Raw genomic sequence first — 67,486 nt, 5'->3', positions numbered from 1 at the left:
CGAAAAGTGAGACGTATCATCGATCGAAATAACCTCAATACATTGAGTAATCGCATGTAGCATTGTGGGAACCTCAACTTTAAGAATGAATCCAAATCCTTTGTCAGAGAACAAAGAGATAATGAATATTCCCCTTGTTTTAGATTTATTAGTAAATATTATCTTAAAGCTCAGGCTCGTGTGTTTTCAGTAGGTACACTAAAAACTTATACATGTACAAGGTGAGATGCATTCTCGCAAGGTACATAAGGATAATCATGAATTTAAATCAGTGACTCAAGGAAAATAGGTAGTGAACAAAGTGACAGTTTATAGATTTTTGTTCAACTACGAAATGATTCAATGGAGGGGTAACATGCAATAAATAAGTACGTCATAAGGATTAATTGATTAAATCAAAAATATTCATTAGAGTGCAATCACAACTATTTCATGAAATTAATTGTGATTAAAGAGAGTCATGTAACACGGTATAGGAAGACATGGTCACAGACCTAGTAATCTAATGATATTTTTCATTTAGGTCCCTCTTTGAGCTGATATAAATTGGCTGACATTTATATTGTTCCTCAATTATATATTTATATTTATTGGAATGTTTTATTTTAAATAAAACATGAGTCAGAAGATTTATTAATCTTATTGGCCGGTTATTTGGACGAATTGAATTTGAGAAATTAAATAGAGCACTTGACTCATAATTTAATTCCTACAGGCTAAAGAATTAAAATAAGTCTTAGGCTTATGATTTTAATTCTTATAGGCTTGTACATAAACTTTAGGCTTAATGAAATTAATTCTTGGGCCAAAGTTAAGTTAAATGAGCATTGAACTTGAGGATAAAACTCAAGTCCAGGTGCTAAACCTATTATCGCTCCTAATGTTTCTTGTATGTTACGTGATGAAGTTAATCAAAAGCCAAAGAAAACCAAGCAATCAACATAGGTGCAAGCTGAAGAGATAGTGGGTTGAATTGGTTTAATGTTAGTGGACATTACTAGAGTGATTTAATGTTAGTGGTCATTATGACAACAAGTGCTTTGGTGAATGTCTGATTCTTTCCTTAACTTATGTGCCGTAGCATCTTCTCAAATTCCATGAGTTGGACTGGACTGTAACTAAAGCTGTATTTTAATGTTTGCTTTTACTCTTGTATTTATTCTATTGTAACGTAAAGATAGATAACATTAGTTTTGCACTTTGTAAAAATTCTATAAATTCAATCCAATGCCCACTATTCTCTTGGGCTAAATTACCACAATTCTTGTATGTTATCATATGGTATCAGAGCTACCTAAAGATTCACGTCATTTTTTTTTTCTCCAATAGATTCCACCCAATCTCAATCACCTTTTAGTTCTACCATACTTGCAAACCTTAATCATCATATCACCCTCAAATTGTCCCATGACAATTTTTTACTTTGGCACTATCTGATGATATCATATCTTGAAGGACAAGAACTCTTCAGATATGTTGATGGCTCCATCATTTGCCCACCACAATTTCTCTCTTCTTCTAGTACTACCCCTACAAATGATTCAGCCCCTAATCCTGCATATCATACCTAGTACCATCAAGACAAACTCGAATTGAGTGCCATCATTTCAACTCTCTCTGAAGTAGTTCTAGCTCATATGGTTAATCTTCCCACATCTCGTGCTATTTGGCTCACCTTGGAGCGCATGTTCTCCTCTGAGTCTAAAGCTCATAGTATGCATACTCGTTATCAACTTGCTACCCTCAAGAAGGGTGCCTTATCTGTAGCTGATTATTTTCAGAAAGCCGAAACTTTGGCTCATATGTTAGCTGTCATTGATGAGCCTCTCAAGGAATCTGAAATTGTCTCCTACATCCTAGCTGGGTTGAGCACTGACTATGATCCCTTGGTGACATCGATTACCACTTGTGTCGACCTTATTTCTATGGAAGCTCTTTATGGCCATCTTCTAACCCATGAGCAACAGATTGAGCTACATCATTCTGCTCTAGATCTCTCCTCATCCAGCGTGAATGTAGCACATCGTCAATTCTCTTCGACCAACACCAATTCTCGTTCCCCAAATTTTCGTGGCACCTCTCATGCTGGACGTGGTAGGGGACAAGGGAGAGGACGTGGCTCTTCTCAACAAAGCAATTTTTTAAACTCCAATTCATCCACTCGTGCTGTGTGCCAAATTTGCGGCAAAACAAGGCATTCGGCTGCTAAATGCTATAGTCAATTTGACCACTTTTTCCAAGGTGACTCTCAAGGTCCAACTGCTTATTTTACTACCCCTCATGTGGTTTTTGATCCTTCATGGTATCACGATACAGTTGCCACTCATCATTTGACCAATGATCTCTCTCATCATAATTTTTCCTTGCAAAGTTTGCTTCATGTTCCTCACATTCAGAAAATTTTAATTTCTATCAATAAATTTACTCGTGATAACAAAGTTTTTATTGAATTTCACCCTACTTGTTTTCGTGTTAAGGATCTCAAATCAGGGAAATTGCTGCTCCAAGGCCCGAGTAAGGATGGCCTCTACCTGTGGCCTTCTCATGTGTCTCAAGGTAGTTCTTCTTTTGCTCTCGTTGGTGATCTCTTTGGACAAATGGCACTCTCGGTTGGGTGATGCAGATGGGATGGTGATACTTGTCCCTGGAAGTGCGATCGATCGCACATGTACCTGCGATCAAGCGCAATTCTAGACATTTGGGCACCAAGTCCCTGGAATTGGGATCGATCGCACTTCTACCTGCGATCGATCGCACACGGAGCTGCTTACGTTATATTCCGCATTTTAATTAGGTTAAGCCGTCTTTATTTCCTTGTTTTAGTAGGATTAGGGTTTTGGGAGCCTTTATTTCGTTATTTTATTAGGTTTAGGGTTTTTGGGGTATTTATGTCGTATTTTATTATGTTTAGGGTTTTGGGCTATAAATATATGCTTATAGCCTCCAAAGAAGACGGTTGTTGATTATTATTGATTTTGATTAATGAGAATACTCAGAGTTGAGTTTATTCTTCTTTTCCTTTAAACTTTAGAGAGTATCTATTATTTTTAAAAAAATTCTTAGATCTTTGATAGAATCTAGATCTGGAATTGTTTATCTGTTCTTTTATTGTTGTTCTTCGCTGCAGCCTACTAAGTCACGCTGCATTAGTTGGTATCAGAGCTCAGTTACTTTTCATGAATAAGGAGGAGCAATCGCTTTGCAGACATGAACGAGGTGGATGTGTGCACAGAGACAGCACATAAGGAGCAACCGACGATTCGTTTGAGGCACATGAGTGGTGGGCCCAACAATTGTCGTCACCAACCAAGACCGCGATTCACGGAGGCGGAAGGCAAATCTATCGCTGAACCTTGGCAACACACGGAGGATCAATTCAAGGCTATGAGGGATCAAATTGAAGACCTCACTACCCAATTATCCAACTTGTGTGGTCAATATGAGAACGGATCTAGAAACCCTTTTGCGGAGCGCCGAACGCACGGATGTCAGCACCTTGCGCAAGCTTATGCCAATCTGCGGGTAAGTAGATTCGAATTCGATACACCGGAATTCCAAGCTTGCTTGCAACCCAAAGACTTCATGGTGGCAGAGAAAAATAGAAAATTTCCACAAAAATAAGTACCTAGGAAGATGGAGGAGGTGGTGCCTAGAGAGGCGGTGGATATTATGAGCCAATCGATTGTGGTGGAGGAAGAAGATGGATTTATTGAAGAAGATTGCTTGGTAGATTGGGCCTCTCCACCAATCTATGACACCTATCCCGACGAAGAGGTGAGTTATATACAACAAGTGTTTGATGAATGTCCTAAACGAGAATTCTTTGATTTTGAAGTTGATTTCCTTGGAGTAGATGCTATCTTATCAAAAACTTTTATTCAAAGTTGTGATGAGATCTATGGGGCGGAGGCGACTTGTCTATCAAAGAGTGAAGGGGTTTTTGTGAATACTTTGGGAATTCTTATAGCATGTGGGAAGGCAAAGGCACGACAAGAGCATGGCAAGCCTACACTACGAGGGGAGGCGCAGGGTCTTCAATATAAGCGTGGCGGTGTGTTGATGAATAAGGCCATCATGTTTATTATGGGATGTGACCTTGTTGTGATTTTGAACAGAGGAGAATGGAATGAGTTGACTGGACATCCGAAGGATCGTGGAAAGAACCGGCCGAATTCGAGGACGAATTCTCTCCAACCAGGGGAGAATGATGCATATGGGATGGTGATACTCGTCCCTGGAAGTGCGATCGATCACACATGTACCTGTGATCGAGCGCAATTCCTGACATTTGCGCACCAAGTCCCTGGAACTGCGATCGATCGCACATGGAGCTTTTTATGTTATATTCCGCATTTTAATTAGGTTAAGCCGTCTTTATTTCCTTGTTTTAGTAGGATTAGGGTTTTGGGAGCCTTTATTTCGTTATTTTATTAGGTTTAGGGTTTTTGGGGTATTTATGTCATATTTTATTATGTTTAGGGTTTTGGGCTATAAATATATGCTTATAGCCTCCAAAGAAGACGGTTGTTGATTATTATTGATTTTGATTAATGAGAATACTCAGAGTTGAGTTTATTCCTCTTTTCCTTTAAACTTTAGAGAGTATCTATTGTTTTTAGAAGAATTCTTAGATCTTTGATAGAATCTAGATCTGGAATTGTTTATCCGTTCTTTTATTGTTGTTCTTCGCTGCAGCCTACTAAGTCAAGCTGCATCATTGGGTCATCTTGCTCTTCGTGTGATTTGTCGTATCCTCTCTACTCATCATCTTTTAGTCACATCAAAATAAGGCTTCCTCAGTGTGTTCTTCTTGTCAACAAGGAAAACTTCATAAGTTTCATTTTCCCGTTACCTCATCTGTTTCAAAAGGTCCTTTGGACCTTCTTTTCAGGGATGTATGGGGTCCTGCCCCTCTTTTCTCAAGAAATAATAAACGTTATTTTTTGTGCATCGTTGATGACTTTAGTCGCTACTCATGGATTTTTCCTCTCAATTGCAAATCTAAGGTTGTTTATACTTTTACGCGATTTAAACTTTTAGTAGAAAAATTCTTTAATTGTGTCATCAAATCTGTCCAAACAGATGGCGGCGGGGAGTTCATCCCTGTGCGTACTTTTCTTTCTTCTCATGGCATCTCTTATCGTCAAACATGTCCTCATACGCATCATCAAAATGGGAGTGTGGAACAAAAGCTACACCATATCATAGATACCGGACTTGCTCTCCTTGCACACTCTCATGTCTCTTTAAAATTTTGGGATGATGCATTTGATTCGGCATGTTATTTGATTAATAGGTTACCTTCATATGTTAATCCTTCCAAGTCCCCATTTGAATTACTATTTCAAAAATCTCCTGATTTTAATCTTTTGCTGGTGTTTGGTTGTGAGTGTTGGCCTTACCTTAGGCCATATAACAATCACAAATTGTCTTTCCAGTCTCCCTCTTGTGTTTTTCTGGGTTATAGCAAACCTCATGTTGGCTATAAATGTCTTCACATTCCTACTAGCCCTATATACATTTCACGTCATGTTATCATTAATGAAGAGTGTTTTCCCTTTCAGTCTGCTTCTAAGTCTGCTCAATCTCCAACTTCCTCTTGTGTCCTTCTCCCTCCTATCTTACATCTAAATTCTTCTTGCACTCCTCGAAATTTTTCCAATTATGCACCTACTACAATATCACCAAGTTTTGCATCTCTTGGTTTAACCCCATCATTTTTCAATTCTGTCTCAGGTGATTCAACCTCCCAAACTTCTATTCCTCGTCAAATTGTTTCACCCATATCTACTTCATCTAGTCCAACCATGTCTCCTACTCTACCTGCACTTACTCATCCTATGGTGACTCGTGCTCAAGACAATATCTATCAACACAAACAATTCCATGATGGGACAATTCGTTATCCTTTGCCTTACACTACTTCTTTGATTAGTTATGAGGTTGAGCCCACCTCCTACACTCAAGCTGCCAAGGATGTCAAGTTGCGCATTGCCATGGCTAATGAATTTAATGCTCTTATTAAAATTGGAACATGGACCCCTGTCCCTAAGATTGTTTCAATGAACATTATTGGTTCAAAGTGGGTTTTTCGTATTAAACGCAACTCTGATGGTAGTGTTGAACGCTACAAAGCTCAAAGCTTGCCTTGTTGCAAAAGGTTTTCACCAACAAGCGGGTATTGATTTTTCTGAAACATATAGCCCTGTTGTTAAGCCAATCATTATTCGTGTTGTGCTTTCCTTGGCTGTTTCTGTAGGTTGGTGTATTAGACAAGTTGATGTGAGTAATGCCTTTCTTCACAACCATTTACAAGAGACTGTTTATATGAATCAACCTCCTGGGTTTGTCAATCCTTTATTCCCTGATGTTGTTTGTCTCTTGAAGAAAGCATTATATGGACTCAAGCAAGCTCCACGAGCTTGGTATCACCGTTTGAGTTCTTGGTTGTTAGAGTTGGGTTTCATTGGCTCTAAATCAGACAGCTCTTTATTTATTCTTAAGACTAGCGCTGTTACTATTTTTGCACTAGTATATGTTGATGACATCATCTTTACTAGCTCAAGCTCTACTGCTATTATGTCTTCAATCAAGATGTTGTTTGCGGATTTTGTTAGCAAGGATCTTGGAGATTTAACTTTCTTCCTTGTTGTTGCTGTTACTCGTGTGCCTGCTGGGTTATTGCTTTCCCAATCTCGTTATATCACTGATATTTTGGCAAGGACAAATATCCAGGAAGCTAAGCCCATCACGTCACCCATGGCTGCCAGTACTTCTCTCAGTAAATTTTCTAGATCCCAATTTTCAGATATTACCCTTTATCGTAGTACTATTGGTGCTTTACAATATCTTTCCATCACGGGTCCTGATATTTCTTTTGCTGTGAGCAAAGTTTCTCAGTTTATGCATTTTCCTTGTGATACCCATTGGTCTGCCATAAAGAGGATTTTGTGTTATTTAAAATCTACAATTGTGGTTTGCTCATCAAGCGTTGCCCCTCCTCACAAATATTTGCCTATTTTGATGTTGACTAGGTAGGTTGCCCTGATGATAGAAAATTCACCTCTGGCTATTGTATGTTTCTCGGTTCAAATCTCTTGTAATGGAGTTCCAAGAAGCAACCTACTGTTTCTTGTTCATCCATTGAAGCTAAGTATAAAGCTGTTGCTAATGTTGCTGCTGAGTTACTTTGGATTCAATCTTTATTTCGAGAACTTAGTGTTGTTCTACCGTTGGCACCTATTCTCTATTGTGATAATATTGGGGCTACATATCTTTTTTCCAATCCAGCCTTCCATGCTCACACGAAGCATATTGAGATTGACTATTATTTTGTTCGTGATCGTGTGGCTTCCAAAACACTTGTAGTAAAATTTTTGTCCAGTAAAGATCAGCTTACCAATATACTCAATAAACCATTGGTTTCCCATCGTTTTCAACTTCTCAGATCCAATCTCAATGTTTGATCCCCAACATTGCTATTGCGGGGGAGTATTACTGCTCCTAATGTTTCTTGATGTTATGTGATGAAGTTAACCAAAAGCCAAAGAAAACCAAGCAACCGACATATGTGCAAGCTCAATCGACACAGGTGCAAGCTAAAGAGATATTGGGCTTAAGTGGTTTAATGTTAGTGGACATTACTGGAGTGATTTAATGCTAGTGGTCATTATGGCAACAAGTGCTTTGGTGAATGTCTGATTCTTTCCTTAATGCATGTGCCGTAGCATCTTCTCAAATTCCATGAGTTGGAGTGGATTGTAACTGAAGCTGTATTTTAATGTTTGCTTTTACTCTTGTATTTATTCTATTGTAACGAAAAGATAGATAACATTAGTTTTGCTCTTTGAAAATATTCTTTAAATTCAATGCAATGCCCACTATTCTCTTAGGCTAAATTAGCACAATTCTTGTATGTTATCATAAAACCAAGTGGGAGTGGGGTAGGGTTAGCTTAGGCGCATGAGAAGAATTAATTCTTAGGTGTTTATTATGTTTTGCTTTGGACGAAGGTGTGAACTGTTGGGTTATTCCTGCTCTGTTTTTTGGTAGTTTCTAGTTGTGTTTCTTTTGCCTTGAGTAAAGGCATGTAAAACGGCATGTTTGAGTTTTGATATAATGAAATTCTCCTATTCATCCCCCCCCCCCCCCCCTCCCCCAAAAAAAAAGGCGGCAATGCTACAGCGATTCTTTTTATATTTAGGCATTGTTTGGTTTGCGGTATGTCTAGTTCATTGGAAAATGAATAGTTACTACTAGGAATAGAAGAGTGTGGAATATAATAGCTATTCGTATTCCTTAGTTTGGTAACAACATGCATGCAAAGATTGGACTTAAATCAAAATTACGAAAAACCCCATTTTTTTTCTTTCAAATTCATATTAAAAAAAAAAAAAAAACTGAAATAAAATGGGTGGCCGACCACCCCCAAACAGAAGCGGCGGAGGGTGGCCGCTGATAAGTGCCAAATATTGCATATTTGGACCCCTTTATTTACATTAGTTAATCCTTTAGCTGTATCGCGTTATTTAATATTTTGTGTTAGTTTTGTGTTTTTAATGTTTTGTAAGTCATTAAAGAAAAACTATAGCTTTAAAGGAAAAAATGCAAAGTTTGGAAGAAAGCATACTTTGAGAAGACCTAGATGATGTGGTTAAGTTTAACCAAATCCAAGAAAAAGTTAAATTGGATTAAAGTTCAGATTGGATAAAATTTCGGATTGGATTCAAATTCATATTTTGCACACGTCTCAGTATTTTGACCATAATTTTCCACTAAAATATTGGATTGAAGTGATTCAAATGGCATTGGAAAGCTAACTCAAAATACTACAATTCGTTGTGAAATATAATTTTTCTAATTCGGACGATTACTATGCCAAAATTACCCCGTAATTAAAGGACACAAATCTGGATGAATCCTATTCCGATTTCAGACTCCTATTTTGACTAGGAGACTGACCTCCAAATTATCTAGGTTTAATAGGGCTTTTAGGACTTTCCTAAGCCTATAAATAGACTTCTTTGCATTTAAGAAAATAGATAAAATTCTAAAGAGCAAAATTCTACAGTTTTTCTCTTTTAAATTTAAGTTTTCTTTAGATTTAGGTTTTATTTTTATGTGGAGCTAAATTCCCAACTAAGGTTGGGGATGAAGCCTCACCGATGAAGAACGACATCACTTTTATGTAAGTCTTTATTTATCCGATTTTATTGAGGTTTAATATTTCAATTGTTTTATTTCTTTTCAATGTGTGGAGTGATTCTTGAATATTTTTTATCATTTAAGGATACACTTGATGATTTAAGATAATTTCACATAATTGATTGCTTGATTTTATTTGCCTAAATAATTGGATATCCCTTATGATTTGTTCTACGGATATATTTGGTGTTTCAATTAAGATTGGATATCTTTTGTGTTTTACAGATACATTTGATGATTTAATTGATATTGGATTTCTTTTGTGATTTGTGCAATGAATGGATACATGAGATGATTTTGATTAACTGTTGAAGTATAGTAAAACATATCTAAGATTTTAATTGTGAGAACTTCAGATTAATATTGATAAACATGGAAGTATGTTGTTATGATTCGATGCATGTGAATTCTCAAACCTTAGTCTTTTATCTCTTAGTTTATTTTAATTAGTTTATGTTTGTCTTTTAATTTTAAAAATCAAAATTTAAAACATTTTTGGAACTAGGTTAGGATTTAATTAGTTTAAATTTAAATTGTTTTTTCAAAAATACAATTCTATGTAGGTTCAACCTTGCACTTGCAATCTATTAAACTATAATCGATTTGTGCACTTGTGAGTTAAATAAATTTGCACAACAGCCGCAGCCACTCCGACAAATGCGACGGGGGTGGTCACACCACTCCCGACCTCTTCTATGAGTGGCCAACCACCCCCACTTTATTTTTTATATTTATATTTTTTGTTTTGTTTTAAGTTTAAAATTTTTTTAAAAAATTATAAGGTATTTTTAAAAAATGTATTCGATTCCTTAAGGATTAACTAAGCCACTAAAAAATGAATGGCTTAGTTAATCGTGTGTGTATGAGATTAGTAGTTCTATGAGAATAAACTATTCTCAAGAATAATGTGTAACCAAATAAAAAAATAGTTATACCGTAGGATTAGCCATTCTTTTTCAGGAATCTATTTCACGAACTAAACAAGGCCTTAGATGAGCTCCATAGCATTTTTTTTAATCTTTTTTTCTATTTTTTTGGTAAAAATTTATTTAAAAAATTGTATATATTGAAAAAGTAAACATTCAAAGGAAAAAATAGATGGATCCGGCTTCAGTGTCTGCTGTATATATATTGAAGGGTACGGATTAATTTGGGTTAAACTCGTCGTTTTTCTACACTCGAGACGTATAAGTAAAGACCTATAAACTTGACGCCGTTTAACCCCTGAAGCCGGATCCAAAATGGATAAATAATGCCGTTGGAATGTCTGCGTGTCGACTCCCACTTATCACAGCATTTTCGTGCTTATTTTAAGTCTCACTCGTAAGTCGTATTTATTATTGTTGGCCCATGTAGGTGTCAATGTTTTATTTACTACTTCATCCCCTTGTCGGTGTGTCCTCTGAGCTTGTGTTCTGCTCTCCCCTTTCTCTCTCTCTCTCTCACTCTCACTCTCTCACCTGTGGACAGAGCTCCGTTGTTGAACTCCGGTGATTCCTTCCTCAAAACCGATCTCAGCCGTCCGATGCTTCGTCAGAGCTCAATCTCACAGGTCTCTCTCTTTCTCAATGTGTCACTTTTGTCGGTCTTAACATTTTCCTTTTCAATTATATAATATTAATGCAGATTAATCTCCATTAACGCTTCTCTTTTGGAGCTTTCTCTTTGTTCCATTTCCAGATCTACCACACATCTTCTCTCTCTTTTTCTCTCTCGAAGATTCTAAACCAAATCTTCAAGTAATTTTGTTCTTTTTCCCCTGTAATCACTCTCAATCAGTCACTATTTGTTTATTTTCTCTCAATCTTCTCCAAGTCGTCCTCTAAAGCACTTTTTGTACCTTTTCTCTTTGGCTTTCCCAAGCATTCCTTTAAACAAACACAGAAAAAATTCGTACCTCCGCTAACCGCCCATAGAAAAAGTTTAAATTTACGAAAATGCTTTGCTTCATCTTCTCGGTTTTCCTCTGCTTCTCAACCATTGCACCGATTCTGAACTCTGTGGCGCTCCCCGAAATGATAACATGCTCGGGGATGGCACCGATGAAGTACCGGAACGACAAGATCTCGATTACGGACTTCGGGGGTGTCGGTGACGGACGGACGTTGAATACGAAGGCGTTTCTGGAGGCGATTTATCGGATTCAGCACATGAGGAGGAGAGGTGGCACGCTGCTTTATATACCTCCTGGGGTTTACTTAACGGAGAGCTTCAATCTCACCAGCCACATGACCCTCTACTTGGCTAGAGGTGCTGTTATCAAAGCCACTCAGGTACTCATAATCTCATTAATTATCTCACTCCTAAACTTGATTAAAGATGTCTTTGATTATGATAATAAATCTCCAGATTATTGTTACATTATTGCCTTGCACTGTTGAAAATTTTATTTGCTTGGTGATCTGGTTTTGATTGGCCTAGCGAGAGTGATGGTGTAAAAAAACATTGGGGATTGAGATATGTGCAACAACCATTGATGGGTCCTGGCTTAAAAAGAAAAATAACATGGTGGGTCTGGTTTCGCGTGGTTGCATGTGCATTGCATTTACAGTGGAAAGAAACAAGATAATGGGACAGCTAGATATCTGTCGGGTGGTCCTGTCGTATTATTAATAACCGTTAGTTTACTTATAATATTGCTTATTCCATTACCACATGTAGGATGCCAATACTTGTATGTTGTTTTGATATCAATAGAAGGTATTGTTTTATTATATAGTAAACGCACACCATCAGTAATTTACACAAATCTGCACTCGACAATTTAAAAAAAAAGAGTAATGGTACAGCATATTTTTGTCATTCCTATACAGAATTTTATTTAAAATATAAAATAATAAAATATGAAAGAGAAGAGGAAAAAGAGAGAGAAAGAAACTAATGATGAAGCGTTAGGGCTATATCTTTACTATTGATGTATATTACATAATACAAAAGGTCTCTATTTAAAAAGAGGCTGAGTAAAGGCCGAGTAAAATCTAGAATAATTAACGAAGTGAATAAATCCTACAGGGAAACAGAATAAAGGAGAACATAAGACATTCTAACATGAAAGGAAAAATAAAATAAAGCCTAATTAGATAATATTTCCTAAATATTATAACAACCCCCCTCAAACTCAAGGTGTAAGCTTGAGTTTGGAGAAAAAAAGGAATTGATCTTGTAAGATTGCCAGATTCGGTGGCCGGAGAACTGGGTCGAGAATGTTTTGAAACCGGGTTGAACTGGGGTGAAAATGCTCTAAACACTTAATGAACTGGTTGAAAATGCTCTGAAACCAAGTTAAACTGATTGAAATTGCTTTGAGAACCGGAGTAAACCGGGTTGAAAATACTCTGAAACCAAATGAACTGGTTGAAAATGTTATGAAACTGGGTTGAACCGGTATAAAATGCTTTGGAAACCTGTTGAACCGGTGAACAGGTTCAAAAAACTTGACTGAACTGGAGTGAATAGGATTGAAACCGGATCGGTTTGTCATGAAACTCAGTGAACCAGGTGAATGGGTTTTTGACCGGGGTGAATTGCGATCCTTGCAATAAGAGGGTAGGATTCTTGTTCATGCAACCTAGAAGGCTAGACGCTAATGTACGCGGACAGGAAGTGCATGCTGGTTGTATGGTTACTTGTGCTTCTGGCTTGTTCACGTACATGGTTCTTTGGGATTTTTTGTCCTGGGGGTTGGTAACCCAACTGAACCAACCCCCTTAACTATAATTCTATAAGAAACTTGAAAAAGAAAAGAAAAGAAAAGCGGTTGTTGGCGATTGAAGTGGGAGAGATGGGAGGAGAAAGCGGCTGCCAACGAAGGAAAATAAGGGGTGTCAAACAATGTGCGATGGTAAGAGAATGAGAGATGCAGATGTGCGGCTGATTTGAATGAACAAAATGTAGGGGGGGGGGGGGGGGGTGGGGGGGAAATCTTATTGACCGACCAATGGGTAGCCAGGTTTACCTGGCCAAACTGCATCGGTTCCAGCTGACCCAATGATCAATCCTACTCAATATCCTAAATCTGAACTAGGTCTCCTGTAATTAAGAGTTACTTATGGGGTCAGTATGGTTCTTGGACCATAACACCTAAAAGAGACTCATAATATGAATCTTCACCCTAGTGACCTAGTCCTTGAAGCTTGTCGCATATCCTGAGCCCATGTTAGCAGTGGTGGAGAGGGGGAGCCGGACTAATTTATAGAAAGCTGACAAACAGAAACAAATAGGACCAAAGAAATAGGTACCCTAGAATTTTGTCATGTACAGGAAACAAAATAATTGGCAAAGGAAAAAAAGAAAAAAGAAAAAGAAAAAGATAAGTTTTGCTATCCCAAAATTGAAACACAAGGATACAAGAATTTCTCCAATGCTCGCGCAATTGTCTTGCACACAAAGTTTTTTCCTTTATTTCTTTTTTATGGTGATTTATATTTTTGTAATTTGTTCAGTTCTCACAAACCAAACCTTCCAACACATGAAAGGAGAGTAGTCATATTACATCTAACATCTCACTCTACTGCTTCTTAGGCACAATAAGTCTTATAAACTGGTCTAAATTAATTAATTAAACATTTCTATTTATAAGAGGCTTGATACAGTTCTTAGACACTTATTTTCTTGACTCCCACCTCCCAAAAAAGATCCTTCTAAAGGCAATCATTTTAAATCCTAGTCAATCTTTCTTGAATTGTTATTCTTAAGAATTAAGAAGAGTTTTCTTTTTCTTTCTACAGTAGAATACTACAAATATGACTAAATTCTATTAACTAAAATAAATGAGGACAACACAATTATTTACAGCACTATCCTTTTTCCAGCATTATAACATCATTATTATGTTTATTTATTATTTTTTTTTTGGGGGGGGGGGGTCAATGGGTGATTTCGTCCTTTTTAAGGAGGGGTGCTGACAAATGTAACTTCCTATAGACATTGACCCTTGTATAGATATCATTGAGGTAGATTCTTTCTCTAATTAAGGAAGGAAAAAGGTAAAACAATTGAAAGCCTTAGATGAGTAGTGCTTTATTCCTTGGCCCATGATTTGTTAATTTATGTGATCTGTTGATCTTTCTTGCTTATTTATCTATTTATTTAAATCATAGATATCTTGATCTTTCTTCCTTGATTGATGCTTCAGGATACTGGGAATTGGCCTTTAATTGCTCCTTTGCCATCTTATGGAAGGGGGAGGGAGCTCCCTGGAGGAAGGTATCAGAGTTTTATTCATGCAGATGGGGTTCGTGACGTGATAATCACTGGTGGGTATCAACAAGAATTTGCATAACTGCTTGTCATGCTTAATAATAGATCCCTTCTGTTTCCTGAAGCATCAAGCATCTTAAATGGTTTAATAATCAATATTTAGATAACCTTACCCCTCTCAAACTGACATTTTAAAAAGCAACAATTGATCCCCTCGAACTATCCAGCACTTTCAGTTTGCCCCCTCTGTTGGTTTAGTTAACTAACTTAACTTGGACGGCAAATGTATTACATGAACCACATATGACTGAAATTGCCCATGTGAAAATACAGCCATTGAAACCCATGGCCAGGCCTTGGGCTCCTATAATTGAGATGCATGACCAAGCCATGTGGTGCGGACACCAATGCATGCCACCAATCACGCGTGTATCGACGTTGAAGGATGACCCAACCTATGACTTAGTGGCTGGGTGATTGAGAGCTGGAGATTTTGTTATTGGCTTTTGTTATTTTGCATTTTTCTTTTATCATTATGTTATTTACTTACTAGACTTTGGGTTATGTTATTTTTGGAATTTATGGTTTTTTTACTGGGTTGTCAGTCTAAGTGTGACTAAGGTTAGAGTTTAGTTTTTCAGTCTATTTAAACCTATTTTTGTACTATTTTTGGGAGCTTTTGATTAATAAACAAATTTGACGATTGTTTCTCCCTTGTATTTTTCCTCTTCCTGCTTATCCTCTCCATTTCCCACTTATTCTTCTCCTTCTCCCTCCATCCCGTTCCCTGTTCTCCCTTCTACTTTCTACTTGTTTTTTGTTGATGTATTGCATCAAATTTGGTATCAGAACCTTCTGTGATTGTTTTCTATCAACAATTGTGTGATCCTATGCATCCCATATCAACAATTGTGTGATCCTATGCATCCCAAGCCAGCTGCACTCTGCTTAAAGCTTGGAACCACCTTTCTTTGTCAACCACAAAAAGCATTGCCTTGCGCCACCGCACAAGCCCTTTAGAGCCGCACTGCCGCCCAAAGCCCAAACACCTAATCGACAATTTGAGTCACGTGTGGGTCACATGATGCACTTTTTGTTCAAGTTAACAAAAAATGCTAACAGAGGGAGCAAATTGAAAGTGCATGGTAATTTGATGGGTCAATTGTCACTTTTTAAAGTTAAATGATTGCAAATCGGATATCACATCGAGAGGGTAAGTGTAGTTTTCCCAAAAATAAAAATATGTAACCATTTTACTTTACAGTAATGAAGCACGTATATGTGGGTTTTTTGACATGCAGTGATGTAAAAATCTCATCCTAAACTACATCTTTTAGTAACAAATGACATTTTATAATCTTTGTCTTCTGTTTTTTCTTTTTGGCTTCTCAATTTGTTGTTTTCATAGGTGAGAATGGGACAATTGATGGCCAAGGAGGTGTCTGGTGGAACATGTGGAGGCAGAGAACTCTTCAATTTACTAGGCCGAGTCTCATTGAATTCATGAACTCCAGAAACATTATCATTTCCAATGTGATTTTCCAGAATTCTCCATTTTGGAACATTCACCCTGTCTATTGCAGGTAAAAAACTATTCGACTCTATTTTGCAAAGCTTTATCACAAACATCTTAAGAGAAATTGAGAAAATATGTGGCTCCACATTGAACCTCTCAACTGGTGGGTGAAGCTGAAGCTCCATTTGTCCAATTTTGATTTTTGAATTACTGATTATAAGGATCTCTTGAAGTGTGTGTGTGTGTCAATATATATAGATATATAGATATATACATATGTTTGATATCTACCATAAATAATTTGTTCTAGAATGTTGGAGTTAAATATTTAATTTTGCAGCATTTTAAACTTTATAGGAAGCTGCCTGCAGTCCAGTAATGTTAAGCTGGCCAATTCTGTGTATGACATATCTGAATTTACAGTGACTTTGCCAACTAATTCAAAAAATGAATTGGATTTACATTATTCAAGTGGCTGCGAATCAGTAGATAAATTTTTATGTTTTTTGCAGTCCATTATATCATCTCATACATCTTTCTTTTTCTGCAGCAATGTTGTTATCCGCTATGTTACAATATTGGCTCCATCTGACTCTCCCAACACTGATGGCATTGATCCAGGTAATAATAGATTTAGTTCCTTATATGATCCTCTCCAACATCCGATGTTGATTACTGTTACAATTTATGATGCAGATTCAAGCTCTCATGTGTGCATAGAGGACTCATACATATCAACTGGAGATGATCTTGTGGCTGTGAAGAGCGGGTGGGACGAATACGGCATTGCTTATGGTCGTTGTAGCTCCGACATCACAATCCGACGGATAACAGGATCGTCCCCATTTGCTGGAATTGCAATTGGAAGTGAAACCTCCGGTGGGGTTGAGAATGTGTTGGCAGAACATATAAACCTTTTCAACATGGGACTTGGCATCCATGTGAAGACAAACATTGGTAGGGGAGGGTTCATAAGAAATATAACAATAACTAATGTGTTTATGGAAAATTCTCGAAAGGGGATAAAGATTGCAGGCGACGTTGGTGGCCACCCTGATGACAGATTCAACCCAAATGCTCTCCCGGTTGTCAAGGACATCACTATCAAGAATGTCTGGGGTGTGAAGGTTCTGCAAGCGGGTTTGATAAAAGGCCTGAAGAACTCTCCTTTTACAGGGATTTGCCTCTCTAACATCAATCTCCATGGCTCCACACCAACCGGCCCAAGAAGTTCTCCTTGGAAGTGCTCCGATGTAACCGGAGGTTCTCATCTGGTCAACCCAGGGCCATGTTCAGAGCTGTGCAGCACTGATCAGAACGATTCATGTTCCAGTCACTTCTAATACTTGGTATTTTTTTTATTCATCCTTTTAAAATGAGATAAATATTTATATATATATTTTTTAAATTTCAGGATAAATAGCAAAGAATTGTTTCTCTATTATGTGATGGTATTCCAATTGCTTCAAACATCACGCATTAACATGCATTAAATGCTTTGAAATCTTATGCATAATCTTGTAAACAAGCAATCCACAGAGGAGTGCCATGTATATACATATATATATATATATATACACACACACATAATAAGACATCTAGAGGCAGGAGGCTCTCATATCATACTTCCACATCTCGCATGGATGCAAAATTATTTACAAAGCTATACTCCCACGAAAACATGTACCATAAAAACAAAAAGAAACAACTAAATAAAAATAATCGCATAATTATAAACCCTTTCTTGTCACGCAAATCTTCAAAACAGATCGAAAAACTTGATGACACTCCTCATAAACCCACCCTCCTGCTCGTGATGGTGTTCGTGGTCGTGATGGTGACCGTGATGGTGCTCGTGCTCGTCCTCTCTCTCCCTCTCTTCTTGCTCCACGTGTGGGTGGTGGTGGTGATGCCTCTTCTTCATGTGCTCGTTCCTCTCTCCATCATCATCCTCGCGGTGGAACCTGGGCCTCACGTGGCCGAACCTGGCCCACATCTCGCGCGCCCCGCCTCGGACCTCCGGAACCGAACCCGAATCTTTTTCGTGGGATATGATCATGTCGTTTCCGAACGGGACCTCGCGGTCAGGGAAGCGCGAGCCCAACGGCTTGAACTTGTAGATGTGGTTTTCACGGCGGTGATGGCGGCAACGGTGGCCTCGACGGGAGGTCAACGGGAACGGACGGAAGTGGTGGTTGACCGGACGGAAGCTGATCATCGTCAACGGCTCGGATTTGGCTTCGGATTCCGTGGACGTGGTTGTCCACTCGGACATGGCTGTGGGTACGGACACGGGTTGCTCGTTGGAGGGGAGGTGCGTTATGGGTGCCGGATCTGGCAAGACGACATCGTTTTCGGACGGATCTAACGGAGTACGGGCATGGCAGAGGGCGAGCAAGAAGAACGTAACGGTGACGCTGATGACGGCGAGTCGGGCCATTTTTTTGTGGCGGTTAGGAAATATGAGCGAGAGGAGTTGGATAAACGTAGCTTAATATATATAGGGAAGAGAGAGAGAGTGGTTCGGGCAGATAGGGCAGGTGGTTTTGGGCGAGGTTTGACGGGGGTACAGAAAGACGGGCAGCGGGCAGCGGGGTTGACCGACCACGTGCGTTTTCGTCCTGCTCGGTTTCAGTGTGTGGGATTCACATTTGGGCGGCCCTAGGTATCAGCCGGAGCAGGCTTTGTGTACAGTACACGACAATACAATACGTGTGAGTTGACCATGGACTTGTGATCCATTGTCATTTTATGGCTAGATTTTTGGAGGTTTTTAGCATTTTCCTCTATTTTGTGTTTTTAACGTTGAGACTCAAATTTCCAATTTTACAAATTTGATATTCAAGTTTACAATCATTTTAAATTCAAGACCTTCATCTATTTTTTTTTTTCAAATAAATAATAAAAGTTATATAAAAATATATGAAAAAGTTCAAATACCTCCTTCAAACTATTGATAATGTCTTCTAAAACTTTTAATTGTGACAATATATTTTCAAATTATCAGAATAAAGTCAATATTCTCTCAATGACGGAACTATCTTTGTAAAAAAATAAATAAATAAATAAATAAAAAAATCATTTTTATAAGAAAAAAATTTAAAAATTTAGATTTTTTTTTTAATAAAAATTGAGAAGTTTAATTTTTTTTTTTTAGATAAAAATTTCCGTTTTAAAAAAATAAACAAAATTTCGTTTAAAAAAATAAATTGTAAATTTCGTTTTTGAATTTTTTTTTTTTTAAAAAAATATTATTATTTTTAAATAAAAAATTCCATTAAAAAAATCGTTTTTTTTTTTAAAATTAAAATTTTCGTTTTTTTAAAAAAAGTTAATTATTTTTTTAATTTTTTGTTTGAATTTATTGGAGTATTTTTTTTTTCTTACTAAGAAATCTATAGGGGTATTTAAATTTTTGTCTTTTTGCTAGCCATGAGAGATATTGACAATGTTTTGAAAATTTTGGGGGACATTGTCAATTAAGTGGTAGTTTGATAGAGATATGTGGACTTTATCCTTATAAATTATACTAAGAGATCTGTTACATGTACATTTCGGGTCCATTTTTCATACATTTTTTTTTTTCCTAAATCAACCATTAAATCTATAGAATTTAAATACATAAGCCTTACATGTCGATTTCACAGATTCAATGGTTGATTTTAAAAAAAATGTACGGAAATAGACTATTATAAAGCACTCAACAATTATAAAACACCCAATTCCAATAAAATTCATTGCATGCAATTTTTCCATATTTTGAACCTTTATATATATATATATATATATATATATATATGTCCGCACAAGGGGAGGGAAATGAGGATTCGAATTGGTAACGTTTGCTTCATGAGGCGTGGTTCCTACCTAATTGAGCTAGTGCTTGGGGACTTCCATAATTTGAACTTATGTTTTTTGTTTTTTTATTAAAAAATTATTATTATTTTTTCAAATTTATTAGAGTATTTTTGTCATATTGAAAAAAAATTTTAGGTCTTTTTTGTCTTTTTGTTGACCTTGGGGGATATATTGTCAACTTTTTGGTAGTTTGAGGTAAGTATGTAAACTTTTCCCTAAATTATATATATAATGCATCAATTTTAAATTTTGACCATACTATTTATTTTAAAAATAAAGGAAAAATAATAATTCTCTACTTCAAATGATATGGATAGAATTCTTATCTATTTTAGGAAACTTCACTTAAAACTTTTGAACTACTATGAGTTTTGAGAAGACCTCCAAATTTTAAAACTCTCAATTTCACTATCTAAGCTTTTAATTTGATGCAATGTACCTGTCTTTGTCAGTTTTTAAACGTTAAAAGTGATAAAATGACATTTTTATACCTCTGACTTTTTTTATAAAATTCTAAATTTACCATTAATTTCAAATTATTATTATTATTATTATTTATTTTTTTTTTTAAAAAAAAAGTGACTCACACTAGGTCACCTTGGGACTATAGTGGGTTTTGGCCCGAGAGTGTAACACCCCAAAATAGGCTTTAACCATTTTAGTAGGGTTATTGGCATTTCTTCCAATTTAGTTAACTGGTAACTAATTGAAAGGATCGCCTATCAAACATACTCAAAGTCAGAATAATTGTAATAGAAGGTGCAAATGATAAATCTGAGATTTAAAATAAGTTATCAGGCATGTATATGCTATCATTAATCACTAGCTGAGAGCTACTAATTGAAATACAATTATTCTAATCAAACCTAGAGTAAGGACAATATTCCCTAAACTTCTTTTCTTTAAAAGTTTTCTTAAAATAGACAATCTGACAAGCCGCAAATACTTTGTAAGTTTAAAACTTAGTAAGTAAATTTCACACTCGAATATGATATGAGCTATTGTTATAGGCATAAGTAAACATGTATTTCATTGTGGTAAGCAAATGAGTTGTTGCCTCTGTCATTACACCATAAAATATAGTTTTGGTTTCTGAGATGTGTAGGTATAATCCTAATGACAATCGCCTATATGTTTTAATGCAGAAATCTAATGTGTTAATAGGTCATAACTATCATATATGGTCTATCCGAGACATTACTTATTGTCATAAGCATTGGTGTTGTTCTAAGGGGCCAGTAATACAATGCTGGTGCTTCAGCCATTGTACGCTATCGTCCATATTACTAGCAGCTCGACTGGGTTCGACTTCGGGTGACTCATGCTACTAATGATGTACGTTGTGCATTGACCCGCCAATCAAACATGGTTGTGCCGGTTACAAAACAACCATTGAATCCAAGGCCTATATAACACACATATTTGACAATAGAATTAAGCATATATAGTAAGCCCATAACCATTATACCATATATACCGGTGTACCATGTCATACAATGCATATTTGTTAATAAGTTATTAAGACATTTATCAAATTGCATGAAAAGTAATTATGCTCATATATACGCGTACTCAGTTAGTTGACATATCGTACGTTTTTAAGAAAAGTAATTGTAACACTCAAGAAGTTTATTAAGATGATTAAGAATACTTTGGTATAAATATTGGGTTTAAGTTAAAGCAAAAATATTCATAAAAGATATTTGATGTCTAATTTTATGTTCTTAGTTCAATTTGAGAAGTAGTTGGTTCAAACTAGGCTCTGATTTGCATTATAAATGATTTGTTATTCAAGATTTAATTAATTAGACTTAAAAGAAAAATGATATATATATTACACCTACTACACTATTACGTAAGCAATAGATATATATGTGTTATAATATATTGTACTATTACACCTACTACACTACACTCTGTATATATAATATTCTTACACTTGATTTATTGCATTATAATAATGAATTCTAGAACTTCTTGAAAGCTGAAAAGCGAAGTGCTCTTCTGTAAAAATTTCAATTCAGTACCAAAACTTTTATCTATAAATAGCCCACGACATACCTGAATTTTCATTCAGAAATTCCCCCGTTCTTCTCTCATGTTCTAAGCGTTTCTAAATAGTGAGAAATATATATAATAGTAATAAGCTTTGGAGCTATTTCAAGTGGGAGTGCCAAGTATAATTTTTTTATCCTTAGTTTATGTCAATTTTAGTTATTAAAATTTAATTTATATCGTTATGATGTCTAAATTGCTCGGAAAAGTGTGATTGAATATCTCAAAAAATGATATTATATTTAATCATCATTTTAAATATTACAAATGTATCGTTGTGCTACCTAAATCTTATTAGGTATTTTACAATAGCGCCGTTGTGATGCCCAAGTAATGCTAGGAATTTTTATTAAATATTACACTAATGCCATAGTAATGCCCATATGAAAATACCAAAAAAAATGCTATATAGTCGTTATGATGCCCAAATAGTATTAAGATATTTAAATATGTCATTATGATCCCCAATTGATACCAAGATATTGTAAATATGTCGTGACCAAATTTTTAGGATAAGGACAAAGCATGAAAATAATGTTTCTCGAGGTATTTTAAGGATCCTAGGATTTAAAGTGAGGTTTAGGAATAAAATAAAATAGGTAAGTTCAAACCTACTGACCCTGCATTATTTTATAAAAGCATCTTAAGTATATTTTGTTGAGCCCAGCTATTTTAATTACACGAATGAATATATTTTGAAATGTTTTACATATGTGTTAAATGAAATTCAAAGGAAATGATTTATGAAAAAGAGTTGAGTTTTGGAAGGAAAACGATATTTGTGAAAAGAATGATGATAACAAAAAAAAAAAATGACCCCCACAATGTACACCTTAACAAAAAAATCCATCCGTTTATTTTGGCCGTCACTTTGGATGGAAACCAAGTCATGTGCATGGCACGTGACACTTTTAAACCAAAAAGTTTAAAAGTGCCCTTGGGAGTAAATTGTAAACATAAACTACTTTGGGAGGGTAAAGTGCAAACATAAATTACTTTAGGGGGTAAAGTGTAAACATAATTTTTTTTTTTTAATTTTTTTAAAAAAGCTTATTTAAAAAATAAATAAATAAAAAAACTAAACTAAACTAAACTAAAACAAAAAACTCGGGTTAATTATCTTTTTAGTACCAAGGTCCTCAGCTTCTTTTTTTTTTTTTTTTCCTCCCACATATATTACAAATCGTATAACAGATGGTACATGGCTTATGAGTAAAGACCAACTTAGTACGTACTTCCGTCACATTCTATTAGCCCAAACTAACGGACTATCACGTGTCACCCCAAGAGAATGCCACATGTCCTAAAAAAATAAAAAAAAATTAAAAAAGATAAACCCTAAAAACAAAATTGAAAAAATTATAGGGGTGGCCAGGCCACCCCTTTTTGGCCTTTGGGGGTTGGTTTCGGCCACCCCTAGACTCAGCCACCCCTAATAGCCAAAATAGGGTGGCCCGACCACCCTATAATTTGTTTTCAATTTTTTAAGGACATGTGGCATTTAATATATATATATATATATTAATTTTTAATTTATTTTTGTTAAGGACATGTGGCATTTTGGGGGGTGACACATGGCAGTCTGTTAGTTTAGGCTAACAGAATGTGATAGAGATATCAAGTTAGTCTTTCCCATAACTCAGGTACTATCTGTGATACGATTTGTAACCTAAGTGAGAGAAAATAAAAAAAAGTGAGAACCTTGGTACTAAAAGGGTAATTAACCCGAGTTTTTTTTGTTTTAGTTTAGTTTAGTTATTTATTTATATATTTTTTAAATAAGCTTTAAAAAAAAGTTATTTATTTATTTATTTATTTTATGTTTACACTTTACTCCTGATGGTATTTTCAAACTTTTTGGTTGAAAAATGTCACGTGCCACGTGCCATGCACGTGACTTGGTTTCCGTGCAAAGTGATTGCTAAAATAAACTGATGGGTTTTTTGTTAACGTGTTAAAAATTGTAGGGGTCATGTGTCACTTTTTAAACATTGGACGTCAAAACACAAATGAGTGTATACTTCATGGGGGTAAAGTGTATTTTCCACAAAAATGTTATTAAAAAAAAAAAAAAAAGTGACCCACACTAGGTCACCTTGGAACCACGGCGGGTCTCGGCTAGAGACTATAATGCCCCCAAAACTGGCCTTAACCATTTTAGTAGGGTTACTAGCAATTCCTCAAATCTAGTTAATTGGTAACTAACTGAAGGGATATCAAACATACTCAGAGTAATTATAATGGAAGGTGAAAATGATAGATCTTAGATATTTAAAACAAGTCATCATGCATGCATATGCTATCATCCATCACAGGCTGTGAGCTACTAATTGAAATACAATTATTCAATATGGTATAAGTACAATAGTCCTAAACTTCTTTTCTTTAAAAGCCCTGTTAAAATAGATAATTTGACAAGCCGCATGTTTGAGATTGTGTTTGAAAAATAGAGCTTTTAAGTCAAAAAGATGCTTTTTGGCAAAAGCCTCATTTTAAAGATTTTGCCAAAAGTGCGTTTCGGTCATTTGTAGGTTTTTTGAACCCTTAAAAGTGCATCAAATTTCTTTTTACCAAACGGGTACTTTTTTTAAAAATTTTTTTTATTTAAAAGGACTTTTTGAATGTTAGACACACTTTTAGGCTTCTCAAACACACACCAAAACAGGCCTTTAGGTGTAATCCCAACGACAATCGCTTATACGTTTTAATGCAGAAAACTAATGTGTTAATAGGTCAGAACTATCATACATGGTTTACTCGAGATATTATCCCTTCTCAGCAGGGTTGGCACTGTCTCTAGGGACTTCTAATACAATATCGGTGCCCTGGCCATTGTACGCTACCATTCATAACACTAGTAGCCCGATCGAGTCCGACTTTTGGGTGGCCCATGTTACTAATGACATCTTGTAGTGATTTGCCAATCAAATATGGCTGCGCCGGTCACAAAACAACCATTGGATCCAAGGTGTATGTAATACACATACATTTAACTATATAATTAAGTATATACAGTAAGCCTATAGCCATTATACTGCACAAATCGGTGTACCATGTCATACAATGCATCTTTATTAATACGCTATTAAGGCATTTACCAAGTTGCATGAAAAGTAATTATGCTCATACATACGGGTGCTCAATTGCAAATTAGATATTTGTGCAGCGGAAGGAATCGAATTCTTATGCCAAGATCCTTTACGAAGAACATGTGAAGAATAGTTATTATTTAAAATTAAATTTCAAGAACGAAGAAATCTTACTTGGATATCAACGGCCACTCCTAGCTTTGGGAAAAAATCATTTTGCTTCTCCAAGAACATGTTCTTTCTTGTTTAAGAATACGAAGAACAATTTCTTCTTTTTCATGAACATGAAGAACAAGCTATTCTTTCTTCAAGAATACGACAGATCTCAGGGATGTAGACACCTCTAGATCTTCTCACCAATGACTGATAATACTCAAGAGAGTGTGAGCTCTTACTTGGCACTTTAAATCTTAAACTTTTGTTCTTTGTGAGTTAACACAAAAAACTATTAATTCTTAGAGAGTTTTTGAGAATTAACTATCAAGAGAACTTGATAGAATTAATTGAGTGATCTGAGAGCCTAGGTGTAACGCACCGAAAATTAATGAACTGGTAATTAACTCAACGGTTTGTCTCCCAGCCTTATCCCTCGCGAGTGTTGTGCAAAAATCTACCTAAATTAATAGGTAAATAATTGTACGTTTTAACTCGCAAGTGCACAAGATCAAAACAATAGTATAGTGCAGCAAGTACGAGGTCGAACCCACAGAGATTGTGATTTTGTTTAGAATTAATTAAAAATATCAATTTGTCACTGAATTGATATTGTGAAAAAAAAATAAAAAGATATAAAGATAAAATAAAGGTAAAGGCAGGGCTTTGATATCCACCACTAATTATGCTTAATTAATATAACAATATGCCAATGATCCAATCATATTATGAATACCTAATGTTTGCCAACCTAAGGGTATGGGTGTATACTCCTTAAGCTATTGATTTCCCTAAGCAACAAGTTAGGCATGGGTGTATACTCTAACTCTTTTTTTTCCTAAAGGATTTAGTATGGTATATACTAAGTTGTTCTTTAGAAAAGTATATATTCTATGGAAATCGACAAACACATGAGGCCTAGGGCATGGGTGTATACTCCTGGTTCCCCATGTTGATTAACCCAAGAATCGCGGTGTCGATTCTTTTGTTACTTATGTTAAACCCAGGACTCGGTCATCCAAATTGATTTAACTAACTAGTCCATACCACATGCATATAATGGCCAGTCATATCCATATGAGGAATTCATGAAAATAGGAATTAATCAAGTTAAGCAACACAATACGATTATCACAAAGACGCCAATATTGAATATTAAATAAACATAATTAGGGCTTCAATCTAGCCCTCCTTAAGAGTTAGTTACACATAATTAAAATAAAAAGAAAAGAGAAGGGAAAGAAAGAACCGAAAACCGCTCCTAGAAGTAGCCTCCAATCCTCTCCCCAAGTTGTGCCTCTTCTAAGGATTTTTGGATGATTTAAATTGTGAGGCTTAGGGGTCTATTTATAGAGCTTAGGAGAGTCCTAGAAGCCCTAGTAATCCTAGGAAATTCGGAGTTTTAAGTCCAAGTCCAATTAGGATAAGAAAACCTAAGTCCAAATCGGACTAGGATTCGCCCAGGATTGCGGTCTTAACTTGCGGCGCGATTTTGGCCTTGCGACGCTCCAAATTAGGGAAATTATATTTCACAATGATTTGTAGCATTTTGAGTTAGCTTTTCAATACCGCTTGAATTAACTCAATCGGTTATCTGAGCTGAAAGCTATGGTCAAAATACCGAGACGTGTTCAGAATCCAATTTTGCATCCAATCCGATTTGACTTCAATGTGAGAAATTCCGAATTGATCATTTCCTTTATTTGATTAAACTTAACCATGATGGGTTAAGCTTAACCATATCTTCTAGGTTTTCCCAATTTGCCCTTTAAGCTTGGAATTTGTCCAAAAACGCTTCTTTTCTTCCAAAAGCCTGTAAAAACATCAAAAACACAAAAAGGAAGTAAAATGACATAATTAACCAAAACCAAAAGATTAAAACATGCAAGTTAAGGGCTGAAAATATGAATATTTTAGCACTTATCAGCGGGACACGACTCAGGGACCTCTACTTTTCGAAAAGAGAAGATACTAATCAGCGGAAAGTATTTAAGTTCTATAAACATTAATCATTACAAGTAGAGCATCTACTAAGGAACATAAAAGTAGATAAAATCACACTACACAAGTCATCTTTACAAGGGATTCATGCTATACCTTAATATGCAAGCATGCATAAAAGCTCTTAAGCCTACAGCATAATGCAACGTACTAATTACCATGAGTACCCGCCCAAGCTTGCAATATGTCCTCAAGCATCTCTCGGGTCGAATCCTCCACAATAACCGGATGCTTTGCGGTATCCATCTCTGCTAAACTATCGATAACCGCATAGTTGTACATATGGAGGAAAAAAGGAAAATAATACAAGGGTAAGTCCGACAACTTAGTGAGTATAAATGCACATGACGTACACGTCATTAAATGGTGAACTCAGTTGTTTATAAAGCACATGAAATATTATGAGACGACAGTTTATCATTGATGTGATATACATATAATATATGCTTATAATCATGAGAAATAGTAATAGAAATAGTTCAACCGTATGGTCTACCCAAGATATTACCTCTTCTCAGCAGGGTTGGCGCTGTCTCGAGGGACTTATAATACAATATCGGTGCCTCGGATATTGTACGCTACCTTCCATAACATTAGTGGCACGACCGAGTCTGACCTTGGGTGGCCCACACCACTAATGACCTACATCTTGTAGTGACCATCCATTAGGGAATGGCTGCGCCTGGTCACAAAACCATTGGATTCAAAGCCCACACACACACACATTTGACCATAAAGTTAACCTGTATAGTAAGCCCATGGTCATTATCCGGCACGTATTAGTGTACCATGTCATACGATGCAATTAATCTTATCAGTCTTTTACATGCATAGTTTTATAAGTCTCATCATTATCTTGTTAATCAACATACATTTTCGCAAAAGAGAGTTTACAGTAGTTCTAAACTGTATTTCATGAGAGTTGCAAAATATGCATGTTTGATATATATATAAAATAGACGTGCAATGCGGAAAAAGTAACAACATGCATCCATGTGAGTTTGTACTCACCTAGGTCGTAAGGCTCCTCCATAAAATTCCCTTGAGGCTCCATAACCTCGAAGACTGAGAAAAGACCTATCATTAGTTCTAAATCTAACTAAAACGAACCTAGAACATGAAAACAGAGGCTATCAGATGACTGGCCAAAGTGACGTTCTCTGGAATGCTTTTGACCGTACATTTGGGTCCGTGGCTGTACATCCACCCATAAGGCTCATACGTCTGGTCTCGTGGCCATACATTTGCCCAGAAGGTTCAGGTAGAACCTCATTTGGTTCAATCGTCCTCCTATCCTCCCAAACTGGTTTTAAAGCTACCAAAAGGATTCCTAGGACCTCCTATCTAAAAACAACACGTCCATGCAAAAGGAAATATGCTTAACAAGAATTAAACGTTAATCCATGCAACAAACTAATTAGAAGCTACAAACTACCAACTGAGCTAACTATGAAAAGCACTTAAATAACATAATGACTAAGGAACAAACTAAATTTAGAAGATTACCTCCTTGAAGCAAAACTTCCAAGAAATCTCTCCTTTACCTCCAAGAACTATCACAACTCACAAAATCACTCAAGCAGGGTTTCTAGAGGGAAACAAGGGCAGAATGAGGCTTAAGGGTCGAGTAGGGAGGGGTATTTATAGGTGAGAAAAAGCAGAGGGTGCTACCAACTATTCTGAAAAGTAGCGGACGTTTGGTACTATTGGGATGTACGTCTGTGTACTATTTGCAGAGTACGTCCGGTGGTCCCCCAGCATACGTCCTCACTTAAAGACAAGAGCGTACGTACGATGGTCCCTCTATGTATGTCCTTACTAAAAACAAGAGCGTACGTATGGTGGTCCCCAAGCGTACGTCCGATCAGAAAGTTTGAAATTTTCAAAATGTCCTTCCAGCTATTCCTAGTGACCCAAAGTCTAAATTAACCCTCTAACTAAGCTACCTAAGCTTAGTTAATTATTTGGGTCAGTACACTAGGCTCTTCTCTATTTATAGGCTTAGCAGGGAATTAGATATTTAGATTTAAGCAATGTGGTACAAAGGAGTAGTTCTAATTCCCTTAGAATTAGAAAAGAGCAATTCTAGTGCTACTAGGACAAGGTGGATAGCTAGGGGTTAAAACCCTAGCCTCCACTCCTTTTGTTCCTAACGCATTGGCCAGGGAATTATTTCCCTGGCCCATATGTCCACCTTATGGCCTTTTGGGCTTAGGTTTTTACTCCAAGTCCCAATGCTTTTATTCAACTGTAGTGCAAAGGGCCCAGAAAATATATTTCCTTGGCCTAATGTATTCCACTATGCTCATTGGGCCTATAGGTTTTATCTCAATCCCAATTTCACCATATCTCTCTAGCCCATGTTTTAAATAAATAAAACACTTAGCCCAATAAATAAGAAATCCTTATTATGGTTAAATAACATCAGCTTGGTGAGGAACCTAAAGGAAAAAATATTATTGGCCTAAATATGTTCATAACCATGTCTCTTTGACATTTATTACGCAACAATATTTTAATTACAATTAATTTCATTAAATAATTGTGATTGAACTCCAATAAATATTTTTGATTAAACAATTAATCCCTTTGACTTTACTTAATATTGACTTATGATTCCTCCATGAAATATTCCGTAACAGAATTAAGGCTAAGGATACTGCCATTTAATTCTCTATCTCTTTATCCTTGAGTCACTGATTTTACGTTATTTTCATACATGTGAAAAGCACATGTATATATTTTGGTATGCCAACCGAAATGCCCCGGTAGGAGACTCTGAGAATAATAACCATAAAATTTATCTCAAGAGAAAATTTCTTATCTCTTTGTTCACTGACAAAAGATTTGGATTCCTTCTTGAAGTCGGTGTTCCCACAATGTTAGATGTGATTACCCAATGTATAGATTATTGTTGATTGATAATAGGTCTCATCTTAGATACATTAAGGTAATCAACACTTCACATTTGAATTCACGAACTTCTCAGGCTTTAGAATCAAAGTTTAAGTAGTCTGTAAGGAGTTATTGTAACACCCCCAAATCTGGCCTTGGCCAAATTGGTAGGGTTACTAGCAGTTACCCCAGTTTAACTAACTGGTAGCTAAATGAGGAACCGTCCCTCTAAGCATCATCAGAGTTGATGCATAGGAAGGTGAAATAAATCTGAGAAGTTTAACAGTCATAAAGGGAGTATATATTAACCTCAAACGTAGACATGGAGCAACTAGTAGAAATAGTAAGATGATCAAACATGGTAACAATATGAAGATCTTAATCTTATGCAAAATCCGTGGTGGCAACCTTGCCACTTGACTGTTTCTAACGAAAAACTTCCTATAAGATGTAATAATCGTGTAAGTCTAATGACTTAGTAAGAAACCTCACAATTGGGTACGACATGAGCTAATTTATAGAATTAAACGTGCACTTTGATAAAGATTTGTAAGAGGTGTCGTCTTTGTTAATACACTGTAAAGGTATTGTTTCGTTGATAAAAGATTGTGTACTTTTAGCGACAATCGCCTAAGTATTTTAATGCAGAAAACTAATGCTTTTATAGGACATAACTATCATATATGGTCTACCTGAGATATTATCCTTTCTCAGCAGGGTTGGCGTTGTCCCGAGGGACCTGTAATACAATGCTGATTCCCCGACCATTGTATACTACCGTCCATAAAACTAGCAGCCCGATCGAGTCTGACCTTGTGTGGCCCACACTACTAATGATGTATGTCCTGTAGTGACCTGCCTGTTAAGGCTGCGCCGGTTACAAAATAACCATTGGATCTAAGGCCGATATATCACATCCATACACGTTTGACCATAGAATCAAGTCTATATAGTAAGCCCATGGCCATTATACCTCACGTATTGGTGTACCATGTCATATAATGCATCTTATCAACCAGTTATTAAAGCAGTAACCAAGTTATACAAAAATGTAGACATGCTCAAATCTTACGCATGCTCAGTTAGCTAACATATCGTACATTTTAAGGAAAGTGTTCGTAAGTGTTTACTTATCTCGTGCGCTCGCTCGAGTCCTCTGACATCACAAATCCTTGCTATAACGAAATACGACCAATCGATAACCAGTACTAGAGAACTCGTACAAGGTTCCATTTAATTTAAAGGGCTCCTACAAACCCTAGTATCACATATTTGAGGCTAAAGGCGATTGCCTTGCTCTCTGGGTGAGCGTGCGCACTCGAGGTTGAGCGTTCGACCAGGGAGTTAAGACTCTTGGCCAGAAACTCCAAACTGTGTTTTAGGCTGCTATCTTGAACTATGGGCTGGTACATCTGACCCTAGGCTCTAAATGGACACATTCAGGTACAAAACATACTATCATGCAAACTTTAAAGAAAGCAAAGGTGGTTGAAAGCTTTTCAAAATCATTCTTTGTTTTGTAAGAAAATGGGTGCAAGGGTTTGCCAAAGCATCCTTAAAATGTGTAATACTAAGAAAGCCGTAATAGCAAGATGAAGAGTAAGAAATGAACTAAAGATTACCTTGATGATGGCAAAACTCCACCAAGGCTCCCTCCTTCTTTCTCCAAATCACTCTTCACTCTAGGGTTAGGGTTTCTTGTTGTAAGAAGAGGCTGAAGTCGAAGGGCAAGCTTTATATAGGGGCTTGGGGCGTGCTTTGGTTTGGAAAGGTGGAGAATGGGTTAAAATTGCTTTTTAGAAATTGTTAAGTGCTGAAATATTCATATTTTAGCCTTTAAACTTATGTGTGTTAATTCTTTAGTATGGTTAATTTATGCTATTTTAGTTCCTTTATGTGTTTTTCATGCTTTTGTAGGCTTTTGGAAGAGAAGGAAGTAAATCTGGAAAATTTGGGCTTAAAGAGAGAATTTGGAAAAAGTTGGAGTTCCTGGCAGTGCGATTGATCGCAGGGAACCTACGTTGGAGCGCACTACAAGAGAAGACAAGCAGTGAGTGCAGCCATGTGTGATCGTGCGTGCACAAAAAGAGTCTCGATCGTAGATGTGTGATCGAGCGCACACGGGTTGTGATCGAGCGCACCTGTGCGCTAGAGAAACATCAGAGGCAGCCAGACTCTCCCTTTCCTTCCAAATTAGGGTTTTTCTTGTCCTTGCTGTACAAGGACTTAAACCTATGAATTTTCTGGGTTTACTAGTGTGTCAAGGACTTCTAAAGGCCTATAAATAGACCTCTTAGCTTCTAGGAATAAGGGGGAGAAAAGAGGCACAAGCTCTGGAAAGGAACTGAAGGCTAGATCAAGAGGAGTTTGAGTTTTTTCTTCTCTTCCACCTTTTATTTTTGTTATGTAGTTTATATTTTAGTTAGAGCTAGATTGAAGCCCTAATCATGTCTATTTATGATTTCAATATTGGTGCCTTTGCTACAATTATATTTTGGTGTATTTAAGTTGATTAATTCCTGCTATCTTGAATTCCTCATATGTGTTTCTCTGGCCAACATATGCATGTGGTATGGACTAGTTAATTAAATCAATTTGGATGATCGAGTTTTGGGTTTAATAAGAGTAACAAAATAAATCCACACCGAGTTCTGAGGTTAATCAACATAGGGAATCGGGAGTAGACACCCATGCCCTAGGCCTTATGTGTTTGTCGATTTCCACTGATTTATGCTTTCTTAAAGAACAACTTAGTATACATCCATGCTAAATCTTTTAAGAAAGAAAAGAATTAGAGTAGACACCCATGCCTAATTCGTTGCTTAGGGAGATTAATAGCTTAAGGAGTAGACACCCATACCCTTAGATTGGTAAACATTAAATATACCGGTATGATTGGCGCATTGGCATATTGTTATCTTAATTAGTCTGATTAGTGGTGTATATCAAAACCCTAATCCTTTTTAGTTTTAGTTTATCTTTTATTTGATTTCTTTATTTTAACTCAATCGTGACAATTGAGTTTTATCTACTAATTAAATAGGAAATTACTTCTAAACATAATTTACCAGTTCTCGTGGGAATGATCTTGTATTTGCCTGCTATACTATCGTTGGATCTTGTGCACTTGCGAGTAAAACGTACCAAGTATTTGCCTATTAATTTAGGTGGGTATTTGGCACAACAGAAATGTCAGCGAGGGCTCGGGTACTATTGGGCGAGCGTTCGGGTACTATTACATAATGGATAAAAGGGTTCAGTCATACGTTTGGGTATTGCCCAATGGCTCTAAGACTAGTCAACGAGCGCTCATGGTGGCCCCCTAGTGCGAGTTTGCACTTAAGCCAAGAGCGTACGCTCAGGTGGTCCCCTAGCAGATTCGGCTAGCGAGGGTGGTTTTGGGTTTTTGCTTCAAAAAGTCTCAAGGAGTTGGGCTACTTGGAAAAGGTTTATGTCTTTTGGTTTAAAGTCTTGTTTTATGGAGACATTAGCTGTTTTAGTAGATTTAAAATGGGTGCTTTTTCAGGGTATTACAGCTATTGTCTTTCCGTAATAGATGGTATCTTTATGAAAAGAAAATTTCGGCGTCTGTTCAGTGTCTTAGGATCTTAGCACACAATACATCAATCCCGAAGTTACCACTTCACTTGATCAAGGTAGATTACCAAGATTGGATGTGTAACAGTCTTACTCAAAATGGAATGCCTAGCTCCATTTACTAATTGCGAACTTTATACATTTAAGGATACAAGGATTATGGACTAGTACCTTGTGTGATAACCATGTTACTCACACCCATAGCCATATTCAATGTAATCCTGAGACATTTTAACATGTATAACAAATATGATGAACTTGGTAATAAGCATGTAAAAGACATTTTATGTGCTATATGCTCAATCATTTAATCAGTGAATATAACATATATTCATTACAAACATTTGAATGTCAACACATATATAAAATCATTGGAATTTAGGGCTCAATTCCAATACTCAGTCATCTAACATATCGCATGTTGTGAAAATTTTAATTACTCGCAAGTGCATGAATTGTTTGCAATAAAGGGTTACAAGTGCGAGGTCGATCCCACAAGGAATTGTGTTTTTGAAAAACAATTATGTCTAAATCAATCAAACCCTAACCTAGTTCGAAAAGATGTGAGATTTTTTTTTGTGAATATAAAATCAAAAGTAAAAACAAAATAAAGTGAAATTAATCAATTAACGAAGCACAAAGGTTTCGGAATCCGCACTCACAAAGTCATAGCAACATATTCTCATGATCAATAATATTTCCAAAGTTCTCACAACGGAAATCTTAGGTATGTTTTACTTTTTGCTTCGAAGAATTAATCAAAACCATCCCATGTATCTATTCTTTGCACAAATCACAAAAGATATCCAATCTAAATTAAATCATCAAGTGTATCCGTAAATCACAAAAGATATCCAATTGAAATCAAATCATCAATTGTATCCGTAGAATAAATCACAAGGGATATCCAATTTTTTTGACAAAGAAAACCAAGCAATCAATTAAATGAAACTATCTTAAATCATCAAATGTATCATTGAATCACAAATGATATCCAAGAATCATCCCACTTAATTGAATTAAGTAAAACAATAGGAAAATCAAACTCATTAAATTGGAAAATATTACATCACATGAGAATAATGTTGCTAATCATAAGTGAGGCTTCATCCTCAACCTTAGTTGAGGGTTTAGCCTCTCATGGAATTGAAAGATAAAACAAGAGTAATTGAATCCATGGAGAATTGAGAAGCTTACAAATTAAAAACTCCAAAGTTGAGAACACCAAAAGCTAGGAAGACCCTAAACTCTCTTCTCTCTACTTTGAAATTTCATACTCTACAGCCTCTACAATTTCCTCTAAAGTCTATTCTATTTATAGGGCTATGTATAGGGTTTTTAACCTAAAATCAGCGCCAGGTCAGACGAGTGTACTCGATTGCACACTAGGTGCGCTCGATTGCACTCGAGCATGCAATTCCTCTCTTGCGGTGCAGCACTAGAGCGTTGCTTGCTTGGGCATAGGTGGGAGTGCGCTCAAGTGTGACCTTGCTGGGCTAGATGCGCTTGAGCGTAGGGCTGTGCGCTTGATCCCACTTCTGCTGATGGCTCTTTTTTCCAAACTTTGCATTTTTCACATTAAGACCGTAGTTTTCTCTTAGCAACCTGTAAAACACTAAAACTACAGAACTAGCACAAGACATCATATCATAACACAGCTAAAAGATTAGCAAATGTAAATTAGGATGCTCAAATATATAATATTTGGCACTCATCATAGTACATTTTTAAGGAAAGCAGTCGAAAGTATTTACTTACCTCGTATGCTCACTCAAATCCTCCGACATCCTGAGTTCCTACTATAATGAACATAGTTCATTATTATGCACATTAATAGAGAATCTACCATACGTAAAGTGTTAATTGAGAAGCATCTAGCTAGAAGGTCATAAAACCTTAATTTTACACATCATGGACACTAGTTGAACGTTCTATCACATGATCGAATGTTCGGACTCGAAGTTGAACGTTCAGCCAAAGAGCATGGAACATTCAGTTAGCATGGCAAGGTTCATGCAAGGTTCCTACTTTCAACCCATCACGTAACAAATCTCATCTTAGTCCTTATAATAGGTTCTTACAAACATAGTAAGACACATCATCATGCAAGTTCATGAAATCATGAAGCTGTCTAAAGCATTTAAAAACCTTTTGCTCTTTAAGGGAAAATCATAATACAAGCTTAATCATGGTACTGTAAAATGATCACAATTACCTACCTAAATTAATAGGCAAATAACTGGATGTTTTACCCGCAAGTGCACGAGGTCAACATAGTAGTATAGTGTGCAAATATGGGGCCATTTCCACGAAGACTGCTGAATCTTGTCTAAAATCAATTCCCAAAGTAAAATAACACAAGAGATTGGATTTAAATTGATAATGATAAAAAGGTAGGACTTTGATATCCACCACTAATTATATTTAGCTAATATATCAATATGCCAATGTTTTGATCATGTTATGTCTATTTAATGTTTGTCAACCTAAGGGCATGGGTGTATACTCTAACTCTTTTCTTCCCTAAAGGATTTAGTATGGTGTATACTAAGTTGTTCTCTAGGAAAGCATATATTCTGTGGAAATCGACAAACACATGAGGCCTAGGGCATGGGTGTATACTCCCGGTTCCCCATGTTGATTAACCCAAGAACCCGGTGTGGATTACTTTTGTTACTTATGTTAATCCCAGGACTCGGTCATCCAAATTGATTTAACTAATTAGTCCATACCACATGCACATGTTGATCAGGCACACACATATGAGGAATTCATGAAACTAGGTATTAATCAAGTTAGATATCATAACAAGATCATCATAAAGGCGCCAATATTGAATATTAACAAAACATAACTGGGGCTTCAATTTAGCTCTACTAAATAAAGTAGTTACACATGAGGTTGATGTTAAACATTTTCATATAATAAAATAAAAGAAAGGAAAAGAATAAACCCAAAACTTGAACTTGAAGAGCTCCAATTCTTCTCCTTACAAAGCAAACCTATTCTAGAGGCTTAAGGGTCTATTTATAAGCTTTAGAAGTCCTTGACAAACTAGTAAACCTAGGAATTTTCGTAGAGTTTTAAACCTATTACAATTGGGATTTGGAAAACCCTAATATGGAAAGAATGACAATTTGGCCGCAGCTTTGATGTGTCTTCTACGCACGGGTGCGATCGATCGCAACCCGTGTGCGCTCAATCGCAGGTCTGCGATTGAGCCTCTTCTGTTGTGCGCTCGAGCGCTCGTGGCCTGCTTCATGCTGTGTCTTCTCTGGTACTGCGCTCGATCGCAGGGAACCTATGATCGATCGCAGTGTCAGGGGCTTCCACTTTTCCCATCTTCTCTCTTTGAGCCCAAATCTTCCCAATTTACTTCATTTTCTTCCAAAAGCCTACAAAAGTATGGAATATACAAAAATGAATTAAAATGATCTAATTAACTAAAACCAAAGGATTAAAACATGTAAGTTAAGGGCTGAAAATATTACTTCATTTTCTTCCAAAAGCCTACAAAAGTATGGAATATACAAAAATGAATTAAAATGATCTAATTAACTAAAACCAAAGGATTAAAACCTGTAAGTTAAGGGCTGAAAATATGAATATTTTAGCACTTAATATAAAACTTGCAAGAAGTATGGAAAACCTGCTAGCAACATGAAAACCATCTTAGTAAAAAGGGCTTACCTCAAGGAGGGCAAGGAAAGGCTCAAATCTCCTTCGTTTCTCTCTTGGATTTCTAGGTTTAGGCTTAGTGGAAATGTGGAAGGGTGGAAAATGGGGTGGAAGGGTAGGGTATTTATAGGGCAGGGGGTAGTGCATGCTAGATAAGGAGGAAAATGAGTTAAAACTGCTTTTCAAACTGTCATAAAATGTTCGGTATTATTCTCGAACGTTTAGTGTACTATTGTACAATGGGTCTAGGGTTTCAAATTGAACGTTGGTCAATACCCAATGGTTTTAGATTTGGTCGTCGAATGTTCGATGTGGTCCCTAGTCGAACGTTCACACTAATGATGTAGTGACCTAGATTTTAAAATCCTCATTTAAAGTTTGAGGATAAAGATTATATTACTATTCATATTACGTAATAATATTTATTCAAGAGGAATTTATGAGATCATATGAATATTATAGGTATAAAAATGGGTTTGAAATTATTAGATCATAAGCTATGATTTTTAGGAGTTTATATGCGGATAATTTTATTGGGTGTTATAAGAGATGTTATTCGAGAATAATTAAGATTAATGAATGATTAGATTGGTTTTTCTTTTATATTGGTGAATTATTATCCGTGTACAGCTCAACCAACTATCTTCCTCTTCTTTTCTTCACTTTCCCCATTTTTTCCTCACCCGTCCACCTTTCTTTCTTCTTTTCTTCCTCCATTCATGCTCTTGTCCCCTAGTCCTTTCTTCTTTTCTTTTTCTTTTCTCCTTCCTCCTCTCCCAAACGTCCAGCTACCTCCACTCACTTAACTCTCCTTTCTCTTCACCTAGGGTGCACACATGCACACACTGCAAGAGAAATCTAGCAGATGAAGAGAGAGAGAGAGGAGATGGGCATGGGAAATAGAAAGAGAGAGAAGGGATGCAAAGGGAGAGAAAAAGAGATTTAGACGTGAGAGGTAGATGAAGAGAGAGAGAGTAAAGATGAAGAGGAAGAGAGAAAACATGCGGAGGGGAAGAGAGCGAGAACTGAGAGAGATGGTCAGAGGAGACAGTGAAGGAGAATTGACACACAGAGAGAGAGAAAGAGAGAGAGATGTTGATCATAGAATAAGGAGAAGAAGACGATGATGAAGCCTAATAAAATGGGGATTTCGGCCATGAGAGCAAGAATAGATTTAATTGCAAACACGAACTAGGCTATGGATGGGAACCTTTGACTGGACCATTACACCCATAAGGTAAGTTCAAACTTACTGACCTGCACTATTTTACGAAAGGATGCTATGTATATTTTTTTGAGTAAGTTATTTTAACTACACGTATAATTATATTTTGAAATGATTTACATATGGGTTAAATGAAAATGTGTTTCTGAAGAAAATGATTTATGTAAAGAAGTTGAGTTTTGGAAAGAAAATGAAGTTTATGAAAATAATAATGATATGAAATATATGATGTTAAGTATGAATATATGTAAAACCCAGCGGCTAGGTGGGAATTATATGCCCAACACCCCGATGTTAGGAAGGGGAAAACAAAGTTGCCTAACAGCCCAGCGGTTAAATGGGGTAATACGCTTAACACCTCAAAGCTATGAGCGACTAAGTGGGGTAACACTTAGCAAACTCCAGAGGATAAGTGGGAGTATAATTACACTTATTATGTTATGCATGCTATGAGATGTATGCTATGATATGATATGTATGAATGCACGTAAAGCCAAGCGGGCTAATATGCTTAACACCATAAAGCTATGAGAGGGATAAATTAATAGCAACCTAGCAGCTAAGTTGGGGTAATATGCTTAGAAAACTCCAGGGGATAAGTGGGAGTATAATTACACTTATAATGTTATGTTATGATGATAACTTACGATGATAAGTTATGAAGTTATGCTATGATGATAAGTTCTGATGTTATGATATGATGTTATGTTATGATGTTATGTTATGAAGTTAGCTTATGATGTCATGTTATGATGATATGCTATGATGTTATGTTATGATGATAACTTATGATGATAAGTTATGAAATTATGTCATGATGTTATGCTATGATGATAAGTTATGATATTATGCTATGATGATAAGTTATGATGTTATGTTATAATGTTATGTTTTGAAGTTAGCTTATGATGTCATGTTATGATGATATGCTATAGTGTTATGTTATGATAATATGTTATGTTATGCAATGCTATGTGTTTAAAACTATGTTGGCTCTAATAGATGTCTTACTTATTATGTTATAAACTATTTTACCACTTCAATTTATGAAATGTGAAGTTAATTATGTAGTAAGAAAATGCAAGGAAATATTATTACGATTTATCAAAATGTCTATAACCTGGTTTACAATATAGCCATACGTTTATTAAAACTCATTTATGAAAAATATGCATATACGGCTGTTTAGTTTGGTAATGAGATAGATTTACAAATAATGAATGGATCTATTTATAAATGGTTAATTCGCTTGAACTTACTGAGACTGTAGGCTCACTTATTTGCTGGTGCAATCCTGGATTCAATTGGGGTAATCCACCAAACACAATTACTGTAGGCTTAGCTAAGGTGATTAATGATAGAGATCTGTATGAGACTTTTACCCTTGAAGCTTGAAGGAGGCTTCTACTTTTGAAGAGTTATATTGCCATAAGTTAGTATGGTAGTTAGTTGTATTCATTTTATATCTAACTCATTGGATAAAATTGCTGATGTCATATGATATATAATAGAAGCTTTGGTACGTACTAGTGAGTGTATGTTATAAAAGAAAAAGAAAAATTTGTTACTAATCTTTGGCTGTGTTAATTAGTAAGAAAAAATAGTAGTATCACGTGAGAATTTTAGATAATTCCACTTACGGCTTGCTTAGTAAAGCCGGGGCTCTACAAAGGTTAATATAAAATGTTCGGTGGTCCCCTACTGATGCAGGAGAATAATAATAATAAAGTAGATTTATTATTTATGTTTTACTTTTCCTTTTTCAATAAGGATTGGGTTTTTCCTTTCCTATTAGGATTTGCTTTTCCTTTTCCTATTAGGATTTGTTTTCCTTTTCCAATTAAGTTTGCTTTTTCTTTTCCTTGTTGGTTTAGGAGGTGCCTAGCCTATATAAAGGCATCTAGTCTTTGTTGTTTATCAATCCAGTTTATACTATTAATTAAATTTAAGTCTTTCAGAGTTATTTCTCTGTTTGCTTATTTGGGGCACTTAGGGATTTTCTCTTCCCTACTTGTTATTTTCTCTCTTCCTGAATTCCCTTTTCTATCTTCAAATCTTAGTTTCTGCTGCTTTTATACGTTGTCAGAACAATCCTAGTTCTGCCCGGCGTCAGTTGGTATCAGAGCTTAGCGTCTTCTTGGGGTGAATTTTTCATCAGTTTTTATGGCTGGAGGTCGTGGTCGTGGTCGGCGTGGGCAGGTTCCGAATGAGGAAGTCTCCTACCATGAACACCATGTACAAGACGTGAGGATTGAAGATTTGGAGAGGCAGGTTGCGGAGTTAACCCAGCGTCTAGTGGCGCAAAACTTGGAGAGGGATCGCGAGATGGATGATCGTGATTCAGAATCCAATTTTGAGAACCCGTATCACAATCCTGTTCTGGGTCGGGAACAGGGTGTTCGGGATTGGCGGCATGGAGACTTAGGCTTCAAAGTTGAGCTTCAAGAATTTTCAGGCACTTTACAAGCCGAAGGCTTCATTGATTGGTTGCATGAGGTAGAGAGGATCTTTGACTATAAGGAGGTTCCAGATCGTATGAAGGTGAAGCTTGTCGCCATCAAACTAAAAGGTCGTGCATCTGCTTGGTGGGAGCATCTAAAGCGATCGCGAGATAGACAAGGCAAGCCAAAGAATTGTGATTGGGAGAAGATGAAGAAGAAAATGAAGGGAAACTTTTTACCCTTCGGATACACACAGACATTATTTCAGCGACTTCATATGCTGAGACAAGGTGCGAGATCTGTTGATGATTACACTGAAGAGTTCTACCAGTTGGTTGCTCGGAACGACTTGTCAGAGACTGAGGAGCAGTTGGTGGCGCGGTACCTAGGCGGTTTGCGGCAGTCCCTACAAGACGTCCTTAGTCTCCACTCCATTTGGACGGTTTCTGAAGCCTACCAACGTGCCTTGACTGTAGAAAAGCAGCAGGCCAGGAATAATACCAGATCTACACCGAGAGGAGATCAAAATACATGAGGAACTCGTCCTCAAGAGCCTCGTCCTAATCCTTAATCTACGCAAGGTCAAAGTTCCAATTCCAACATTCGTTGTTTTAGATGTGGGGAGCCCGGTCATCGATCGACAGATTGCCGAAAATCTTCTAGCAGAACGGGTAAGAATCTCTTGATTGAGGATGAGATAGTAGAAGAGCAAGTCAACATCGGAGATCCTATTTTTGATGAAGGTAATGATGGGGATATTTTGTATGGAGATGGGAACGAAACTCTTGTTGTCAGAAAAAGCTTGCTTACTCCAAAAGATGATTCTGAAGAAGACTGGTTAAGAACCAATATCTTTCATACCACATGCACAATTGCAGAGCAGGTTTGCAAGCTTATTATCGACAATGGTAGTTGCGAGAATGTGGTGTCAGAGGAAGCAATTAAGAAGCTTCAGCTGAAGATTGATCGCCATCCAAAACCATACAAATTGTCATGGTTAAAAAAAGGGAGTGAGGTAACAATAGATAAGAGGTGTTTGGTCTCTTTTTCAATTGGTAGAAACTATTTTGATAATACATGGTGCGATGTAGTGTCTATGGATGCATGTCATTTATTATTAGGCAGACCTTGGCAGTATGATCGAAGTGTTATTTATGATGGACGACGAAATACATATACCTTGAGCATCAAGGGAAAGAAGGTGGTATTAGCACCTCAACGAGAAAGAGCCATTCATGGACCAGTGATTGAAAGGGGCACTAATCTCCTATCAATATCTCAATTCCTGGAGGAAGCAGAAGAAGAGGGAGTTGTATATGCCTTGATGCCATGTGAAGAAGGTGACAACGTAGATGATGAAGTTTCCATAGAGTTACAAGAGGTGCTTATGGAGTTTGCTGATTTGATGCCAGAGAATCCACCCCTGGTTTACCACCCATGAGAGATATACAGCACCACATTGACCTCATGCCGGGGTCAAGCTTGCCCAATCGTCCAGCTTATCGCCTTAGCCCGAAGGAATCTGAAGAATTGCAACGCCAAGTGACAGAGTTGCTAGAAAGAGGTTACATCCGAGAGAGCCTGAGTCCATGTGCAGTTCCTGCTCTCTTAGTTTCGAAGAAGGATGGGTCGTGGCGTATGTGTGTTGATAGCCGAGCCATCAATCGAATCACAGTGAAGTATAGATTCCCGATTCCTTGCTTAGATGACATGCTAGATCAGTTAGCAGGTTCTAAGGTTTTCTCCAAAATTGATCTTAAAAGCGGGTATCACCAAATCAGAATCAGGCCTGGAGATGAGTGGAAAACAGCGTTCAAAACGCATCAGGGTTGTACGAGTGGATGGTCATGCCTTTTGGGCTATCCAATGCTCCCAGTACATTCATGAGGTTCATGCATCAAGTGTTGCGGCCTTACATGGGGAAGTTCGTTGTTGTGTACTTTGACGATATTCTCATCTATAGCTCCTCACAAGAGACACACCTAAAACACCTCAGGGAGGTTCTTAACACGCTACGAAAAGAGTGTCTATATATCAATCGGAAGAAGTGTTCCTTTCTTACTACTACTGTCACTTTCCTTGGATATGTTGTGTCTATTGATGGTGTTCATGCAGATCAGTCTAAGGTGGCAGCAATTCTAGAATGGCCAACACCCAAGAGTCTACATGATGTTCGAAGTTTTCACGGATTGGCATCATTCTATCGACGATTCATCCGAAATTTCAGTACATTGATTGCACCAATCACGAAGTGCTTAAAGGGTCGGACTTTCCAATGGATTGAAGAAGCCAATGCAAGCTTTCAATTGGTGAAGAAGAAAATGACGGAAGCACCTGTTCTAGCTCTTCCAGACTTCGAGAAGATTTTCGAAGTTAATTGTGATGCATCTGGCGTTGGCATTGGAGGTGTCCTAAGCCAAGAGGGACGTCCGATTGCATTTTTCAGTGAAAAGTTGTTCGGGTCCAAGAAGAACTATTCCACTTATGACTTGGAGTTTTATGCCATTGTACAATCTTTGAAACATTGGCGTCATTACCTGGTACAGAAGGAGTTCATCCTTATCACTGACCATGAGGCCCTCAAGTATATCAATGGCCAACAGAAGCTTAGTCGCCGACATGCCAAATGGGTCGCTTACCTTCAGGAGTTCACTTTTTCTTTACGGCACCAATCAGGAAATTTGAATCGAGTTGCTGATGCTCTGAGTAGGAGAGTTGCACTCCTTACTACCATGCATACCAAAGTTGTGGGTTTTGACACTTTCCGAGAGTTGTATACGGAAGATCCTTCATTCGGGAAGATATTTGCTGAGGTATTTGTAGCTAAGCGCAGTGATTATGTTACTCTTAATGGTTATCTATTTCGAGGTTTACAGCTATGCATTCCGGATAGTTCATTGAGGGAGCAAATAATACGAGAGTTGCATGGAGAAGGTCACTTTGGGCGAGACAAAACCTTGGCCTTGGTCTCATCAGACTATTATTGGCCCAAGTTAACTAGTGATGTGACCCGTTACGTGGAACGGTGTTTTATTTGTCAAAGGTCTAAGGGGACCCTCACAAATGCAGGTCTATACACCCCATTACCTGTGCCTGACGGCCCATGGCTTGACGTCAGCATGGATTTTGTTTTGGGGTTACCTCGCACTCAAAGGAGCATGGATTCTATTCTTGTGGTGGTTGATCATTTTTTCAAGATGGCCCATTTTGTTGCTTGCCGGAAGACGATGGATGCCGCCCGAATTGCTCACTTGTATTTTCGGGAGATTGTTCGCTTGCATGGGGTTCCAAGATCTATTACATCGGACCGAGATACAAAATTCATGAGCCATTTTTGGAAGAGCCTGTGGGAAAAGATGGGGACCAAGCTTAATTTTAGTAGTGCCTACCACCCCCAAACAGATGGTCAAACTGAGGTGGTAAATCGAAGCTTGGGGAATCTTTTAAGGAGTTTAGCTGGAAATAAGCCAAAGCAGTGGGACCTGGCTTTGTCACAAGCAGAGTTTGCTTACAACCAGTCCAAGAATAGAACGACTCAGTTGAGCCCTTTCGAGATTGTGTATGGGCAAAACCCATCGGGAGTGCTTGACCTAGCACCTATTCCCCGTATTGGTCGATTGAGTATTAAGGCTGATGAAATGACAGATTATCTCTGAGGAGTTCATGACCAGGTCAAGAAAGCGATAGAAGATAGCAATGTTAAGTACAAAGCACAATCCGACAGCCATAGACGCAAGGTAACTTTTGATGTTGGTGATTTAGTTTGGGCTGTACTCACACGTGATCGTTTCCCTGTTGGTGAGTATAACAAGCTACGAGAGAGGAAGATTGGGCCTTGTGAGATTTTGCAAAAGATAAATGACAATGCATACCGACTACGTCTTCCAAGTCATTTAAAGACCTCTGATGTGTTCAATGTGAAGCATTTGACTCCATGTTTTGTTGATGTAGACAAAGACAACTTGAACTCGAGGGCGAGTTCTTTCCAACCCGGGGAGACTCATGCAGGCGAATAATAATAATAAAGTAGATTTATTATTTATGTTTTAGTTTTCCTTTTTCAATAAGGATTGGGTTTTTCCTTTCCTATTAGGATTTGCTTTTCCTTTTCCTATTAGGATTTGTTTTCCTTTTCCAATTAAGTTTGCTTTTTCTTTTCCTTGTTGGTTTAGGAGGTGCCTACCTATATAAAGGCATCTAGTCTTTGTTGTTTATCAATCTAGTTTATACTATTAATTAAATTTAAGTCTTTCAGAGTTATTTCTCTGTTTGCTTATTTGGGGCACTTAGGGATTTTCTCTTCCCTACTTGTTATTTTCTCTCTTCCTGAATTCCCTTTTCTATCTTCAAATCTTAGTTTCTGCTGCTTTTATACGCTGTCAGAACAATCCTAGTTCTGCCCGGCGTCACCTACTAAATGTTCGGCCAAAGGCAAAAATAAGGTTTTTGGTTGTTTTAATGAAATAACAAAGGTCTTGCTAGAAATGTTTTTTTTTATAAAAATGTTTACTAGAGCCTCTTTTTTATTTATTTATTTTTTATTTTTTAATTTTTAATTTTTTAAAGTTTTGAGTTACCACAGAGACCCTTGTGGGTGAGCAGACCCGTGCGGGTTACGGCTATGATCCAACATGAGTCTGCGGGTCTGGCCGTGACCCAGAGTGGGTCAATGCACTACAAAAAAAAGGTCATTTTTTGACGTGGCAAACAGTAGGAATTATTTACTAACGTGTCAAAAGTGGCACGTCAACAAAATTTTTTTTGACGTGCCAAAAGTGGCACGTCAACATTTACTAACATGTTGAAAAAAAAAACGTCAGTATTTACTGACGTGTTAATTTTGACACGTCAGTAAATTTGAATCCAATTTAATTTTACAACATTTTAAAATAAATAACTAATTAATTTTATATTTACTGATGTGTCAAGATTTGACACGTTTGTAAACATTGACACGTTAGGAAATTGCTGATGTGTCAAAACCGCACGTCAACAGTTACTGACGTGTCAAAATGACACGTCAATAGTTTCTAACATGTCAATTTGACACGTCAGTAAATATTGATGTGTCAAATTGACACGTCAAAAACTATAATATATAATTGACATGTCAGAAACTATTGACGTGTCACTTTGACACGTCAATAACTAATATATATATATATCTGATTTAATATATATATCTGGTTTTATTCATTTATATTATAGATATAAATAATATATAATATATATGATCCCAACATTATCAGGTTTAATATTGTACAATATGATCGATCCCAATTAACATTCAATAAAATTAATTTTTACAAAATAAACACCAGTACTTTACTTCTCCTTTATAACACCGTAACCCATCTCAACATTCAAAAATATAAGAGAATTAATTTCTGATTGTTAGCCATGCTTTAATCGGAATACCATATATATATAGCAAAACCATGCAAAGGATATATATATAACATTAATTTAACGTGCATGGTTCAAATTAACCTAAAGGATATATAAACCATGCACGTTATCTATCATTTAGGTTTGAGCCATGCACGTTAAAATGTAATTGTTGTTGGTGAGATTGCACTCTTCACACCAACCTTATCAACCGTTAATATTATTTGTTTATTCAAGTTACATTTGTTTATTTTTATGTTGTAATTTTGAATTTTTTTTTTCCCTTGTCATGTTCTCATCTTAAGTTTACATGTCTATATATATATATATATATATATATATATATATTTGCAGTTTACATGCCATATATGAGTACTTCAAAAAAAGTTGCAGCAACTATAAGCCTGCAGCTCAGTTCAAAGTTATTTGTTCCTTGATCATTTAGTACACATTTGTATCATTATATTAGTTTGTATAAACCATATAAACATGATATTTAAAATATATATATATATATATATATATATATATATATATATAATAAGTTCTGACGTGCCATATTTGGCACGTCAAAAATTACTGACGTGTCACGTATGGCACGTCAATAATTTCTGACGTGCCACATATGGCACGTCAGAATTTCTTTTATTTTATTTTATTTTAGTTATTTATTTATTTATTTTTGTTTTATATATATATATCACCTAGCTTTTTTTTTTTTTTTTTTTTTAATTTTTTATTAGGAAGGATTTTAAATGAAAATGATACTCAAAATATTTCCACATTTTTATTAAATAACTTTATTGCATCTACGTATGTATACCCAAGTTTTCTTCTTAATTCTTTCTTCCTCGTCTTGTACTTCTTATTTTCTTGTCAATCAATCGAACCATTTTACAAAGCTGTTTTAGTGTACAACAAATAGTTATATATAATACGGGCACGATGACAATTTGATATTTGATTCCTCCTGCCATATATATATATATATATATATATATATATATATATATCAAAACTTCAATATGAATAATGTTATTTTAATTATTTTAATAAGATTCCAAACGAACGAGGAACGATTCAAAACTTCATTCATCTTATTTACTATTGTTAATAATTTTTACCATCACCTTATTATTTAGTTTGAATTTGCCAAACAAAAAAAATAAAAAATTAGTTAAAAGAAATTCTGACGTGCAAAAAATTAGTTAAAACTTTTTGACGTGCCATGTGTGGCTCGTTAGAAAATTTCTGGCCTACCATCTTTGGCACGTAAGAATTTCTTTTATATATATATTTTTTTCTGTTTTTTTTTTTTGTATTTAATATTTATATATATATATTCCTGATGTGCCACATAGGCACGTCAGGAATTTCTGACATGCCACATATGGCACGTCAGGGGTGGAACGTCAGAACTCCCTGACGTGCCTATGTGGCACGTCAGGAGGGTGCCTTGGGAAGGCTAGCGCCTGCTGGCCGTCCCATCGCGCCCACTCCTGCTCTTTTTTTTTTTGGTTTTTCCCTCTCTCCCTTGATTACTCTCTCTTCTCTCCCGCCAGGCAGCCAAAATCCCTCAGCCAAGCCATTTTTTCTTTTTTCCTTCTCCTCCCTCACTCTTCCTCATCTCCTGCTCTCTCTCTGTCAGCTCTATCTCTCAGCTAGCAGTACTCTCTCTAGCTCTCTCTCTAGTTAGCTCACTCCCCATCTCCGGCGGCCACCTCCACTTCGCCGTTGCCGTCTCCGGCGATTCTCCTACCGAATCTGCTCCGCCAATCTCCTCCATCTCTCCTGCAGGTATATATATATGGAGGGGGGGAGGAAGCGCAGTATGCATATAGATGCAGGGGATAGGGGAGAGTGATGTACATGCAGTAAGATAATTTAAATCAAGGTAGTAAAACCGACCAAGAAGGCGGTAATGACAGTTGATAATCAAGATATAAAAAACTGAAAGTAAAGACAGTTGATAGGAAAAACAAAGCTCGTTAAAAAGCTTAAAATCATTACAGATTTTAGACAAGGCTTACAAAAGTAAGTGTTAGGACTTACTGAAGTAAGTGACAGAGAAGAAGAAATGATAGGGGAATGGCAAGGAAGTTTCTGAGGAAGAGCTCTGGAGTCTCTAGAAAACCTCTCGAAAAACCTCTGCCTTACAATGGGGAAGGGGAGCCCGTTATATAGGCTAATTACATTGCATAAAACAAAATACAATCATGGACAAAACAGTAAAAGCATATGCCGCGTCAGTGCGGTCACATGTGAACAGTAGAGGCACGTCTGATGCCAATCTGGTACAGTGAAAGTAACCAATCTTGAACAGTTGCTGTCGGCACTGTAGTATCGGCAGACAAATCTTGAACAATAATCCTGTACAGTGTCGTCCGGACAATGAACAGTAAAAGTGAACAGTGATTTTGCATAGTAACTTCAAAACATGATGAACAGTGACCCGTTGAAGATCACAAATTTTTCTTTGCTGACGTTATGGTTAGTGAACTGAGAACGAACCGTCAATGGAATGGTAGCAGTTCTTTTTCTTGAGAGCATTGTGCTTGTTAAGGACCAAACAAGAGCCGTTAAGAGGCTTTTTTCACAAGTCTTCAATCCCTGGGTAAGGATAGTATTCTTGTGTGTCTTCATAATAGGGATTTTGAAGGGACTTCTGGAGGGGCTTCTGGGACGATGCAGACTTTTCATCTTCTTCGTCGTTGTCAGAATCATCTTCAAGGGCAGCAAGAAGGGCTTTAATCTTCTCTTTCTTAGAAGAAGATTTCTTCTTGGAAGAGCTAGATGCAGTAGAAGGGGAAGAAACAGGGGATATTATGCTGGGAGTAATCAGGAGTGGGGATTTAGCCGTTAGTGGCAAAGCAGGGGCCTTGAGGGCCTGAGACATATTTTTGACAGAGATAACAATGTCATCAACTAGTGAGCATTTATCCCACCATTTGATAAACCATTGTCATTGGATCTTGTCTTCTGAAAGGTGATATTTCCATTTCAGAATCCATGGAATTTTGTATTTAATGACAAAATAAATCATAGTTGGAAACTTAGCACCATAAGAATCAACTTTGTAGTTGTTCTTGAATAAATGGAAAGCTTCAACTAATTGGAGAGGGAGGATGTCAGGGATAAGACCAAATTGGTTCCACCATCTGGAGAACTAGAGGGGAAGGATACCGGTAAAATTCTTGTCAAAATTAACAAACCAGGAATGATCAAAGACAGAGGTTTGATAAAGTAAGAATTTGAACCAAGCATCAACATAATCATAATAAGTGCAGGGGATAGAAAATCCGTTAAGGGATTTTGCGACAGAGGGATGGTTACCCCATTCCTTTTCATAGATAATCCGTTTGAAATAGATACTATGATAAAGGATCTTTTGTGGATTATTCCTATCAGGAATAGATTTGAAGGAGACAGAATCAGTTTGCTTTAAGACAGCATAATAGAAAGCCAAATTTTTCTGAGGATGTTCAGGGATCCAATGAAAATTTGGAGGAAAATAGGAGAGGGCAATATCTCCGGCAGATTTAGAAGAAGCAGAACGATTTAGTTCGACAAAGAACAAGTTCTGGAAATAAGGGAGAGTCATATAGGCAGACGTTTTATCATACCTTATGAAGGGATTTTTTGTTTTATCAGAAAAGGGATCATAAGAGGAGGCAAGTGTACTTGAGTACGACATTTGGGAATCAGGATAAGAGGAAGCAAATGGAGCAAATCTGTTGGTTATGGCAACAGAGGAAATTGGCAGAGAAGAAGCAAGGGGGGACTCTGATTTTATAGTCAGAGCTTTAGAACCAATTTTTTCTTTATCCTTTTTGCTAGCCATAGTGGCACTGCAAAAATTCAAAAGGAAAGTAATTAAAACCAAAAGGGTTAAAACTTTTATAAAATATATGCAAAATAATGTTAAAATTATTTTTTGCAAAGCATAAATAATAATATGCGCCATGTGCTAGGAATAGGTATGAACAAAGAATTTTAGGAAAACACGACCGTCAGGGGGGTGTTTAGGCAAGACAAATATCTGATGGTAATAGGGTCCTTATCCAACTCTAGGTCTGAGGACTGCCTAAACTTAATATCCAACCTATTAACATCAATTTCAAATTTTGAAGCAAAAGGTATTTGAATATTAACACCAAATTTAATAGTTGAAACACCAATCTCGTTAACAGAGAATGGGTAAAGTAAAGCAAGAAAAGGCATCCCAAGAATTACCCTTTCACCCATGTTTTTGACAAGAATAGTAGGAATATGAAAATGAATATTATCAAAACAGACATAAGCATTGTTTAATTCAAAATCAATGTGCAATTTGCTTCCACTGGCTGAGTGCAACCGTTCTGTGGATTTTTCAAAATATTTGCTAGGAATGAATCCTTCTTGAATGCAATTCAAATCAGAACCAGAATCAATCAAAGCAAAAACATCAAAAGCATAATCAGGAGAAATGGTAATTCTGACTTTTGAATACCATCTCGGAGGGACAACTTTACTAATCATATTGACAATCTTAACTTCATTGGACAAAGATTTATGACTGGATTCAGCCTCATCATCATGCTCAGTTGTTTCGTTATCAAAAACATTTTCAGGAAAACATTGGTTAAGATTTAAAAGCAAAAGCTTTTGTTGTAAATCTTTGTTTTCGGTATTAACATCTTGCAAGGCAATTTGCAAGTTGACAATGTCCTTCTTGATGATGCTAATCTCATGCTGCAAATCTGAGATAGTAACTACCTTGGATTTTTGTTTTGAAAATCGTTTCAAGGTATCTTCAAGAGAGATTTTAGTGCCAATAGATTTTTCAACAACTTCTTTAATCATGAGTTTTTTAAGTTTCTTAAGATACTCTTCTTTCAAATCAGGGTTTTCAATTTTTGAAATCAGGGTAAGAGGCAAATCTTCTTGTACTTCTGATTTGGTCAGGACAGAACAAGTTTTTGGGTTGCAGCAAGATTCAGTACAACCAAAATTGATACAATTTGCAGAAATATCAGAAGCAGAGCGATATTCAGAATCAGAGGAGGATAGAAAATCATTTTCAGAAGAATAATCAGAAAAGGCATTGTTCTGAAAAATTCTAAAGATTTTTTGCTTTTCATCATCATTGATGTTTAAAGCATTAATCTCTTTTTTAATCTTTTTGGGAGGTTTTGGGCACTTGTCAGCATAGTGTCCTGTTTCTCCACAATTGAAGCATTTATTTTTTGAAAAGTATTTTTCAAATTTAGATTCTTTACTCCGTTTAGGAGGAGGTTTAGAAAATTTAGGTTTATTAAATTTTCTTTTCTTGTTACTATTGTAATATGGAGAGGGTGATTTCATGAAAGCTTTAGATTTCTTCCTTTGCGTTCTGGAAGGAGCAATAGGAGGTAATCCAAACTATACACAGAAATTTCCCATTTCATACTTAGCTTTCTTGGCGTTCTTAAGCTGCTGTCTGATCATCTTTTAATCGATGCACATCTTAATACCAAGTTTTTTGACAGTTGAAAACAAATCACCATAAGTCAAATTTTCAAAATCAATGAGACCAGTGTCAGAACTGATCAATTCATCTTTAACTTTGTGAGCAAATAATGAAGGCAATCCATCAATGAACTTTTCTTTCCAATAAGGTTTTTGACTATCAGGTCTAACCATGACACGGGAAAGAAAGACATCTTGATACCATCTATAGTCAGACATAGTAGGGCATCGAAGATTGTTCAAATAATCAGAAATACGAGAAGTGATATTGGAAGGAGTTCCGACAAAATGTTTGATAATTGTATAGATCAAGGAGTTAACACCATCAGGTTCACCCATACCAATTTGCTCATTGAAAATGGGTAATCCTTCTTCATCACTCTTTACTGCTTTCTTGATCTGATCTCTTCTTAGTTCAGTGAGATAATTGTCCCACCAATTTCTAAGAGTACCAGAAAACCAAGTAGCAAGTAAATCCACAATATCAGCTTGGCTTTTATTGTGATTAGTGAGATAGGCGTTAGCAACCATGGACATGTGATTCATCTTATTGAGCAGTTCTTGCTCAGACAAACCGTCAATATTCCATTCATACAATTTATCAGCAGAGACAGAGAATTGGGATTGGAGAAACCTTTCCTCAAATTGTAAATCAGGAGGAGTGGGTTTTGAATAAAAATTCTTTGTAAGATTAAAAGGCTTAGATCCGTCAAAGATCCTTTGGAGTTTTGGCTCCATTTTAATCTTACCAAAGTTTTGTTCAAGAACTCTGATGTCAGAATCAGTAGATTCTTGAGAAGAAGAAGTTTCAGAATCAGAAGAATAAACTTTTTTTTATGCCAAAATTTTGTCCAGAAGAACTGGCACGAGCATTAGTTAACTCAGAAAGCAATTTGTTGACTTTCTCATGGTTCATTTGAGAAGTCGTTTTCAAGCCAGAAGATTTTTTCAAATCAGGGAGAGAAATCAAGGGTTTTTCAATTTTAGAAGGAGCAGAGGAAACTTTTGGATCGGAAGAGAGAGAGGGAAGTTTCACTTCGATACGGTCCAATTGTTGTCCTAAAATATGCAAAGATTGGGCACAAAAATTGTTTTGTTCGATAATTTTCCTATCGTTAGTAATAGGATCTTTATCAGGGGTTTTGAAAGGAGAGCATTTAACAACAATTTTGCTAACATCAAGAAGGGTATTTTCAAGAGGAGGATGAGAAGATTTGACAACAGATTTAACTTCTTTGACAAAATTCTTTTTGACAACATTCAAAACATTATCGACAGGGAAATGTTTTTGAAGATAATTAAAAAACAAAATATGTTTTTGGGACTTAATCATCATCTCAGTCCATTTGACCTTGATGAGATTTTGTTCATTTTCAGAATATTTGGCACGGTAAGCATGCTGTAAAGCACGATTTTCTTTTGAACTGAAATCTTTGGACAAAGCAGGCCAATCAATGACATAAAAGAAATCTTTAATGGGAGCAGGAGCAGTGATGACATTACACTGATGATGAGCAGTAGGAAGAGGAGCATTAAAATATATATATATATATATATATTGTTTTATTTTATATATAATATTGTTTTATTGCAGAATATATGCTATATATATACATTGTGTTGTTTTATCAATTTTATGTTTTAGTTTGTCATATATTCGCATGATGTTTCGTTAATGCACTGGATTGAGTATTTGTGAGCATTTAATTGAGGTGATTTTTTTTTTTTTGGAATATCTATTAATTACTTATTGTACGTTGGATATGCACATGCATGCAAAATGATGTTTCTCATGCTAGCTAGTTTTTTGTTTCAAAATATAATTGCTTTTTAAATGTGGCATTTTTTTTTTTTTTTTTTTGGGTTTGTTTAAATGAAAAGGTTGGCTTATTAGTAAGGAATTTATAGAACATTATGTCAATTTTAATCTATCATTCATTTCAATCGTTTGACCTTCTAAGTACGTGTAGTACGTGGTGATATATAATATTTATAGAGATTTAATTTAAGACTTTGTTTAATTAATATTAAAAGTTAATGATTTTTTTAATATTCAAACATCATAAACGTTCATTGACCCCTTATTAATTTGTAAGTTATAAATTCACACAACGCGAGGATTCAATCCGAATTACATGGATTTAACGGGAAAAAGAGTTGGCAAAAGTGCAAACCTTGTCAAACTTAGAGAGACTTCAAATGAATAAGTAAAAAGTCATGACTTTGTTTTTTAGACTATTTTTTTATTTCACACTTTTATTTTGAGTTTTTTAAACAAATATAATCATAATTAAACACATAACCTAAAACACATGCAAAATATATTCAATTCGATTCGTACTTAATGCTATCCCACATAAATTATTTTTTTCAAACAAAAAAAAAACCATACAAAACGGATTAAACTTTTGGTTAATTTGAGGAACTTCGCTTGTTCAAGTTGAAATATAACGCATTAAAATTAATATTACCTAAAAACGAGTTGGAATTTTGTTAAAATTGTGATTAATATGAAAGAAATTAATCTACTGTGTCAATAACCCAAGAAAGGTCCGGACCAAAAATATTACGAAATACCATATTTGCAAGACACTCAAAATTCTTTTAACCTTTATATATATCATATAAAAAATAAATAAATACACCAAACAAAAGAGTTGTATGACCCATGCATGTCATCACCTATTAATGCCAAAGTTTAACGACATTTAAGCTAGATTTATTGTATTTAGGGTCCTCATAATGAACCTAGCTCGGTAGATGTATTAGAAAAACCTTATAAAATAACCTAGCTAGAATTAATTTGTTTAGGGTCTACACCAAACAAAATGCTTAAATTTGGATCGAGTATTTTTTTTTAATTGGTTTTTCTAGATTAATTATAATAGATAAGTGTTATAAATAGATCCTTTGGTACGGATGAATGTAGATACGCATGAATATGTATATATTTTTGGACATAAACAATTTAAACCTATATGAGAATATATAGGTTTATATTTTTTATGTGGTTCAAATATTTAGGTTTCGGTTTATGTTTATATATATATGCATGTGCTTGAAATTAGGTATACAATTTTAAGTCTTATATATTTATTCCTAATTTATGTACGTAGAGAAAAATGGACAAGAGTTGGATGACAAAGTCTAGGGGTACGAGGGAATACAGAGACGGGTGTAGATTGTTTGTGGAGTTTGCAGTTAGTAACTGTAGAACCCCTGATGGATTCATCTATTGCCCTTGTAAGGTTTGTCGAAATAACCGGCGCCACCTGCCGGGTTTCGTATTCGACCACTTGACAGGGGGAAAAGGAATGATGCCGGAATAGACACTTTGGTTCTATCATGGTGAGAAGCATGTACAGGGTCCTAATACCGGGTCTAATTCCAATCGCCCGGCCTCAGATGTGGGTGTAAGCGCAAATCAGGGTGGAGACATGCATGGAATGTTGCGTGATTTATTTGGCATGCACGAAGTAGTCAGGGAAGACAATTGTGAGCCTCAGGTCGTGGTGCAAGGGGGTGAAGAAATTGTGAACGAAGAAGCCGCTGAAGGTGACGGACTAAAGTACTACGGCCTTCTTAAAAAGGTGGAGAAACCACTTCATACTGGGACAAAACATAGCAAACTAAGTGCGACTGTTCACCTGTACAGCTTGAAGTGCGTTGGTGGACTTAGTAACTCGATTTTCTCGGCTTTCCTAGAGTTCATCAATCAGTTGCTGTCCGAGAGTAATGAAACTCTGCCAGTTAATACATATGAGGCGAAAAAGTTTTTACGAGACATGGGACTAGGGTATGAGAAGATTCCGGCATGCCGTAATGACTATATGCTATTCTGGAAGGGCAATAAAGAGTTGGATTCATGTACCGTATGTGGAAAATCTAAATGGATGGAAGCAATCAATTTTGATGAGGACGATCAACCCATATCATCGGGCAAGAAACATCCAGTGAAGGTGTTGCGGTGGTTTCCACTCATACCACGACTACAGAGGTTGTTTATGTCAGAACATACAACACGCTTTATGAGGTGGCATGCAGAAGGCCGCACTAAGGACGGTGTGTTGAGGCATCCAGCCGCGGCGAAGCATGGAAGTCATTCGACAATTTACATCTGGAGTTTTCAGCGGACAGTAGGAACGTAAGGCTCAGACTAACCTCGGATGGATTTAATCCATTTGGGAACATGAGCACATCTCACAGCACTTAGCCTGTAATGCTTGTGCCCTACAACTTGCCTCCTTGGATGTGCATGAAACATACATCTTTCATACTATCATTGATTATCCCGGGCCCAAGTTCACCTGAAATGGATATAGATGTCTACCTTCAACCCTTAATTGAGGAGTTACAAGAACTATGGAATGTAGGGGTACGCACATATGACGTCTCAAAGAAAAATAATTTTGTTATGCGAGTGCAGTTGATGTGGACAATTAACGACTTCCCAGCATACGCAGATTTGTTTGGATGGTCTACCAAGGGTGAGAAGGCATGTCCTTGCTATATGGACTCGACAAGGTCGAAATGGTTAAAACATGGCTATAAATGGTGTTATATGGGGCACAGGCGATACTTGCCCATGGATCATCCGTGGAGGAGGAACAAAAGAACATTTGACGGCAACGTAGAACTAGAATGTGCCCTTGATGTGCCAAGTGGAGATGAAGTCATGAGCCAATTAGAAGGGATGGTGTTTGGGGATGAGAACGCCAGTCAGGCAAGGCAGGCTGAGAAAGAAAAAGGAAAGAAGCAGAAGACGAATACTTCTAATGTAGTGTAGAAGAAGAAAAGTATTTTTTTTAGGTTGCCGTATTGGAAAGATAATTTATTGCGGCACAATCTTGATGTTATGCACATAGAGAAAAACATGATGGACAACATACTTGGTAAAATACTGGACATTCTAGGGAAAACGAAGGACAACCTCGCCACCCGCTTAGATTTGCTAGAAATGGGTTTGAGACGTACACTTCATCCATTTTCTAATCCGTAGGATGGTAAGACCTATATTCAACAAGCTACCCACACGATGTCCAAGGATGATAAAACATATTTTTTGAAATTGCTACGAAATGTAAGGGTGCCCGACGGATATGCTTCGAACATTTCTTGTTGTATACGACTTAAGGACCGTACGATATCGGGGTTAAAGAGTCATGACAGTCATGTACTGATGCAGCAGCTTCTACCTATTGCATTGCGTGGATTACTTCCAAGGAACGTGGTTAGACCTCTTGTTGAGATGCCCACATTCTTCAGGGGCCTATGTTCAACAACATTGACAGAACAGGATATTGACCGACTACAGTATGACGTCTGTATCACGTTGTGTAAGATGGAACAGGTTTTTCCCCCAGCTTTTTCACGAGCATGGTTCATGTGGTCGTGCATCTTATCTGTGAATGCCAACTCGGTGGACCAGTACAGCATAGATGGATGTATTCGGTAGAGAGGTCAAATTTGTTTACGGATATTCTTGCATTTTTTGGTTTCACTCCAATACATGACAAGTACTAACTAAATTGATTGATTGTATTGGTTCATATTTAGGAGCCTTGGAGTATTCAAATCTAATGTGCGCAACAAAGTGGCTCCTGAGGGCTGCATTGCAGAGGGCTACATAGGAACTGAGTTGGTGACTTTTTGTTCGAGATATTTAGAGAACACACCAACCTTTCACAATAGGATACAAAGAAATCCGGATGGTTCAAAGGGACATAGAACACGAGTCCGACTCGACAAAATCACAATGACACAGATACACCGATATATTATGTTCAACTTGGATGAGTTTCATCAATTGCAGACGTAAGTCGAGATCCTTCGCTGGCACATTGTATGTTCAATGAACTTGTAATAATATTGCTTGTATTGAATTATAATTAACATAATTTTGAATTGTAGGATGCACATGGATACACTTAGGCGATCATACAATAGGGGACGAACAACAGAGGCTCACTTGGAAACCCAACATTATGACTTGTTCTGCGAGTGGTATCGTGACTACATAAGAATAATGTGATGTTTACCTGAAGCAATTATCGGAGTTATTTGCGTGTTGTTTTTAAAATCAACTAAAGCTACTAACCATGCGTTTCCATTGTATGTAATATATTCACAGGTCGATCGATTGGACGAGCGATCCAGGAAGGAACTTGGTGACAAATTGGTAATGCATTGTAGAGGGTCGAGGGAGGCAGCAGTCAGATACAATAGATATGTGGTTAACGGAAAGCTATTTCGCACTATTGCATTTGATGCCGGAAAGAGGACTCAGAACAGCGGGGTGTGTGTGTGGACTCTTGATGGCGACACGTACTACGGGAAGTTAACGGAAGTACTTGTGGTTGAGTATTACGACATGACTAAGTACGTTATGTTTAGGTGTGATTGGGCAGACAACACGAGGGACAAGGGGTACAAGGTGGATGAGTATGGCATAATACTTGTCAACTTCAAAAACCTTGTCCACACGGGAGAACTGGTTTCTGATGAGCTGTATGTGCTAACTTCACAAGTTGACCAGGTATTTTACGTACAAGATGATAGGTGCCTAGATTGGGCTTGCGCAGTAAGGACCAAACCTAGAAACATATACGGCGTTGGTCAGGGTGAAGGACATCAAGATTCATGTGCCAATTACCACGAGTGTGAGCCTCCCCTACTGACCAGAAATTTTGATCACGATTTACAGGATCATATTGAATACGTCAGACACGACTTAGATCCAACTGAAGCATATGTGTCAGATACAAAAGTTTAATATATATATATATACCCTAAATATATATATATATAATTAATTTTATATTTATGTTTTGATTGGTAGTTGTTCACTTCATGCACATTACATCAACACACTTAATTAAGCTGTGCATTTGCTAAAATCTGATATATATCTCATGTAGCATTATGAGTCATGCATACGTAAGGTAGTGAATATTTCATACATTGTATATGAAATTAATTGGGTTTGTGGTGTTTTTCACAGGGTACCATGAATACTAGAGGGAAGACCAGAGCACGCAGGGGCTCGTCCGTAGTGCGACAGTCTATGTCGCATGGGTCTCCGATAGGCCAACTTGATGACAGTGAGCAACAAGACGTTGCTCAGCTTCTGAGGATGCAGGAAGGATATCGACCAGTTCTTCCAGCTACTATGGAAGGGGAGACCCCTGTCCATGCTCCATACGATTGGGCAAGCATGGCCCAGATGGGGTATCGGCTTGATTCGTATCCGTACAGCGAGTTACGACACAGTTCTCAGAGCGATGTCGAGCGGCTATACACCCAGTATAGCGCAGGTACGGCCGAAAGTTTTTTTAAAGATTCAAAAGTTTGAAAGTTTCTAACTATATTGGTGCAATATCAATTATATTTAACTACAACTACAACTTCATAGAATTCTAAACATTCTAAAAAAATACAAAGCAGGTCTGGAGGACAGTGAGACAGAGGCCCAGGAAGACATGCTTGGTGGGGCACGGGCCACAGATGACCTGCAGCCCACCGACCCTGCTCCCGACGACCGGTTAGGCCCTCGGCAGGTCTGGACCATAAGTAAGTGTATATGCTCGAATGTCGTGCATATTAGGTCTTAATTTACTTGTTTGTTAGTGTTGAATTCGAAATAACTTACATTGGTAATTTTTAATTTGTTAGATCCCGATTCTGAAGGAAACACCATTATTGAGGTGTTTACCATTCTTGACTCGTACAGGCTGCCGGGAGTCCCCCCCCCCCCCCCCCCCGGCAAATGGATCATAATGGAGTACAATGCATCATTGCAACCCGTTGAATTTAGTGCCGTGAGGTTTAGACGGATGACCGGAGACATAGTAAGGAGCGGAAATTATGTCCGAATACCAGACGATTGGACGAAGGTACTGAAGCGTACCAAGGAGGATATTTGGGACGCCTTGATGGTATATTTTTTAATAATATGTCAAACACTCGTAATATATATATGTATATATACGCTTTAAGTTGCACATATATATGTGTGTTTATATCTATATACATATACACATATTTTAGGTTTTTTTAATTTCTCAATATTGAACTTGTGCAGGCATACTGTTTCGTCCCGCCTCAGTACAACTTGAAAGCCGTCAAGAATGAAGCATTTCGGGATATGGGCTCCAAGCTGCGGACTTGGAGGCACGACCTTAAAAAAATTTGTGCCATTAAGGAGGACGATACTTCGGACACTGTACGGGCAAGATTGGGGGGAGAGACGCTAGGCGAGTACAATGCCGTCGACTTGGATATCTTATTGGAGAGATGGTGTAGCCAGGAGAACAGGGTAGGTCATGAGTTAAACTCTTTGTGTTGTGTAGTGTCATTAATTGTAATTGTGTTAGTATTAACATATTAAAAGTGTTAACTGTGTAGGAGTATGCGGCGAAAATGAAGAGCTTGCCAGCATTAAATGATACACCACATTGCACCGGATCAAAGAGCTATGCTAGGTTGACACATGAGGAGGTAAGTGTGTAATTTATCCTATACTTATAGATGTAAACATGTTATCATTTGATATATTTAAAAATATATGTATGTCCTATTTTATTTGCAGGCCGAACGCTTGGGCCATCATCCTACTCGTGCATAAAATTATGTCCACACACACACGAAAAAGGACGGTACATATCCGAATGATATTGTGAAGGAGAGATGTGTATGCTACTCACCTTTCATATGTTGTTTTGCTTATATATTTGATAAATTATTTGCGATTAATAGTTGTATGACCCATTGACTCAATAATTAATGTGACATATAGGAAAGGATGAAGGAGCTTATACCCACCGACCCTACAGCATCGTCTAGCATCATAGAGGGAACGGTCAGGTGGGCGCCAAACGACGCATTCGCACAGGCAATTGGAAATAAGCTTGAGTATACCGGTAGGGTTCGGATGGCTGGACCAAATATTTTGCCTGTGCGGGGGACCATACACTCATACTATACACCGTCATAGGCACGGTCAGGAAACACTAGGCACTCCACGATATCACAAGAAGCACTTGATAGAGCGCTTGAGGCGGAGAGGGCAAAGCACAAGGAAGAGATAGATGCCTTGTTGGCTGAGAACAATGCGTGGGTAGCTTAGCAAGTGGCAGAGCAGATGACTGAGAACAATGCGCGGGTAGCTCAACAGGAGGCTCAACGTCAGGCAATGTTTGACGCCCATTTACGCCAAATCAAGGAAATGATGCGGTTTAACACCGCACCAGACAGAGCTTCCCCACCCTTTGCGATGGTGCGATCGTCGGTCGATAGTGGATCAGGTAATGACTTTTTTGAATGGTCAATTTAGGTTTAGAACTGTCCCTATATATATATATGTGTGTGTGTGTGTGTGTGTGTGTGTGAACTTCTAAATTTAGAGTTTGGATATGTTGTAGTCATTCTCAATAATTAATGATGTTGTAAATCCTGTTGAATTTGGTTTATATATCATGGTTGGTTTGGTGATGGATGTGGATTAGAGCTTTGCATTTGAAGTGTTTATTGGTATTATGAGATGGGCCACTATGGTCCTTGTAGAATTTTAAGAATCTAGTGTATGTGATTGTGTGAGAGGATGAAACGATCGAGTCCACAGTAGATGAATATCATAATTTTAAGTAGTTAATATAACATGATTTGAATATATATAAACTCCTATGTGTTAATGTTGTGCAAAAATATACCTAAATTAAAAGGTAAATAATTGTACGTTTTACCTGCAAGTGCACAAGGTCAACATGGTAGTATAGAGTGCAAGTACAGGATTATTCCCATGAAGATTGCTGAATTTATGTTTAAAAATAAATTCCTTAAGCAAAAACAAAATAAAGATTGATTGTTGATGTGATGATAACAAAGGGTAGGGCTTTGATATCCACCACTAATTATGTTAAACTAGTATATCAATATGCCAATGCTTTGATCAAGTTATGCATATTTAATGTTTGCCAACCTAAGGGTTAAACTCTAACGCCTTAAGCTATTGATTTCCCTAAGCAACGAATTAGCCACTTGGTCCATGCTCTAATTCTTTTCTCCTAAAGGATTTAGCATGTCTATACTAAGTTGTTCTTTAGACAAGCATATGTTCTATGGAAATCAACAAACACACAAGGCCTAGGGCATGGATACATACTCCTAGTTCCCTATGTTGATTAACCCAAGAATCGCGGTGTGGATTCTTTTGTTACTTAAGTTAAACCCAGGACTCGGTCATCCAAATTGATCTAACTAACAAGTCCATACCACATACACATGTTGATCAGGCATACACATATGAGGAATTCATGCAAGCATGTATTAATCAAGTTAAATAGCACAACATGATCATCACAAGGCGCCAATATTGAAATATTAATTTAACATAACTAGGGCTTCAATCTAGCTCTACTAAATAAATTAGCTACACATAGAGTTGATGTTAAACATCTTCATAGAATAAAAGAAAAGAAAAGAAAGAATAACCCAAGACTTGACTTGAGAGCTCCTATTCTTCTCCCTTCTCCAAGCCCCCTTATTCTAATGGCTTAGGAGTCTATTTATAGGCTTTAGAAGTCCTTGGAAAAGTAGTAAACCCTAGGGTTTTCGCAGGGTTTCAGTCCTATTACAATTTGGAGTTGGAAAAACCCTATTATGGAAATAGGTACATTGTAGCCGCCACTTGGAATGCCTCCTGCGCACGGGTGCGCTCGATCGCAGCCCGTGTGCGCTCGATCGCACGTCTGCGATCGATGCCTCTTTTGCCTGCGCTCGATCACTCCTGGCCTGGCTCGTGCAGCATCTCCTCTGGTATTGCGCTCGATCGCAGGTACCTTGCGATTGATCGCAGTACCAGGGAGCTCCAATTTTCCCATATTCTCTTTTTGAGCCTAAATCACCCAGTTTTACTTCACTTTCTTCCAAAAGCCTGTAAAAACATCAAAAACACAAAAAGGAAGTAAAATGACCTAATTAACCAAAACCAAATGATTAAAACATTTAAGATAAGGGCTGAAAATATGAATATTTTAGCGCTTATCACACCCCCAAACTTACATATTGCTAGTCCCTTAGCAATACAAAACAAAAAACAGGAGTGGAAAAACAGAAAAACAGAAGATAAATTCATCTTTCGTGGGATGTACGATTGCATTTAGCATATGCAACAAGCCTTTTAAACCACTAGGAATTCCCTAGTGGACGAGTGAAGTCTCGTGAGGGTTTTCCAGAAATGTTACCCACAAACATCATGCAAGAGTTCATGTCATCCCAAAAAATTAAAGCATCACTTCAAGATCATGATTTTTATTCATTAGCAAGTTTAAAAAAATGAACTCCATCTTCATAATGAATTGGAATCTCAAAGTGCAATTACTTACAAAGGACATGCTAAAATATTACAAGTTTGAAAATAGTGTAAAGTGAATTAGCACAAAATTATTAGGCTTCCAAATCTTTCCAATATGTAAATGTTTCCAAATCCCAAAATTCACTGACATTCCTATTAGAATGACACAAGGCATATTTCTTCTTCTTTTTTTTTTTTTTTTTTTTTTCTCTTTCTTTGTTTTTTTTTTTTTTTTTTTTTTTGTCAGGTTGTGCAATGTTGGTTCTCTTAAGCTTTCTAATTGACCCTTGTAGCGAGTGTTAAGTCAATGGCTCCCAAACCAGGAGGTTTTAGGGCATTAGGCGTAGAAACACCCCTAAGGACCTACTAACTCGAGTCAAAAAGGCTACAAAACCAACTAACCATGATAATGATCAAATCCAAAATTTTCACCTTTTGACGTGAACACTTAGTGCTTTGAAACAAGAGGTCCAGTTACTCAGTGAAAAGCCATCAATGATCATTTATTTCACTTTTTTTTTTTTTTTTTTAATTTTATTTTTTTATTACAATATATGCCATGGTGTCATCTAATAAGTCATCCAATTTCTTCCAAGATGCAGAAACACACATATTAGACTTCATGTCATACCTCACAAAATATGTGCTAATGTGCCTGTGTGATTAGATCAAATATGTGATTTTTCAACTGGCCTAAGCAAGTAACCAAACTAACAGATTCACTCATCAGATCATGTGTTCAAAATTTTAGGCTCACTGATAAATTCATGCCACAATTCTTTCTAGATCAACCTAAAATTTTTGAGCAACAAGAACATGCAATTTTTTTTTTTTTTTCTTAAACAACACACAAAACAAACAACATGAAATTGGGACAAAGTGTGTGTGAACATGTGTGCCCATACCCCCAAACTTAAATGACACATTGTCCCCAATGTGTCTAAATTAAGGAAAGAGTGTACCCGGGAGATGGTAGAAATAGTCTTGGAAAGCATGGCTCGTAGCACACCCCCAAACTTGAAGTGAAGCACACTTGTCCCTGCAAAAGAATAAAACATACAAACAAATAAAAAGGTACAAAACTAAAATGAAATAAAAATTGAACAGAACAAAATAAAAATAACGATGGGATCCTGCCAAGTGCGCTTGACCGCACATGTTGTGCATTTGATCGCACTAACAAAGTGTGGTAGCATCACCACTGGAGACCTGCGCTCGATCGCATGTGTTATGCGATCGATCGCAGTAACATAATGTAAAAGAAAACGACATAATACCAAAACACCAAAAAAACTAAACACAATGAAAAACACAACAAAATAAAAATCAACAACAAAAAGAAAAGGATATGCTATGGGGTGCCTCCCATGAGTGCTAAATTTGACGTCTTCAGCCAGACTGTGGTCCTCTCTCAATGTGGTCCAGAAGTGGATGCTTCAGATGGTGGAGGAGGTAATCGGCTCAAGATGGACCGCATAGCTTCCTCCATGGCGGTCAAGCGTTGATTCATTTGGACCTTATCTTCCTGGGCCTCCCTTCGTTGATTAGCGAGCTCTCTTTGAAGTCCTTCCATTCTGTTACAAAGGGCTTGGTACTGGATGGCTCGAATATTAATTGCAGCTGCATCATCATGGTCCGTTTCCGACTCAGATGCCAGTTCATCTTCAACCATTGCTTCGGCTTCATCCATCTCTTCCCCAGCTTCCGCGAGTGCTTGGGGCATATGGGAGGAGCTCTTATTCCATTGGCGAATGCCATATAGTGGAGTCGTCGTGACTGGCTCGTCAGCTGCAGTGCCCTTGATACCCTTCTTCCGTAGGATATGTGTGATTAAGTAAGGGAAGGGCAGCCCCCAGGAGTGAGTGAATTCTGCTCCCCCAACATGCACTCCATTCCAAAATTTGTTGATTTGGGTCCATATGATGTCGGGGATGGAGTACCATGCATCCTTGTGGAAGGCGTAGAGCGTCTGAAGGAATTGATCACGCCTTTGAGTTTTGTGTCCCAAGGGAAAACCATTCCGATGAAGTACCGAATCCACGAACCATAGCCTTTGTGGCAATTTAGACCGGCTGCCAGCATTGTGGTGTGCATCCACATATAGTCCTTGACACATATCTTCAATGATTTCCATGACATAATAGCGGGCTGGTTGCTCGGCGAGATTTACAGTTTCGGGAGGATGCTCATCGTTGCATTGCAAGGCTGTAGCGATGTCGGCTCTTGTCACATGGACTATTTGCCCCCGAACTTTGGATCACATTGCCTCCCGGTTGTCGCAGTCATGAAAGAGCTGGGCGTAAAATTCTAAGACCAGCTTTCGGTAGGCGGTAGAGGTGACCGGTTTAAACAGCTTCTTAAGACCCCTTCGCCTAAACTCTGCAACCGGCCATTGAGTTGCTTTGTTGTTTTGGAAATCTTCTCTGATGGCGAAGGTGGTTTCAAATAGTAGCTCCCGCTCTTCAAAGGCTGGTGGGGAAGAAACGGCATGAGCTCCGGACCCTCTGGAAGATGAAGCACGTGTTCTAGGCATTTGGAAGTTGGTTGGGAACTTTCGTCGAACAAGTGGTGTGCACTGATGATGACTTCAAAGACAACTTCGGTCAAAGATGCTCCCAAACTCCCTGCAAACACCAAAAAAAATCCAACCCAGAGGCAATGTGGGTGGATAAACACCCACAATTGCAAGAAAAATGAAAAAATTGGAGGTTGGGTGAGTGTTCGGGGATGTTGATGGTTGGGGTGAGGTTGGAATGTGATGTGATTTTCACTGAAAGATGGTGGTGTGGTGGCCGGAGAAGGGTCTTGGATGGTGGTGGTGTAGTGGATTTGGCGAAATCTAGGTGAAAATTGGTAGAAGAAGGGGTGCCGGAGGTGGAGGTGTGAAATGGGGTTGTACGGCTCTGGGAGAGAGGTTGTGGGCCATGGGGAGAAAGTGACTTAAATAGTTCGCAGGCCTGGCTGGCCGAGTGCGCTCGATCGCACTCGTCCAGATGTGGGCATATCTGGTCATAGTGCGCTCGATCGCACCTAGGGTGCGTTCGATCGCCCTATCAGAGAGTGTTTAGCCCCCTCTCGGTTACTGCGCTCGATCGCAGATACTCTGCGATCGATCGTAGTACCAGAGTGTCAAAATTTTTTTTATTTTTTTATTTTATCATTATTATTATTATTATTATTATTATTATTTTAAGGAAAAGTAAAAAAAAAAAAAAAAAAAAAAAAAAAACAAAACATTAGAGAAAATCAAGACAAATGTGAAGGAAAGAAAATAAGATAAAAAGACAAGAGAGAAAATGTTACTGTCCTTTGTGTGGCATCAGTACCACTGTTGCAGGTAGATACGTCTGAGGGTCTTGCCTGCTCAACGCATCCACTAGTTACTGTAGAACTCCTAGTGTGAAGAGCTGCACTTGAGCTCTTCAGATTTAGGCTCAAGTGCTCTTGTAAGCGCGGGACCTCTTTGAATTGTGACTGCCTTTAGCGGCTGGTGATTGCTTGGATTAGGTACTGTTTGAGCTGGGAATTCTCCCTGCTTCCTCTCACTCAGCTCCTTTGCCATCTGACCCATTTGCACTTCCAGCTTTTGTATGGCTTGCTCAGTCTTTGTATTGACATGTTTTTGATCAGCCATAAATTGTTGTTGCGAAGTCACCAGGTTATGTATCATATTCTCTAGTTGGTTCATCTTTGGTTCTTGAGTTGGTTGGCTTGCTTGTTGGGGCCCTGTCTGCTGTCCTTGATTATTACTCCAGGAAAAGTTGGGATGGTTACGCCATCCTGGATTGTAAGTATTGGAGTATGGGTTGTTTTTGTGGGGGTAGTTGTTCTGTCCCACGAAGTTTACCTCTTCTTGTTCTGCAAAAGGGCACTTCTCAGTGGTGTGATCTAGATGGGAACAAATAGCACATACCTGGAATTGTGTGTCTTGTTGCAGAGGTGAAGTTTTCTGGACAGTCATGGCCTTGACAAGCATATCCAATTTCTTTTCTACTGCAGCCAACTGATGAGTTGATCCTCCACTGAGATTCACTTCATACATGCCCTTGGTCTTAATTCCTCTTCTTCCTCTTGAACAAAATTGCTGTGAATGCTCACTTAATGTTTCAAAAAGTTCCACAGCTTCCTCGCTACTTTTTTCCATTAGTGTTCCTCCGCAAGCTGAGTCAACCATCCCTTTATTTGTGTCATCTAAGCCTTCATAGAAGATTTGCACTTGCTCATCTTGAGGGATGTTGTGATGTGGACACTTTAGGAGTAAGGAATTGAAATGATCCCAGGCTTCAAAGAGCAAATCCCCATCTAGTTGTTGGAACATTTGAAGTTCCCTTTTAAGTTGCTTTGTCTTTT

The 67,486-nt window shown here is 37.2% G+C and overlaps 2 protein-coding genes and 1 non-coding gene across 5 annotated transcripts; 2 read left to right on the top strand and 1 right to left on the bottom strand.

Moving 5' to 3' along the window:
- The first annotated feature begins 1,823 nt into the window (after window positions 1-1,823).
- Window positions 1,824-1,962, top strand: LOC132176785 (small nucleolar RNA Z247). Its single transcript, XR_009439643.1, has one exon. It is a non-coding gene; the product is annotated as a small nucleolar RNA Z247 (small nucleolar RNA).
- An 8,607-nt stretch (window positions 1,963-10,569) lies between these two features.
- LOC132173830 (putative polygalacturonase) lies at window positions 10,570-17,361 on the top strand. 3 transcript variants are annotated; one of them, XM_059585454.2, is made up of 6 exons: window positions 10,570-10,597; window positions 10,675-11,477; window positions 14,339-14,459; window positions 15,812-15,986; window positions 16,470-16,540; window positions 16,616-17,361. In XM_059585454.2, the coding sequence occupies exons 2-6, from the start codon at window positions 11,142-11,144 to the stop codon at window positions 17,260-17,262; spliced, it is 1,350 nt and encodes a 449-aa protein (XP_059441437.1). In that variant the 5' UTR covers window positions 10,570-10,597; window positions 10,675-11,141; the 3' UTR covers window positions 17,263-17,361. The 3 variants fall into 3 exon arrangements, with proteins under 3 accessions (XP_059441437.1, XP_059441436.1, XP_059441435.1); XM_059585453.2 differs by lacking the exon at window positions 10,570-10,597 and having other exon boundaries at window positions 10,611-10,756; window positions 10,885-11,477; XM_059585452.2 differs by lacking the exon at window positions 10,570-10,597 and having other exon boundaries at window positions 10,611-11,477.
- Window positions 17,362-17,518: 157 nt separating this feature from the next.
- On the bottom strand, window positions 17,519-18,408 carry LOC148586841 (uncharacterized). Its single transcript, XM_088514655.1, has one exon. The coding sequence runs from the start codon at window positions 18,357-18,359 to the stop codon at window positions 17,679-17,681; it is 681 nt and encodes a 226-aa protein (XP_088370781.1). The 5' UTR covers window positions 18,360-18,408; the 3' UTR covers window positions 17,519-17,678.
- Window positions 18,409-67,486: the final 49,078 nt, after the last annotated feature.

Source organism: Corylus avellana, chromosome 3 (assembly GCF_965113065.1).
Source record: "Corylus avellana chromosome 3, dhCorAvel1.hap1.2, whole genome shotgun sequence".
NCBI classification, from domain to species: domain Eukaryota; kingdom Viridiplantae; phylum Streptophyta; class Magnoliopsida; order Fagales; family Betulaceae; genus Corylus; species Corylus avellana.
Note: the sequence above shows the minus strand (reverse complement) of the source record. Positions and strands in the feature narration are given on the sequence as shown.

Coding starts and splice junctions, on each gene's coding strand:
- LOC132173830 (XM_059585454.2), top strand. CDS start 11,142: ATGCTTTGCTTCATCTTCTCGGTTTTCCTCTGCTTCTCAACCATTGCA. Junction 14,460..15,811: donor TCGTGACGTGATAATCACTG/GTGGGTATCAAC, acceptor TTGTTTTCATAG/GTGAGAATGGGACAATTGAT. Junction 15,987..16,469: donor ATTCACCCTGTCTATTGCAG/GTAAAAAACTAT, acceptor CTTTTTCTGCAG/CAATGTTGTTATCCGCTATG.
- LOC148586841 (XM_088514655.1), bottom strand. CDS start 18,359: ATGGCCCGACTCGCCGTCATCAGCGTCACCGTTACGTTCTTCTTGCTC.